Genomic DNA, 68734 nt, shown 5'->3' with positions numbered 1-68734 from the left:
CTTCCCCCCTGAGGGGAGACGCGGCTCCCACGCCGGGCACCTCCCGTCCTCCCCCTGCGCCCGGAACAGGGCTGGGGATGCCCTTCGGGCCCTGCAGTTATACTGTATCAAGGAATAGGGCCAGGAGGGAAGTAAAAGTTCAGACGGAATTTCCTGATGCCCGTCGGTGTGAGATCCAAGCCTTCATGTCATAGTCATGTTCCCGCTTGAACTTAATGGCGTCTGTATCTTTTTTTTCCTCTTAAAAACACACCTAGCCTTTGCCACTCAAAACTCTCTATATTTGGAATAATAAATCATACGGGAAGAGAAAGAATCAAGTGGGCCTAGTTGGGAGTTTAACAAAGAATGGAGCCCTTGCTGACTGAAAATCAGGAACCTTTATTCATTGCAACTCATTTCACTAGGAAAACGAATCTACGTTTGGTTGTGCTGAGTCACCGGATTAGTCCCACAGTCTCTTTGTTTGGCTTTCTGTCTTGCTGTCAGTCGTCCTGGTTTGAAATTTGTCTCCTTGTCTACAGCATTGCAAAGAGAAAAAACATTAAGCTTTCACGGGGAAATGAACTGAGGGAGCAGATTATTGTATCTGAGCTGAGGCCTCTTTTTTTACAGCCCTTGGTATTGCTGCCAATTAATGCAGAGCTGAGATCTGAGCTTCCCTGTTCTTCCTTTCTGCATCTGCTACTTAGAAACTGATCTTTCCTAAAGTGATGAGATTCCTGTGTTTGGAGGGATTTGTGGTTGTTTTGTTCTGTATTGGTAGGTTGTGGGGCAAGGTTAGTTGTTCGTTGTTTTTTAAAGACAGAAGGTAACAGGAAATCCTTTAAAAAATAAATTATACAAAGCCAAATTCTGCCCTTGTTTACACCTTGGCAATTCCGCTTACTTCAACACAAGGTTAAAAAACAAGGCAGAGTTTGGTCATAGGTCTTTAAACTTTCTTCTTTGCATGTGTTTATAAATAGTTTGAAACATGCCTCTACTTAGCTGTAAATTACTGATCCCTGAGCCTTGGGAGAAACACAGAGGGAAGAAGATAATTCCTACTGGAAAAACTCAGATCCACCCCCCGACCCCAGGACTTCTTCAGGAAAGACAAAAAGTGTAAAAAGAAAATGGGAAATTTATTCCGTGTTGTTCCTCCTTAGATAGCCGCTGATGTCCATGTGTGGGGAGAAGGGTCCATGGCGCTTCACAGATACAAAGGCAACTTCTCAGTTGCGAGAGGCTGAAAGTTTCATTAAACAGAATGTAGTCGGAGGTGGCTAGAGAGGAGAGGCAGCGCACGAGGAAGAAGGGCTGGTCAGCACGTTGGCAGGTTTCCGCTCAGTTCCATATTTTACTCTTCCACATATTAAAGTGTGAATGTAGCTATTTTATTCAGTTCAGTTCATATTATTTGTTCAGTTTGCAGAGGGAACTAAAGTCAAGTCTTTCAAGTAAAGCGGAAAGGTGGAGCATATTGAATTAAAACAGTTTGTTGGCCAAGAGTATATTTAGAGATAGCAAAGGTTTCCAGAAGGTGCAACAGGGCATATTCATGACAAATAGGCTTAGCTGGCAGCCGGCCATCCATTTTCTTTTCTCTTCTCTCCAGAGGTTTTCATAAACAGGAGCTCTGAAGCTGGGAATAATCCGCCATCATTCTGATTCTGAATTTCTTCTGAATTTATTTGTGGTGAGTTCAAGAGGATGATGTTCACTGGCAATAGATGAATTCCTTTATGGGGTTGTCTACAACTTTTCTTTGAACTAACATACATGTATTGAGAAACTTACCTGAACGTTTTTGTCCCGGTAATTCTTCATATGCTTAGGTAGAAGGATTGGGAAAAAAATGCTTTGCCCATGCTAGTTCTGGTTCGCAATTCTACCAGGTAAATAGAGGAACTGGCGCGTAAAAGTTGCTGACCTTCTTAAAATCTAGAAATATCAGATTTGGTAACAGGCTGGGTTTAATTCATGTCTCAAGTTGGCTTCCCTTATCCTTACAATGAGGTACTCGGCCGATGAGCTGGCAGGTTTCTTTGCTTCGGCCTTTGCCTGCAGCCTGCCCATCAGCTGGCACCCTGCGCCGCTACCTGGGACTCCCTGCTGCCCTCCTGCATGGCCTCTGCCCTGCAGCTGCCTGTAACCCAGGATTTTTTGGTATGCTCATTTGTGTCTGGGTTTCATTAGCTCGGTCATCCTTCAATCCATTTGTCCCCTGAGCTTCAGGGAAACACCATAGGAGCCAACTTTTCTGTTTTATGTTTCACCATAAATTCTTTGCTGTGTTGAATTAAAAATTTTTTGGTAGGCTACTCCATGACTTTTCCAAGCAATATAACCTTTCCTCCTTGGAAACCAATAAATGGCTTGTTTTGCTTTTACTCTGCCAGGCTGGATCTAGCAAGGCGAAGGCCAACAGTCTTTGTTTTTTTCAAAATGTTCTGTCAGTAGCTCTGTAATCACCATTTCTATTCAGTTCTGCTTTATCCCAGATCAGCAAGCTTTAAAATACACAGGTTTTTGTTGACAGAACGTTAAAATGCAGTCCTCTGCACTTTCAGATGGATTTAAAGGCACACTTGACACTGAAATTAAAGGGAGCTGGAAAGACCTAAGCCCCTTATATTTCCATGGTTTTGTCTGTTGACAAGCATACTCTTTTTTTTTTTCTTTTATTTGTAATGCTTTTTCCAAACCAGTTACACAACACATGGTTCTGGCCTCGAGCAGCTTTTGTAGCTACCAAACACCGGTTGACTGTGTTTGTGCATCGGCCTCTGCTGCGGTGCCCGGTTAGTTGGTGTTGCCTGCTGGGACAGTCTAAGCAAGCTCTACCAGAACACCCCGGAGAGGCAGAAAGTGCCCTACACCTGTTGTTCCACCACGCAGTGGCTGCACTGAGCTTTCAACCTCCCATGAGATGGATAGTTCGGGCTGGAAGGGACCAGCTGCTCCAACCTTCAGCTCGATGCAGAGTCAGACCAGGGTGGTCTATGTTTTTCCCGGTCAGGCTTCATCCCCCAAGGATGGAGATCCCACCATGACTCTGGGCACCTGCTTTAGTGCTGAACCACCCTCAATTTGAACAATGTTTTTTTCCGTGTCAGAATTTTTTAGTCAAAGTTTTTCTTGATGCTCCTTGTGATCGTTGCCTCTGATCTTTTGCTGTGCACCTCTGTAAGAGTCTGTCTCCATCTCCCCTCTAACTCCCCATTAGGTACCTGAAGACGGCATTCAGGACTCCCCACCCCTTTAACCCTCTCCTCTCTAGGCTGAACAAACCTTCAATGTCTGTACATCAACCTGCTGAGAAAAAAACTTGAGTTGTTGACAGACACAGGAGTCTTGCCTGTCCTACTGAAATAGGTGCATGCCAAGCTAGCTGCAAGGAAAGGATTGTGTGCCAGACTACGTCTTGGCAAGTCAACACACATTTATTTGCCATGGTTACTACTCGACTGTATAAGCACATTTGGCGCTGGCAAAAAGCCTTTCCTGAGCCACATTAAAAGGTGCAGCACACACAGAGCCTAAGAAATGGTGGTGTCGTTCTGTTGGGGAGAAAAAATTATTCCAATACTTAGACAAGTCCCCTGATTTTGGTGCGCTTATCCGACCCTGGCCCTCAGGAAATCTGGCACCATATACCATTTTATGACAACTGCCTCAGGCTTATAGGAAGGCTTTAGTTCTCATGGATGTTCCTGTCTTTACTAAACAAAACTGTGCCTAGGCTAGGATTACTTTCAGTTGTCAGCCTGAAAAGCCATTTTCTATACAAAACAGCAAACTGCCACTTTTTTTCAGCATTGTGTGACACAGCCGCTCTTTAAATGTAAAACTGCACAGTCAGTGAGTTACTGAGTGGCAAGAGAGACTGGACTTTCCTCCCTCAGTAAGTAGATTTCATGCCCACACAGACCTAGCGAGCAGAGATCCCCCCAATTCTCTCCCCTCCTACAGGAGGAGGAATCTGTACCTCATTGTGTTTCAGCGCTAAGAGATCGTTGGTAACTCTCTCACTTAGAGGAAAGAATCAGTGTAACATGATAATTTGTGGGTTTGCATTCATGAAGGGTGGATTTTTTTCTGTGTGCCATAAGCAATTGTAAACTCTGGAAAATTGGCTTGGAGTTTGCACGGAGTGGTTTAAAACAGAAGCCCAGCAATATTGTGCATTATACAACCCTCTCCCACATGCCTTGCAAGGCCCTTAAAATTGTTAGAGCTCCACGAACCTGCACTCCCCTCCAGGAACGGTCTTATTTAAGCATAAATGCTGCCCCAGAATGGATGCTGGGGATGGAGAAGAGGGGTCCATGTAACCACACTGTCACCGCTGCTTCATACGGCCAGGCCAAGGCTAAGGTGGGAGAAAGGGGTGGGGGATCAATAAAGTCTTTTTTACTCATGGCAAATCCACATCTGTGTCGATGATGTCAGTGCAATGCAGTGTTCACGTTTTCAAACTACTGCCCTTCTGGTCGAGGAGTCATATGTTAACCAAGTTAGCAGTTCTGCCAGGAAATAACAAGGATACCATGCGTTTCAGCAGTGCTTTTCATCAGATCATTCCTACTTACTTTACAAATAGAATTAAGGAAGCCTCACAACATCCCTGTGAGGTAGGTGGAAATTCTTACACCCATTTTACAGGTGGAGAAAACAGGCACTGAGAGGTAAAGTGATTATCACAGCAAGTCAGAAGCAGAGCTGGAAATAAATCTAAGATTATTATCCTAGTCCACTGCTCTAGACACTAGAGAAACCAACTCCCACATGCTATTGTAAGCTAAGACACTACCTTTCTCTTCTACTTTCACCTCCTTTGGTGATTTTGACAGTTGCGTCTTATGCTCCGTGCAGAGAGCCATGTGATCAGTTAGTAATGTATTTGCACAGGGAGCCAAGGGGGTGCACAGACTTTTAAATGATCCAGGCATGGCTCTAATTGTCCAGTGACTTCCCCCTTCCCAAGAAGATAATTTTCCCTGTTCTTTACCATATAGGTCTCTGTTTTGCTTAATTTTTTTTTTGAGGAGAATCATACACTGAATCTACAGCTCTGAGGCTGCTACGCAACTTCACTAGGAATTTCTTGAATAAATGATTAAATTTGTCTCATTGAGAGGGAATAAAACACATTTATATGCTATCACATCCAGAAATAGCAATAATCCTTTGCTCATCTGTAGGGGCTTCCATCCAAGGACCTCCGTTCTATTACTAACACAATCTATCAAGCCTCACATCGTCTTTGTGAGGTAGAAAATTATTCCCAATTGTACAAGAAGGAAGAATGACTTGCTGACAGTCCCACAGTGATTTCATTGCAGAGATGAGGCTGAATGCCAGAAGACCAGACTGTTAGTTCCCCGCCCAGTTTGCCGAGTAGCGTTGTCTTGATGCCGTGGCTCGTACTTGGTGGCTACAGATTCGCTAGCAGGCTGGCAGAGTACTTGAAAACTGGCTTGAAAAAAAAAATCAGCAAGCAGTTGACTGGGTGCAGGAGGCTTTTTTCATTGTGCTGTCGTGATCCGGAGGAAGAAATGAGCTTTCCTGCGGCAGCTATGAAAGAACTACAGAGTGTCCATTGAGCGTGCTGCATATAGTGCGTTTTACTGAGGCACTCCAGCGAAAGAGAATGACATACTCAACACCTGATGATTAAAGACTGGACCGCCCGGCAGCCCTATTGTGAACCATATACCTCTGATGGATAAGCACGCATCTTAATTAGTCCAGTGATCTAATGAATGTATGCATGTCAGAGGCCAGGAACAGGGATGATTATTAAAATACTTTGTATGTAAAAGGGCTTGTCAAATAATTAGAAGTAAACAAGGGTGGGGTGATTCATCTAGTCCATTGGTATCTGGAAGGGTCAGATGCTCTGAAGAAGGTGGAAGATACCTCATTCTAAACTGTTACAGATATATTTTTTTTACCTACAGGAAAGTGTGTTTCCAACCCCCTTCAACGAGTGGGCTGGTTTATGCTTACAACCATTAAAACTCTCTTATATCTTCCTGTGAAGAAAATAAAAAGTAATAGATCCCATCTCGTTTCTGTATTGAGAGTGGATAAATGGTAGCCTCCAGATTTTCCCTCTGCATGTTTCTTCGCATATGTTGCTTTGTCATATTCCTTCCTAAAACTGAGGAGGTACCACCTTCCAGTCTTCCTTCACAAGGAAGGACAACCTAACAGCCTTTGTCCAGGGAGCAAAGATTTTGACCTCAGGCTGCAAACCTTGGGAAAATACACAGGCCCAAGAGGAGCAAAAGGATTAATAGTATTAAAAAAAAAAAAAAATACATGGCACTGCTATGGTGCTGAAGAACCCCAACGCACCCTACAAACTTTCTACATATGTACAGCTTGCTTCACCCGGCAGCGAAGTCCAGCCACCTTCGTGCTCGTATAGGGCAGCTGCGTAACGGGAACTCCACCAAACAGGTTAGATCAGCAAGTGACAGAACTGATTGTACTGGTGGCTGCCTGGGCTGGGACGTGGGGCAGCAGGACCGGAGGTGTGAGCCCAAGCCTACCCAGAGCTCTCTCAGACACCCATTTGACTTCAATGGGCTTTGAGTCAGCCCTGCTACAGTGGGAGACTGCAGCGGGTCTTTTCTAGCTACTGGCAGGATGAGTTTTATGCATTATGCCAAAGACCTTTTTTTTCCTGACCTGGATTAGAGCCTGCCCTGGGAACAATGGGATGGGCTGCAGCCCAGCAGAAAGAATTTGCTAAGCTGGCAGGGTCTGAGGTTTGCAGAGCAGAGCAAATGAGAGTGCATACCTGCACTTTCCTGGCATGAGGCTCAGTTTTGGGGGGACATAACTGTTAACCTGAAGCTTTTGAACGCATTGCTGCACTGCCCCAGCCAAAAGGTGCTGCTGTAGTCCTAAAATTAGAAATCCACAGACATTTAAACATTTGCAAGCACATGGTTTTCTGCCTTTTGTAACAAAAAAGATTTTGCTGAGGCTCTGAGAGTTCTGTACAGACCCGTTGGCACAAAAGGTCTAAATCGTCTTTTGAAAGGCCTTGTTTTACTCAAGACTTTGGCATTTAATAGAGAAGTAGACCACTGGATGGCTCCCGTCTGTCAAATTAGAAACAAAGGATGTCAGAAGACTATTATCATATCAGACTTTTCAAACTTGAACAACCAGTTTTGTATTTCGAGGTTTAAATAGTCACATAGTTACCCAGACCCCTGGTGTAGGTTCTCAGGTGCCTTCAGGACTCTGTACCTGAGATTTGCTGAGTGCCTGTAAGTCTGGGAGCTCCAGGAACTGAGCACATGTCAGGGTCATGCCGTGAAGGCTTATATTTGCTTTCATGCTCTGGGGGCTGTAGCTGTTTCCTCCTTTCACAGAAGCCTTCCCATGCTTTCTTTGCTAAATCGAGTTTCAGATCTTTAACTCACAAGACTACAAGTAAAAAATACCACTTGAATTTATTCTTTCCAGTGCTTTGAAATAGGCTTGGGGCTGAATGACCCTCTTGGGAACAAATAATCCATCTGTGGGCACCTGCTAAATCCTAGTAGAGAGCTACTGTTAACCTTGCCCACTGTCAATGTCACTTGAAGAGCAGAAATATTTTTGGCAAAGGGAAAATATTTTTACCTAACTCAGATTTGCATTCACAGAGAAGTTGGGGACATTTTGGCCTTCATTTTCTGAATAGAGAGGGGAAATAGTGCTTACTATTTTAGTGTACTGATGCTAAGCACAGAATTCACTTTGTGAATTAAATAACTGCAATTCCCCGCCAACAGCGAAGGGGAGATCTGCTCAGCATGCCATAAGTGGAAACAGAAGAAGAAATACTAGATACAGTTGTCGATCAGTCTTCCCCCTTGCTGGCTGAAGGAACAGATCCTGCCCACGTTCCTAGAGAAATGTGGAACACAAAGCTTCCAGTAAATACATTCACAGTGGTGACATTTGGCTTTCACTGCCACATTAGGTTTTAAAAGACATCAGGTATGTGTACAGTGTAGATATTACTGTAAGGAGTGAGCTGGCATGTGGAAACAGGGAAAATGTTCCTTTTCAAATGGACATACAGGGCAAATAAGGCACAGATACCATGATAGTACCTTTCCAGTTGAGAATCTCAAGAGGAAATAATATTCAAATGGCCATTTTAGCACTTTGCTTAAAAATATCTTTTGATTCTTTCTCTCTCTCTCTCTCCTTTTCTCTTCAACCTTTTCTTTTTCATGTGCTCTCCATATCTTGCACCTTCATACAGTCAAATCATCTGACCTGGCCCGGCTGCTGGCTTTACTTAGCCTGCTGAGGGGTCTCATATCAGTGGCGAGTTTAGCGGGCAGTGAAGGCCCTTCCACTTCGTTGGTCACCACCTCCTCTGCTTTCTTCACCCCTGGCTCTTCCTGAGGACCCGGCAGCTCCTCTTCTTGTTCCTCCTCCTCTGCTCTTACCTTCTCCTCTTCCGGTTCCTTTGCTTGTGCATACGATGGTAACCTCTCATCGAATGCCCTGGAGAGATCTTCCAATGGTCCCATCCCAATCTTCTCCTCAAACTCATTGAAGGCTGAGGGAAGGGGACTGGGCTCAACCCCTACTTCCGTGAGAGGGAAGTAGTGGGACACCGGCTTCTCTTCTTCCAGCAGCTTGTAGCCTTTGGTCTTTGGGATAGAGGGGACAGTGATGGCAGGGAGGGGCTTCTCCGGGACCTCCCCTAGCTGTTCCTCCGCTGGCCTTCTCAGAGCCCTCCGGATCCTTTTCAGGATCAAGTGACTGATCTCCACCAGGTTGAGGAAGAGGGACACGGAAGCCACCACCAGCATGAACATAATAAAGATGGTCTTCTCCGTGGGCCTGGAGACAAAACAGTCCACAAGATTGGGACAGGGCCACCGCCCACAGCGGTAAAGGGGGAGAATTCGGAAGCCATACAGGAAATACTGACCTACTATGAATCCCACCTCAAAGAGGGTTTTGAAAATGATGTGGAAGATGTAGGTTCTCAGGAGGGTACCTTCCAGGCGAAACTTTTTGGTGCCATCAGGGTTGTTGCCTTTGTTTTGATCTGGAGCCAGGGGCAGCTTCTCTTCATCCACCTCTGCTTGCTGACGCCTCTCAGCTTCCTCTCTCTCTCTCCTCTTCTCCTCCATGCGGACATGGTGCACTGCATGCCCAAAGTACATTAGTGAAGGCGTGGATACAAAAATGATCTGCAGGACCCACAGCCGGATGTGGGAGATGGGGAAGGCCTCATCATAGCAGACGTTCTCGCAACCAGGTTGCTGGGTGTTGCACACGAAGTCTGACTGTTCGTCTCCCCACACTAGCTCGGCAGCTGTTCCCAGGATCAGGATGCGGAAAATGAAGAGCACTGTGAGCCAAACTCTCCCGATGACAGTGGACTGCTCATTCACCTGCTCTAAAATGTTCCCCAAGAAACTCCAGTCACCCATTTCTTACTGTCTAAGGAAAGAAAAGAGAAAGAGAATGACCACAAATTATGCTAAATTTAAAAGATTTCAGGTTTTCCCACTGATGCCTGTTGTTGCTTTCAACTAGTATTTCCCTAATATGCTTCGAGAACAAAAAGAAGGTTGCTTGCTTGCTTTCTTGCCTGATAACCGTGATTTATTAGCAGAAGAAGGGCTGGGAAGCCAGAGCAAACGGTTTGCTAAATTCTTTCTTCCCTGGCTCTAAATGGGCAATTACTTTTCAGCCGGGCAGTATATTTAACTCCTCCTCCAGGTAAGAGTCTTCTGTGGTGCCTTGTAGGCTCAGTTCCATGAGCCTGCTTAGATTTTGTACACGTACAAACACTCGCCAGCACCACAGAAATACAGGTTTATCAGCATGCAGCCGCACTGGTTAGAAAAGACACTGAAGCTTTCAAGCACCCAAGCTCTTCTGCAGCAGAACCACACATGGGTCAAACAGATCTCAAATTGGTGCCCACCTTGCACCTACACAAACCTGAATTCTCTATAGGTTGCATATATTAATTCTACATTAGAAATCACTCTGTTAGGTAAGAATAGCAATTACAACACCATTACTATGTTAGTAATACTGTATAAGCTTAATAACTACCATATATACTAGTTTTGCTATATAGTATGCATTATATACAATGTAATTATTCAGTGCTATTGGCGCTATTCATTGTATCCTCTTCTGAAGTCAGTTGCCACACTGACATTGGAACCAACCTGGAGAAAATCACTAAGATCTATAACTGGGACTTAAAATACTATTTTCTCTCTCTAAAATGTCAGTGCAGCTATCTCAGGCTAACACAGAGCTGGAAGCCAGCTACAGATATCCTATTGGAAAGCTAAGAAAGTAGTCCATTTTCAAGTAATGCAAGTCAAACGTTACATCTGTCAGTATTTTTGCATGATAAGAAATTGTTCTTGGGCCAGGACTTCATCCTGTGTATCCTAAACTTCCCACTATATAATTTTAGGCAAGGAAAAATCTATGAATGAGGGAAATAAAGAGGAAACTTATTTGGGGTGGGCTAGTTTAACACATCACAGCAGTCTGAAGTCTCTGAGGAATGCAGAACATTACAGTGATCCAAAAAGACTGACTTATGGACCATGACATAAGTGAAACAGGGAACATTATTCATAAAATAGCTGTTCACAGGGATCTAGAAGTTCATCTCTTAGATACTACCTCCATCTATGATGCAGATCCTCCATCTATAATGCAGACACACATACACAAGTGCTGGGAAAAAGAAGGTACAGTCAACAGCATGGAAATCTGAGTATCTAACTTCTCTCCTCCTTCAGATACCGCTGGGATATATTTGTAATGCCATATGTTACAACACACCAACGCATACCAGTCTGTTTCAACTACTATGTGTACGTATTCACACATAGACAAACACACAAAATATTGAGAGTTCTATGGCTCTGGGGAAAATCACAAATTTTCAACCAAAAAAATCCTTCTGATGTTATTTTTCTAAAACAAGATGGACTCATTTTCCTTGCCTTCAAACCTTGTAAAATTTTAACCCCAGACACCCATGTTAGAAAACAAAGAACAGAACGCAGTCCTTCAGCTTGCACAAACACCTTGCATGCGTAAGCAGCAAACATATAATTTAATCACCGAAGAAAATTGCTACTTTCTCAGTCATTAAAGTTGTGTAAAAGAGTGTGTTAATGTCAGCACTTACATTAACAAGTCTAGCAGAAGATTATGCTGTTTACATACATTATCTAAACTGATTTAAACATTCTCTTTCTGCAAATTCACAGAGCAAAGTACACCCGACAGTTACCAATCATGTGCAACTCTGTAAAAAACATGACTATACACAATATAAACTTCATTGTCCCCCAGGCACCGCAGTTAACTCCATCCCTTTCTTTCTTTGTGAGTCACACTGATATCCACAGCTACCATTTGAACATTTCCACTGCAGCACGCAAGAGCGACATTCTAGATGTGATAAACCTTATCATACGGAAAACTCGCTGTACAAGAGAAGGAAAAATGTTTCCTGTTTAACTCCATCAAATGTCTCACTTGCGGCTTGCTACATTTGGCTAAACTCTTCCCGAGATCACTTCTGAACTAGTCACGTTTTTCAAAAATCTGCCATGACCACCCTCTCTCTTTTCTGCAAGTGAAGTGGTTCGAGGTTGCTCAATCAGTTCAGCTGCAAGGAACAATTTTGGGTGGACTGAAGATGAGTGGTACAACCAGTTCAAATGTCTAGGATTCCACCTGTAAGCAGTCGGCCCCTCAAGTCTCAAAAAAGGTGCAAGCGATGAATTTAGGCAGTCACCTTTTCCCTTAAATTGCCTGTCACGAGTAAAAGAGCAGGAGACCACCGAAGCCCACTCAGAGTCAACAGACTCGTGTTCTTAACTTACACGGGCTTGTTGCAAACCCCTACCCTGCACTTCCAGACGTTGCAACCTGAGCTCACTACCAGCGAAAAAGACTGTATAGATTAAGGACGTTGAGCAAGCAACTTGCCGCTGTGAAAGGCTCCACCGAAGAAATGTGTCCCCCTCCTCTCTTGGCACTCTGCAGAAAAGAGTGAACTTTTGTCTCTCTTCTTCCCTACCCTAAAAGTCCCAATCTTGTCGCACGACTGAGCAGATATGACTGAATTGGCTCTGATGGTGGGTTTTAGTTGCCCTGCAATATTTAAGCTCCGAGCCAGACGGCTTTATGAAGTGAGTGACAGTTAGTGACGTGAGGAACAATAGGGAGAAAAAAATAGAGAAAGAGAGGCAGAGGCACAGAGAGGAGAATCCACTGAACATGAAAAAGCAGAGGGGGGAGAGGAACAGGCCAGGCAGTGAAAACCTAATACATGCATAAATGGGAGTTTGCACAGTTAAGCAGGGACCAAAGCATCTCTGCAATTCTGCCATAGTTCAGCACAGCTCTGTGTGTGTTCCCACTCGCTAGTCTTTAGGCATCATGGCATGACAGGTGAAAAGGCAGTGCCAACATCTCTGATGGTGGCAGAACTAATTGAACTAATTTGTTACCCTACACCCAGCTCTGACAGCCAAGTCACATTGCTTATTTCCAGCACAGGCGGTCACTGAGGTACTGGACCTGTACTTGGCATTGTCAGAGACTTTGGACTGCTCTTTAACATCTTTTACCAGGAAAAAGCAGCAGTATGGGAAAACTAGATCATCAGTCAATAGTAATCAAAGCTGAGAATTTTACAACCTTGCCTTTCAGTGTCTTAGTTCTGCTTAGTTCTTCCTCCAAATGCATCTTGCACATGCATCAAAAATGTCTAAAACAAACTGTTTTGTTAAGGAACGTAGCCGAATTCCAGCAGCCCAGCAAACAGAAATGTTACCCCAGGCGCACTCGCCTACCCCCAGCCATCTGCAAAAATGCTAGAGAGCCAGCAGAAGAGAAAAGTCACAGGCTCAGTAATGCATCCACAAGTACAACTAACTGCCCTATGAGTTTTGCTTCTGAGCCAAAGGATATAACTTTATTCTCAGGTGCTATTTTTGTAGTCTTTCTGTATGAATTGCTCAGGATATGCTCTTGGTGCTTACCTCTGAAGAAAAAGAGGATTACTGGAAGAAAGATCTGCTAAGCAATGATACAGATACCAGGCTCGTAAAGTGATGAAGCAGCAAGTAGCTCTCCTCTCTCTTTATGCAGACTCAACACTCAATTTAATTCCCCAGAATGGCATTGGGAGATGCTCTGTCTCTAGAAAAGCTGTCATTTGAATGAGGTATTACAATATGAGGGCTGCAAAATTTTGTATCTTCAAATCAATGGTCAGATCAGGCCTCTCTTCAGGGTTTCTGGGTATTTGTGCCCATGTAAGTTCAGAGCCTCATTTCAGCAGTTGTCTTCCCAAACAGCTTTTCAGCTGAGTTGCATAGCTCCAAAGTCCAAAGCACAACTGGAGGCAAAGATTATGTTTTTCAAACTGGATTTCAAAAGAGCTAAAGGATAAGTGAGGGATGGAAAATAATCACATTTTGCAAGAGGGACCAGTTTGGAGACAGAAAAGAAAAATCAATCTCTATGCATGCAATTGGAATGAAGGTCATATTCTGAACACCTTAATAAATCACTTTCTTAATAGAGAAGTAGTAGAGGTCTGTACATGACATTTTTCAGCCTGTGCTACATAAAGCATGGGAATAGTCTTCCTGGAGACAGAACATGCAGAGGAGAAGGTACAAGTGCCAAGAACATGAAGTGAATAAGAACAGGCACAATTTGATCAACAAGAGGAATAAGGACGGTAAGGAAGAGTAAGGAATACCTTTGTTGCTTTGTTTTGCTCTGTGCTACTGAGATAAACTAGGATTCATACATGAGCCACTGGTCATCACTGCCACTCTCATCCCCTCTCTGGGAAGGTGTAAGAGAGGGAGGACTAAATGATGCCACCAGCAGCTAACACCTTTAAAGGGTGCCTGCAAACCGCTGCATCATGGAGGCCAGATGGTTTACATGTTGAACTGCCTATCCCTTTTCAGACTGAAACTGCCTTTTTGGAAAACTCAGCTCTGGCTGAATGTCCATATCCTTTTCTGGGCCTTATCTCTCTAATAAAATGAGCCAAAACCCAAATCTGGTATGTAACTACATGGCTGTAGTCCATCTCTAAATTACATCCAGCTACTGTCAGAGACATTTCCCATTAACCTTCTATCTGCCACTTGCAAACACTATCCAAATATCAAACGCTATGTGGTAAGTTGCAGAACAGCTTGCAAGATGCAGCTGATGATACAGAAATTATATTCAAGTCACTGATCATTGGGTATATGTTACCTTCATCTGAATGATCGGGGTGACTTTCTTTGCTATCACTAGGGTGCAAAGCCTTTAACATGGGGCATACTGAGTATGCTGGACATTTCTGGTTCAGGGAAAACCACACAGTCCCTTCCACTGGATGCCTTTTAAAAGGCACCGCTGAGCTCTGGGACAGATTCTCCAGCTCACTAGGGCCTCCTCCCTCTGAAGAAAATGGCCACAGAAAATGGCCTAAATGAAGACAAAGATGGCCAATGAGGAATTCCTTTTGTACTGGGGCTACACAGGGAAGTGGTTGTTTGAGATGGGGTTGAAGAGGAGCTGGCAGAGCAGGAGAAGAGCAAGAAGGGGACTTGATTCTCTCAGGCACCAGGGTAATGTTGGAAGTCAGGGCTGCCTTCGTAATACGAAAGCAATGGCTGTGAAAGAAAGGAATAGAGACAATAAGGACTAGAAGACTGGACCTCACGGGCGACATTCGCTGAGTCTGCAAAAGAACTGCAACACTGACAGTGCCAGACTGATAATGGCCAACGTGTGTACCTGGCCCAGCATTTACGCTCACATTAGGCAACCTGTAGAAGTGCTGAGTACTTCCATCTCCAAAAACCAGTGCTAGAAATAGTGGCAGCTAATGAGAGTAACACTGTTACTCACGGTGACTTTTTCTTGCCTTTGGGACTTTTCTTGCCTTCAAAGAACCATGGACATCTCCTGCACTTTAAAAATATTATTTTCTTTGGAAAGAAGTTTGCTTCATTGCTGACCTCTCATCCTTTAGCTGCTTTGAGGCTGGTGACTGAGCTCCCCACCACTGAGACTGTAAAAGTCTCCACTGCAACTCAGCCTTTTGCTCAGAGACTACGAGGTCACTTGGGGAATGTGGGATTTTTCATTCCAAATGGATTTCCAACACAGACATGATGTCAGGATAAGGCAGGGCCATCTATTGAACAGCTCTGTTCATGCATGATAGCAGATTGTGCAATTATATAGCGGACAACCCTGGATAACGATACCTCTCCCTCAAACAAAGTTATCCTCTCCTGATCTGCTTAGCTAGAAAGTGGTACATGCTTCCTGTTCTTCTGCTGAACACACAAACCTTTTGCTCACGGCTGAAGCTGAACACTAGATATATTCAGCTTCCCTACAAGAAGCTGGGAGCTCCACCAACACTCTTGTTTGCTAGATGCTACTCAACTTAGCAGACACCTGCTTTCTAGTAACACGTCTCTTTGTCCATCCTAGAGCCAAAGCGGTCTATCGGTCTGATCACTGGGACCGGAGTCTCCCAGATTTCATCTTCTCTCTGCCACCTACCGGCCTCAGAAATCATTTAAATGTAGCTAGCCCTGGGCAAACCTTCAGGGAGAACTTACTATGTCCCTGCAAGACTGGTAAATGTCACTGTCCACATTTTAAGGGCAGAATTCTGAGATTTTTCCAGGAGTCTCTTCAGAGCCCTCAGGGCACTGGGGGATATAAACTGCTGGGGAATATATTTTGCTAGGCAACTGCAAACAAACCATAAAGAAAAGAGAGGGGGAAGATATAAAGCATCAAGGAGGGAAATTAGGAAGTATGTAAGTTAACAGGAAGGTTTCGGCAAGAACACAGGAGAAGAGGTGAAGGCAGGGTTGGATTGTGCTGAGCCTCAAGTGGAGGATAAATACTTATGGGAAACGTGTTTTTAATTTAAGGGATGGAACAAAACTAGACAATGAATAAAGATAAGCAGGGCAAAAGTGGAATGTCTTTCAATATCTATTTAACTTAAATGCAGTTCTCTGAAAATTACTGTTATAAGAGGATCTGGGGAATTACAGGCCAGTCAGCCTAACCGTGATACCTAGAGAGATACTGGAACCAATTATGAAACAATCAATTTATAAGTAGCTAAAGGACAATAAGGTGATAAGAAACAACCAGCAGGGAATTTTGAAGAACAAATCCTGTCAAACCAGGCTAATTTCCTTCTTTGACTAACAGGCCTGGTAGATGAGGAGGAAATGGTAGATACAAAATACCTCATCTTTAGTGAGCATTTAGAAAATATCTAGATCGCAGGCTCCCAGAGCAGCAAGCAGATGAAGTCACCATGCAGAGGCTGCACAGGTTGAAGTACTGTAATCAAGGGTAATTATCACAGCTTCAGTTTTCCAGCTGGGAGGATGATATCCCTGAAGTTCTGCCTCCAGGGCTGCTTAGTATTTCCTTGCGTGTTTTGGACTACAGACTAGAGGACAAAACCAAAAGGATGGCAGCTGGGCTGGGGGGGCGGCAGTCCCTCCTCAAGGCAGGGGAGCTGCGGATCAGAATTTGAAAGGGACATGAGACACTGGAGAGCTGGGCTGCCCTCTGCAGAGGTGACTGTACCAAGGTACAAGTCAGGAAAGGTGACTGCACAGACACCAAATGCGCTGGTCCAAATGAGATCGTAACCATTTCGGCAGCAGTGCAGCAAAGAAAGAGCTGGGGTGGGACCGAATATGAGTCTGTTAAGTGAGATTCCCGCAGAAAAAGACAAATCTCATTCTGAGGTGCTTTAAGGGGAGTTTTGTGTATAAGGCAAAGGAAGCAATTATTTTGTGCATTTACTCAATACTGCTGAGCTCTCAGAAGGAACACTGTGTCCGGTTCCAGGCACTACATTTTACAGGAGATGTAGACAAATTGGAGAGAATCCAAAAAAGAACAACAAAATGATAAGAGATGCGAAAAAACATGACTTATAAGGAACGGGTAAAATAACTGAGTTTGTTTTCTCTAGGAAAAGAACAACAGGAGGGGAGGCATGATAACAGTCTTCCAGCACATAAACATTTGTTATAATGGGTGGAGAGACTAAGCAGTTGTCTTCCACATTCACCAGAAGTAGAAGAAGAAATAATCAGCTTAATTTGCAATAAAAATGATATAGCTAAACATTAGAAAAACACTTTGCAACGGTAAGAATAGCAAAGCACTGCAGCGCACTGTTTGGGGAGGCTGTAGAATCACAGGAGGTTTTTATGAAGAGGTAAACAAACATCTGTTAAGGATGATCTTACCTCATAAGCAGGAAAACAATCAGGGGGGAGAGGGAGGCTTTCTGAGGTCTTTGGCCCTACAGTTTCATGTAGGGCCAAAGACCTAAAGAAATCCCAGAGAAATATTTTCAGTTTAAAAAAAAAAGGTGTCTTGCCACCAACCCTGAAAACTCAGCCTGGACATCCTAGGTTGTCTACACCACCCGGTGCAATGCTGAGCTGGGGAGATACCAGCTCAGGCCTGGGAGCAGGTTAGCTGTGTCACCAAAGCGTTCCACTTGAGCTAATTATCTCCTCTCTGGAGTGGGGCTAATTAGCTGGGGCAGCATGAAGCACACTGGTGCTATGCTGCTTCCCATGCTGGTGCTAGCTCACCCCAGGCTACCAGAGGTACCTCCACACCGCCCTGTGAGGAGGGCTGTCTTTGGGGAAGCTTCAGAGGCGTCACTGCTTTGTCCTTTGACTTCAGTGATGGCTCTGAACGTGATTTAGAGGTGTTTGCTCACCGTGACCACATTTCAACCGATTTGTTCTCTTACTATAGTAACTGTAAGATTAAATGCCCTAGCTAATTTAGAGTGTTTCATTTGGACATGGATGCTAAACATGAAAAACAGGGTGCGAGTGACCCATGGCACTTCCAGTAAGAACCTCTTTTCTCGCTCAGTTCAGCACTGACCTTTTCTACAGATGCTGGTTTTATCTGAGGGCAGGAGGAATAAGAGCCACCCACCTTGTCCCAGTACAATTGCTGGAGTAGCATCAGCAAAGCAGAAATAGGGAGCAGCCTCTGCCAAGGGGTCTCTCGGGCTCCTGCAGCCTAAGCCACTAGCGGGCGGTATTTTCTCATTCATGCACTGTACAGCACCAAGGGAGACCGAGGGATGCTGTGATTGAGAAAGGAGAAGGCACAGTGTGCCTGTTACGCTGTATCTAAACCTTGCCTTTCTCTTCCTTCACCGTTCATTTCTTGAAATTTTTCTGCAAGATACAAAACTAAGGCAAAGCAAACGCAGGAAAGTAGCGGTGATGCAGTAATACCTATTGTAAATACAATTTTTAATAGTACTTTTACAGTGGTTAAATAGATGGAATTAAGCTGACATGAAGGTCACGCTTATGTCATCGATTTCACCTATAGAATCAGTGTAAACTTTGTTGACAAAGCACTCTCTTTGCTGGTATAATCTGTATTTTCACTTGGATCTGCATCACTTATCCAGAAAATATTTCTCATGTATACCAGCTGACCTCCATGATTCTCTCTTTAATAACAGCATGCTTAATAATAAAACTGCACTAAACTTACAAAGAACGTGTAAGGCAAAGGAGATGAACTCGCACATGTCAAGGATCTGGGTAGGTGCTATGGTACTGTAGCAGCAGCACAAACAGGGCTAGGAAGAGAAGAATACTCTTTCAGACACATGATTTCATGGATTGGCACAATTTCACTTAAAACTTGACCAGGCTATTCCTAGAAATGCAGACCTTTACAACAGTGTCCTGGTTAGAGATTCCAAGTTCTCATTCCAGCGCAGATGTTACTTCTGAAGATGTGCACTGGGAAAGGGCCCAGAGCTTGTAGGCAAGGTATAGTACATCCATTATGGAGCCATCATACACAAAATGCCTTTCCTAGGTCCCCATATACCCTCCTCATAGCTGTCCCTTTCTCTGCCCCCTGCCTAGAACCTACCGCCTGGTCGGACATGGAGGTAGAGCACATCAGCTGGAGGACATCACTGAGAAGATCTGAGAATACAGGCAAGCTGCATACTTAGGTGGTCCCTGGACTCAAGTTTCTCTCTGCATATATTCTAGATTATGGCTCTTCCACCACTATTGAGATCCTCCTCACAGAAATAGATCAACTGCTATCAGGAGCTGTGAGGTACCAAACCAGTTAGGGAACACGTTGCTTCCAGCCAATCTGGACTATGTAAAGTGGATCCAGAGAAAGCAGTAACAAGCACCTGATAATACTTCTGGTAATAATTAATTGTTCCAGGCCTGCCAGTAAAAGAGGGGCTAATAATATCTCCCAGCCTCTTGAGGGGATCTCCGTATGTTTGTTTTATCAAGACTTTTTGTACAATCTCTTAACATCCTCAAGCACGAGGAGCAGGAAAGGACAAAGCTTCTGAAAGACCTAAACAAGTGGGTATGTCTGGAAACATCCCGTGTTACTTCACTGTCAGTGAGGTTTGTTGCCTTCCAGTTTCTGCTGGGGGCTTATTCCCTACTCTCTTGTCCCTTTTTCTGGGCTCTTCTAACACCACCAAAGCTTGCCTTGCTGAGTGGTAGGCTCAGGGCTCTCAGGAGCGTTGTCACCACCCACTCTCCACCTTTATCTCCCTGCCTTCATTTCCACACCGCGGAATGACGCAGTGGAGGTGCACTGTGCGTACAAGGTGTGGAGGTGGCCCGGGAGAGCTCAGAAGCAGGACAGGGGAGTGATGGGGATGGCAAAACAGGCCATTATCTCTATTCTCCCAGTCCTGAGAGATGCGCATACCTGCCGTGTACTTTGGCTGACCTCAGCTTCCCATTTCCCACAGCAGAGCATGTTCCCAGCCTCTCTGGGGAGGACATCCGTGGGGACGGTTCCTGTTTCCCTGCCCTTTCAGTCATTTGCCTTCCTGAGCCTGATACGATTGTTTCTTTGGGCACAGTGTAAAGATGCCAGCAAGGAACGGAAGCCTCTCATGCCTCAGCAATTTATTAAGAAGAAAAGGAGGTTATTGAACTTGGAAGCTGTTGAGCCAGTCGTTCTCTTTTCCTGATCAAGAAGATAACCCGTCCATAGATAAATCATCCATCCAAAGGTCTTCAGCATTCCCTGAGACAACCTGGCCTCAAACTAATAAACAGCCGGGTGGAGGGAGGCAGGGATTATCTACGTAGAGACCTGCCAGAAAACATAGGTGGTAGGGCTGAAGGGTCTCCAGTTTGGAGAGACCTGTTTGGGTTTTTTCTTCATTATTTCCAGCAAACTTCAATCCCTTGAAGTCCTGTTACTGCTCATATGAATGAATATGATATTCTTAACAGCAGTATGGTTTAAAGCATTATCAGGATCCTTGTAAGAGAAGCATTAAGACCCTTTAGGGATCCTCTGTCCTGGGTCAGACCTGGCAAAACTTTCAGCAGCTACTTCTATGGCAAGTCCCACCTTGGCATAGCAACTGTTGATTACTCTTCCACATGTCCTGCACTACAAGGCCCCATTCTTGTCTGATTGATAAACACTGCCATAATGAACACAGCTATTACTACAGATAGTTCCTCAGCAAAATACAGGCATGTATTCTAATAGCCTGTGTCTCTCCAGTCCCTGAAGCTCTGAAGTGAGAATGTGAACTCTGATATTTCTGTTGGCCGCCCTGTTTTGGCCCAGGGTGCAGCAGGTTTGGTGTGTTTCTAATCCCTCTGCTGCGTATCAGCTCCACTGACCAGTGCTGGGTGTATTCAGCTGCAGCCCTGGCTCTGCCTTTCAAAAGTGTGCCCTCCTTTACAGAAGGCACAATATAGAAGTCAATTCCATTCTAATACACCCTCTTTAGCTGTATACAGTTGTGGCATCCCTTTCCATTTTATACTCATCAAGGCTTTGCCTGCCCAGGAGACTACAGCTATAAGACATTGGAAAAGATGCTGGGATGTTTTGTACGACTGAATGTTAAAATCAAGGGCTATAGCCCTAAGAAAGACTGAGTGGGCAGAAGTGGGGTAAAAAGAAAAAGCATTACCTGCTTGCTTGTTTGTGATTTTGAATCATAATTTCCTAGTTAACATTATTCAATATTTGTGAGTCGGTGTTCTGGTAACTGGATTGATGATTTGGGTCTGCGACAGATAACCGAGCAGCACTGGAATATGGGAGCACTGGTTATTCAAGCACTAACCAAACAAAAATAAACATAAGTTATTGCTTAGTTTAACACATGCTGATGTTGCTGACTCAAAAACAGCCCTGGGGATTTTTAAATGTTCTAAACAGCTTCTTCATTTTACAAATCTTAAATCCAAAATGAACAAAACCTGTATTTCACCTCATCCAGATAGGTAAAGTGATGGTAGAAATGAAAGGCTGGTGGCAGGTTTACTGATCCCCAGTTAACTGCACTATTATATGAAAGCAGAAGAAGGTCCAAAGTGGTAATGCAATGCTTTGAAAGACATGATGCTTTAAAAAGTCCTGTTTCCCAACCCTGAGTAGAAAAAACAACACAAGGGGGACTACAACAACACAAAGAAAGGATTTAAATAAGAAAATATAAATAATCATTGAGAACTGCTTAAAAAATTTTTACTAGGCACCAAAAATATACAACTCCCCAGTAAAGAAAGAATAGTGTAATTGAAAAAACACAACAGATTTAAAATGGAAATGGGGGTGGCTTTAAGTAAGTAAAACACATATAACAAATAGTAAGAGAGGAGAAGGTGAATATAAATTAGAAGATAGGAATTATAAAAAAATGATGATGGAAATGAAAGGGAAAAAAAAACCTGACAGCTATTTTTTTAAAAAGTAAATTAAGAACAGAATGAGTCCTAATCATGGTATTGATCTGTTATCAGATGGAAATGTTAGATTATTCAATAATAATGCAGACAAGAAAAATGAAATCAATAAATACTTCTATCCTACTGCTGGGAAAAAAGAAAGTAGATGATGAAGACATTGCTGATGACATGTCTATTCTTGTAGTATCTCGGAGGAATTAAATACTACCTACTAAAATCAGGCATTTAAAATCAGCAGGACTGGATACCTTGCACTGAAACCTTCTTTCTTTTTTTTTTTTTTTTTTTTAAATAAGCTGCACAGGATGTCTCTGCACTGTTTATGTTGATCTTCTGTACTTCTTAGTGCAATGGGTAAGTCCTGGAGGAGAAGAAGAAAACCCATAGTCTGGCATTTTGTAAAGACTATGTGGAAGGGCATAATTATTTTGCAATTATGTCATAACTGTAATTACTCACAGGTAACTATAGAACTGTGATAGGATCTCAGTCCTGAACTAAATAATGAAGTGGCTAACACAGGGAATAAAAGGAGGGAAGTATAACTAGGGGCAATCAACATGGGTTTATAGAAAATTCACCTCATTGAACTGTGTTAATACTTTTCTCTGAGGAAATAGCACATACTGTTGTTAAATATAACAAAGCTGGTACAATATACTTAAGATCCTGGAAGGCAGTTTCCCTTCTATCACATGGCAATTTGATTAAAGAACTTGCTTGACATAAAAATAAGATAGCAGTCATTAAACAGACTATAAATGACCTATCAGGCTGGTCGCAAAATACAACTGAGAACTAGAACTGATTGTGTTGTTTATATCATGTTTGTACCAAGATCCTGGAGGGTGTTTGGGTCACGATATTTTTAGTCAATAACCTGGAAGAAAACATCAAACATTTTGCAGATGTCACTAAGTCCAGGAGAGGGACGAATCATGAAAAAGGGGACTGCTGATCTAGAGCACCCCGATGGCACAGCGAGTTGGGCAAACACAGAGAGGGTTTGCTTTAGCACAAGGAAGGTGACGCCTTGCACATCCGCAAGGAACTCAGCTGTAGCTCTGCTATGGGGAACTTTGTCCGGGGAAACCATGACTCTGTGGAGGACTCTGAGCTCAGGGTAGCCGAGGAGCTGCATATGAGCTTGCAGTGCAACACCGTGCTTGATAGGGCTAACGTGATCCTTGGATGTACACATAGAGGCAAGGTGTGTACATGTATCACCTCAGTCCTGCTTGGTTTACTCTCTAATTTTAATGACAGTCCTCTACTGTCAAAATCTCCCCATTACATCTTCTACATGACTGCTAACTTGGCAAATTAGAAAAGGAGTGCTTATTTTCTGGTTCAAAAGTCAGCTTGCTTTAATGACTACCTGCCAGTTGAATGAAGAAGGTACCTCCCAGGACTGTCTTCTCACCTTGTACTGATCATATGTGATCTTAGATCTCCACATGCGCTGCTAGTATGTAATTTTAAAGGCTTAAATCTGCTCTAGTCCAGCTCCCAAAAATAATTTATGATCTGTGAGGCAGCCCAGAAAGCAGTGTCACGAGTGGTGACGTACAGCATCATCCTGGGGATTCTTGCTCAAGCATTTCAAAAGCTGGTCCCATCTGTGAGCAATGTCTCATCTCTCAGTCCTGGAAAGATAGCGCCCGTCTTTGCTATCCATATAAGGGAAGCAGGTTGAAGGACACAGGCAAGACCATGTGAGAAGCAAATGGGAAGGGAGAAGACTAGAATTACTGCAAAGCAGAATGAGAACAGCAAAGAACGTTCAGCAGAAAAGAAAGCAATAAACACACTGCCAGAGCACAACCCATGTGTGCCAAAGGACAGCTCACAGACAACTTGAACATAGATCCTGCCTCCTTCAAGCTTAATACAGACGATGCCCCACAAAGCACCGAGGTGCATTCGTATCAAAGGGTATCATGCATCAGCACCTGAGCTGCCTATAGCAGACTCATATATATCCAGCATGAGGGTGCCACCAACCTCCTGTTTATTACTGTACTCTTTCAACTCTACTCATTGGAGTACAAACGCCAATCCTGGCGAGCTGTCAGTGAACCTACAAAGACTTATGAACAACCAGCCACCAATCACGTACCCAGAACAGACCCAAAAAAATGAGAGACCCAAAAAGAGACTCCTGCAAATTCTCTTGGATGCTATTTGCTATATACATTGTCATGCCTGTTGAAAGCCATGTGACTGTCCTACGAGTAGATTTTAATTTAGCTGGAAATTGACTCTTGGATTAACAGGTCTCCCTGACGGCAAAGACTTTAGTCACTGATGAATCTCAGATGTCAAAGGTTGGAACCACTTCATTTCCTTCAAACTAGTCCAGTGCTGTTACACTGTTTGAATGTATTGCCTATCCTGCCAAAGCATGGAAAACTTGGAACTGTCCTAGCAAACATCTGTCCTGGGAAAAGCAAAGGCTGCCAAGGAATTAAGGAAAGGGTATTGATTTCTGACCTTCTTTTCAAGAAAGGATGCCTGGGCAAAAAAGGCAAGCAAGGTGCAATAAAAGTCTTATTCATGGAACAACAGAACAAAATAAATAACGTAGGATTTCTGCTAGTGCAGGGAGGAGCGCAGTCTCAGGCTGGGACTTCTAGAGGCAGCATTTAATCCAGCTTGTGTCCCTTGGAGAGAAGATAAAACTTCCATAGACTGCCATGGAAGGAGATCTGTGAAAATGCCAAGTGCTTCTGATGATCCAAGCTCGACTCTCCCTTTTAGGCAAGATATTTTAACAGTGACAAAAGTAAAAATGGTTGGACGCAGACCACACATCCCTGACCCGTGGAGCCCACTGCCACAGACTGGGTCTGACACCCAAAGGACTACATTTATCCAAGAGTACTCATGGTTTCAACAGCTCTGTGTGTGTTACAGAAAGGGGAACGGGCTTCTTGGGAAGGGTTTCTATCTGAGCAGCAAAGTCTTCATGCAGCAGGGACCCAGTGTTCCTTTTGAGTCATTAATTCAGCTGTTTTGCACAGCAATAAACCCTAGATAAGGAAACAGCCAAGAGCAGCGCAGATTGCCAGAGGGGTAGGGTAGAGCAGAGATCCCTGCTTCAGTTCCTGAAAAAAACCCTGCACTTGTACTCCCCATGACTAGCTATCTGCTTCGGAGGCACAGGTCATCCATGAGCCGAGGCAGTCCCGGTACCACTGGAAACAAACCCAGGGAATAGGGTCATGGCATGTTTCTGGCGAGAGCCATCAAAGCCAAAAGCTATAAGGACTTGAGAAAGTCTCCCAGGGCCTGACTGTGCGAGCACAGCTATCCCGACCATGTGCTGGCTTGCAGTGATAACATTGTGTGCTAAGGTTGGCACTCAGTCCAGGTGAAATCACAAGAGGAAAAGCTTCCCACCCCGCGCAGCCTCAGCGGTCACATCCACAGCTCCTCGCCTGCTTACTGCCCCTCGCCACACTCCTCCCAGCTAGCCCTCCTGCGCCGCAGGGGACACGTTGCCCTGCCTGGCTTTCTTCCACTGTGTTGGGGTAGGGCTGGCTCACAAGCGGCCATTGTGTTTCCTCGGAAGTACTGTTACAGCAAGTACCTGCTCATAACGGCTGTGCGCGAAGGCTCAGAGCCTCTGCTGGCATGCATTAATATTGCCCCAACCTCCAATCTGCGTCAGCGCTCATCTTTCCAGCACTGTTCTCAGAAGTTTCTCATGGTACGTTGCACCACCGACTCTTCCACATGCACGCTCTTGGCTTCTGCCAAAGTTTAAGTCTGTGGGGAATAAGGTAAGAAATGAAGCAAAACCCTGGCATCATGGGAATATAGGTTTTCCACAAAAAATTAAAATGTCTGTTGGGATGGGGCAGGGAAAGAACTCATTCTTGTTTGGCTCAGAAACATAGAAGAATAACTGTTCAAGGTTTAAAGTTTGAAATATATGACCAAGCCTTAGATGATGGTATGCAAAGGAATGCCTTGGCTTGGCCAGAGGAGAATTAAAGCAACACTGATAAATGACGATTAATACTTCTTATCACCGAGCACCTCAGTGGACACTAATGAAGCCTCATTTACTTTGGGATATCACTGCAGCATAATCCAATAAAGAGGTTAACCAAATACTCTGAGTTCAGGCGAGAGGCCTGCAGCTAGCCCATGCCCTCTTCTCCCAGCGAAGATGGCGCCTGGTTGCTCCTGCCGGGGACTCTGACTTCTCCCGCTTCTCTGTACAACCAGACAGCCAGACCCATGGGTGCCACCACGGACAGTGGAACAGTGCTCTGGGACGAGGGGCTGGTGGCAGGGTAGCGGTGGTGGCAGCTCCTTTTTGAAATGCTAGTGCTTACCTCCACCATCCTCAGTGGTCTTTCAGTGGTGGAGGTGGCTGCCGATGTCATGGAGTGGGAACAGGGTAGATGGTTACATGGGAAACAGGAATGAAGGGGGAACAATGCTGCTTACTGGAGCAATAGCATTTGAAACTTAAAGAGGGAGAGTGATGTGGTTTGGCTGTTTGCAGGCTGTTCGCACAGGGCAGGGAGAAAAGGAGTAATGCCTTGGGTTGAGAGGGCATGCCTTCTGCTCTTGCTGTGAGGTCCCCACTCTCAACCCCATAGCTGCCAACAGTGAGCCAGCCTCCGACTGTAATGCCAGAAAGAACTGCTGTGATCATCTAGACCCACACCTTCGAAAACTTGGGTCAGAAGACTTGGCAGAAATCCTTTCCATCTCTGCAAGGGTCTACTTTCTGACAAGAATCCAGCCACAATTTAAAAGCCTCCTGTGCAGCATCCTCCACAACCCTCAGTGAGTTTTTCTAGTGGTTAATTACAGACAATGTTAAAAAATAGTGATCTTTTTCATATGACTTGCCCCCTGCCCCCGTTTTCAAATTCCAGTTTTGGGATCTTATTACCCTTCAGTCTGCTAGACCATAGAAAGTTTGTTCCCCATGTAAGTATATATAGACATTGAAAAAAGTTAGCCTTCAGCTTTCCCTTTTCTCTTCAACTTTTTGACCTCTTTCACTGGAAGGCACGCTTCCAATTCTTTAATACGCTCGGGCATTGTCCCTGAAACCTCTCCCGTCCAGGAACCACCAACAAAAGCACTAAATAGAGTACATGGGAAGTGACCGTGTTAGTGCTAAATGACACACGCTCAGCCTCTCCTAGAGCTATTCATCTTGAAGTTATTTACCGAAAGCTGCATGAGTTCCCCCAGCTACAGCATCATCCTGGAATTTTGTTGTCAGCCAGTGAGCTGCACCAGCCCCCACTTCTTCCCTGTCACTGCTTCCCAAGACAAACTTGCCAGCTGATAAGCATAGCCTGTATTCCTTATTCTTTGACACGTGACTTACAGCAGCTAATGTTATGCTTGGCCCCATCTTTCTCAGTGATCCAGACTATTGCAGTAATGTGGTTTTTTTTGCTAGCTGACTGATTTTTGAGTCATTCCTACTGATCAATGACTATTTTGCTTTTTGCTGCCTTTCAGATCATTGATAGTAGAGTTCAGTAGTATACAGCCACAAATGACCAACTCTACAATGCTTATTCCCCCTTACAATTATACATCTCCATCCATTTGGAGGACCAACATGTTTCCTGTAAAGTTCTAATGTCTGCATTGCAAGAAACAGCAACAACAAAAATCTCTAAAAGCTCTATACCAGCACTATCTATTCCTGGCTCAGTCTACCTTGTGTAATGTGATTGTAAGTGCTTTAAGGCAAAGTTACCATTCGATACACGTTTCTGTAGGGCCTACTACAAGTGGGCCCCTAATTAAGAAACAGTAGTCTTCCTCTCTGGCTGGGACAAAAGCAAATGATTTACAATTCTCAAACTGCTGCTAGGATCTTGTCTTTCAGAGATGTAAAATTTCTCACGAAAACACAGGAATGTGAATAAGCTGTTCTCAAAGTGTCTGTTGGTGCAAGTCCCTGATCTGGCAAAGTTTACGCACGTGCTTAACTTCATCCTGTGTCAGAGGAGCTAGTCTCAATGCACAGTAAAATACAGGCTTTCTGTTTTTGCAGGAGTGGGCACCAGGAAGATGCCTAGCATGCAATAGGGAAGGTGAAACGGGAGGTTAGACAGTCAAAGCTTTTCTTTATACTGTTGTAAACACAAACCTCCTCTCACGTCTCCTTTTCAGTTGTTAAATACACAAATATGGGATTGCATTCCCATGCCTCGTTGCCTCAGGGGCAGTACACAAATTACACAAATTGCAAATAAGCAAATATATGGATTCCCTGACTTCCAAGGGATTTTTGAAGATTAACTACTTAACCCCTAATTATACCGACACTGGCTGGCTAATGAATGAGGTGAGGCAACACCCTTGGCTGGTAAGATTCATGATGAAAAAAGGTGGGTTATTCCATCCCGGGGAGGAAGAAGGGCTCATGGGTCTGGCATCTCACTGTGCAGATTTCCCATCTGGGACAGAGTCCCAGTAGTCTGTATCTACAGGAATGTCTGATCTTCCCTGTTTTATTGTAGGATCACTGTATGAGAAGGTATGAAATCCAATGGCTTTGCTCAATGTAATCAAAGGGTCCAAGTGACGCAGATCCTCTCTGGAGAGGCACTTTCCCCTCACTGTCATAGCTGACTAATGTGAGAACAACCTACCTCCTAGACGATTTCACCTTGGCTATGAGGGACACTTTCGTTTCCTGCATCATCCAAGCGGTTTGCCCATCCATGTCAGACCACGCTCCAGAGAGGAAGCTAGCACACTCCAGGCTGCTCAGGTTTGGTGTTTCTGATTGGGAGCAGAGATGTGGTTATAGGTGAAACAGTAATCATTCCTGTCAGGAAACACCAGCCCATGCAACATGCTACTGGATATTAAACTTTTAGTAACCTTCACTTTAGTCTCTTGAAGAGGACCAGGAAATACAGAGCAGTGTCTTACAAGCACTTCCAAGCATCAACACCCAGCATACTCTGCACCCGAAGGTATAGCTGTGGCCTATGGTGACAGACCCATGAAGATTTTTAATGCAAGAAGCCTACATGCCAAGAACGGCTTCAGAGACTCAAGCTGCAGTACCATTGCATTCAAGCTAGCAAGAGAGGTGGGGATAAACAGAGCATCCACGACTACTGCACATGGCACTTGCCCTGTGATCCACGAAGTAAAATAGCAAACGTATCCCTTTGGTCATCTATTCTTTCACATTACTTTTGGGAATACAGACTTACTCAGAGGTCTGATACAGAGGAACCAGACCATGCTAGAGCCACAGCCCCCCAGTATGAATTCAGGATAGTTATCTAGGGGATAAATTCTGCTGTCATTGAATTTGGAGAGAGCAGCAGGACTTCGGGACCCATCATTTGTGTACTTGCCCCCACAGAGGCCCTTAGCCTAGGTAGCTGAAAAAATACAGTATTTATGGAGTGTATTAAATGACTGGGACATTCCTCCACTGTACAAACCACTGTCAATACTTCTCCCACATCTCCCTAATTATTTTCTTCCTCTTTCCATCTTTCTTTTTGTTTTTGACTCCTTCCGCTTTCTGTCTCCCTCTGCTTCGGCTTGACTGGGCTTTCATTTCTTCTTTACCCCGTGACTCTATCTTTGATATCATCTTCTTGGATGATCCACAGCAGTAGTACTGGGCCCTCCTTTCCCCTCTGACCGATGGGCTTCATGCCCCTCACAAAAACATATCCCAGTAATATTAGGCCTGTATGGAAAAGCAGACATCTCCTGGCTACTGTTAGATCTTTATTGCTTCATACAGGAAGAGCCTGTTTATAGCCTGGAGCCTGCAAGACTTCTGGAATTTGAAATGCTTTCTCCTTCCATTTTGAGGGCAAGCAGCTGAAGACACCAGGAATCCTGCCTCCCCTCACAAATATCTTGGCCTTCCAGATATCGACCTTACCTTTAGATCCTGCAGCTCAGCAAATGTGCTATCATATATCCCAGTGTTTACCCAGCCTATGCAATCTGATAGGCCACCTATATTGAAGAGAGTGATTAACATCTAAGAACGGATGGGAGGTGACCTTCCACACAGCCATGATATATTTTTGGAAGGGCAAGGCAAAGTTAGAAGGGCTTACTAAACTCTTTGATCATTTAAGCTTCTGGTTACCAAATAACCATCAGTATCCTTTCCATTAACCCATTTATTCTTAGTAACGTGAATCTCCATCCACACTTCTGCAACATTAGCATCTACTCCTAAGCTACGTCTTTCCTCCCAGCTATGCCATCATCCCTCAGCAGTTCCAGTAACCCATTCCCCAAGTGCTCTCCTTTTTCTGATTGATGACACATCATGCATCTTGCTTACTGCACCCTTCTCTCGCCTTCCACAGCACCCCAATCACTTGACATGAGCAAGCAGTAGGCCACAGTTTGAAAACTGTTACTTCTAAGCCCCCCACAACAGAATTGTAAGACAATCTACTTAATTCATGCATTTCTCATAGCTTCTCTCATTCCCCTGTCAGTTGTTACATTCACATCTGCTGCTCACTAGCCTTATTTTTAGCAAAGCACAGCAGGAGCTAAAGAAATCTAAAAGTCTGGTAGAATTATAATATCAGAAGTACTTCCCCACTTCCACATGTCCTGTTTTCTATTTTCTCTATTCCCTTTTTCTTCTCCTCCTTTCTTTTTTGCTGGCATGGTGAACTGGTACACTAGGTCTGCAGCAAACATGAGCTGGTTAGTGCTGAGTGCAGGAGCAGTTCAGCTAATAGTTCACACCCCCTCATTGCTGCACACGGACAAAGAGTGGAGGTGGCTGGCGCTGGGTGCCTCAGAAGAGCACCAGCAAACACCTGCACCCTAAAGGGATACCACACAGGATGTCCATGGGAAAACGCTGACTGAGGGCATGACTTAAGAAGGACATGCATATCTCACACCTATCTGTAGCAGGGGTATCCATCTCAAAATGGGACTCACCACCTTGCTGTGTCTTTCCAGGTCTAAGTACATAATGCAGGGTTTTTTTGTCAAAAAGCACTCCGGAGGAAAAAAAAGATAGTAAGCCAGGCTGGTGGTGACATGGCCCAGTAGGCCACCAATTAGGACATTTTACTAGAATGTAAAAGAAAGAAAAAATAAGAAAGAAGTTCAACACTTTCTCCATTTAACCTCAAGTGTTTTGGGCAAATGGTTCTCCCCTTCAGGCTGGAGCACATTCTAGGATGAAATTCATCCAAATCCGACATGGAAGCTCCTTAAAATTTCAAAGAACAATAACCAGACAGCTAGATAAAGTGCAAATGTCAGTCTTGGCCTTACATGGGCAGATTACCAGAGGGACATAAAGGAAACGCAGTCCCACTTTTTACCACTATGACGGCTGAGGATGTAGGCAAAAAGTCAGGTTTTAGAGGAAAAACTGGTGAGATTTGACAGGTCCATATGCAAGACAGATCTTGGATACAGTAAAACGTGTGGTAATCTGGATGTCACTGTCAGGGAGAACAGCAGAAGTGCTGGGGGTGAAGAAAGGTTGTCTTGGGAAAAGGCCAGGGTTTCCCACACATCAAGTTCCAGATGTTGGTAGGGGATGATGGAAGACTGGAGAAATGGGGAGACACTGGAACAAAGAGATGGTAGTACAAGATGTTGGACAGAAACAAGAGAAAGAAAGCAGAGGGGAAGAACAGTTCAAAAGCACAGGAAAGATCAAAGCTGGTGGGGAAAAAAATAAGAGATTCCTAAAGGTGGCTGGGGCAACACTAGATATTCCCGTGAGAACAACTTCGGGGATTATGATATTGAAAATAAACTTCAAGGTATCCAAGCAAGTATTGGAGAGGAAGAACTTGGCAAAGATAATGTGAATACAGGGAATGCAGAAAGAGTTTCTTCCATTCTGCAAGTCTGCAGCATGTGAAACTGATTACAGGGATGATTACAAGACTAGTGCTATATAAAAGATACCGGATAATAACATTCAATGAATAACATAGTACAGAGTAGAGCTGTAGCCCAAGAAGAAAAACAATATGCTTAGAGCTGCATAAGCCTATTTTCTGAATAAGACAGAAAAGTAAAACAGCAAGTCGATCTGAAACTTTTCATTGATTTCACTGGAAGTTTCTGTTGTTAATGATAATTCCTTCCTCTAAATAAGTCCCTTGTTTCACCTTTCATCATTTAAAATAGTTGGACCAGTGAAGCTGAAATCAAATCTTCAGCCATGAAAAAAGTGAAGGACTTTGGCCTCAAGTTCTTTGATAAAATCTTCAGAAGTTTTTCTCCAGCAAGGAATTTTAGCAGCATGACTTTTCTCTCCAATTCAGGAAGAAGGACACTGAGTCTAGGATCCTTTTTTTTTTTTTTTTTTTTAAAAAAAAGGAGGAAAAAAAAAGGCATTCTTAACATCCAAATTTCTCACTCATAAGGAAAATTCTTCTTTCCAGCCAATTCCATGACAGGTTTCGTTGTTCTCCTCTAGTGGCAAGATACTGTAGACCAGTTTGGCACCAGTTACAGGTTCCAAAAATGACATACCTGCTCAGTAGTTGCTTATTGTTTTATATTCAGGGGTCCTTAGTTCAAACCCATAAAGGGGACTCTGCCAAGTATATCACTGCAAGTTGCTTGCCTGTAAAAAAAAATATAAAAATAGCTTAAAAAATTGCGATGGGCCTACAGGTAGCAGTTACGTGTTGAAAAATAATACCCTCTTTTAGTGATAATTAAGGTTTGTACAAGAACTACTTAGGTGCTTAATACCCCAAGAGAGAGAAATAAGTTATTTCTGGGAAAAAAGAAAGACAACAAAAAACCCTGTGCATTCCTTCCCGTTATCATAACTCTATTCTTTATAGCTCTAGGTACTAACATACTGCAATCACTTCACATGGCTTACATTTCCAATTCCACTAGGTACTGAGAAGTAACAGCTATCCCAACTTCTGTAAAACCCTATTCTAACACAAAATTCATGTGCTACCATGCCAATTAGGCACACCTGGTGCTCCATAAACCTAGGAGGTTATTCCGCCCTCGCCTTGTCTCAGATTAGGGCCATTTCTTGTTACCTTGCTCTGGACAGGAGTCCCACGCAGGTTGCTGGCTGCAGGCAATTCAGCCTCCCATGCTCTGCAACTGTCTTCTGCAGAGCTGCTCAGGAGATTACACCGGCAATGGCATTTTATCAGTGCTGCTACGAGGTGAGCGCAGACACGATAAGGAAGCGTTAAAAGTCAACGAGGTGCCATTGACAAGGATTGAAGCTAGGCTCGCGCTTCCCCACCGATCACGTGCGCGCTGACGCTGTGCAGTCCAGTCGCCTTCTCGCCAGCTGCTGCTTTGGCAGGCGGCACCTTTTCACCCTCTCTTTTCGGTACGCAGCCTCCTGTCTAGCCAGCCAGCTCATCTCCGCTGGAAGCTGTCACAGCAGCAGGCCTGCAGGGAACAAATCTTTTCTTATGAAACCCCCGCAGGTTCCCTGGTGAGCATTAAAGAGATTTTTCGTTCCTCAAACACGCTGATGGAGGGGTAGCCTGGTTGCTTTAGTTCCTCCCCACCATTCCCTCCCAGAGAGGAGAGATCTGCTCCCTGAAGTGACTGCTTTCCCAGGTAAGCGTTCACAGATGCTGCCTGGAGCAAAGCAGAGCCCCCAGCAGCATGCCTGGCATACACCCCAGAGAGATTAAGCCCCCTGCACAGGCAAGCCCCAAGGCTTGGGAAACCTGCTGTGACTAAGAGCTTGATTAGGACCTAAGTCTTCTCCCACCAAGTTTTCAGGGGCAGGTGAAGAAGCTCATTTATTTCTTTTGTGCAACCACAGTCCCTGAGCTGGAACAGCAGCCAGCACGCCGTAGGCTTAACCACACCACAGGGCAATCCATGCTGTTAGAGCCAAAACATCCTGGCTCCATCCTTGCCACAGTGACCATTAACTCCGCATAGCGACAGCGGAGAGAGCCTGAGTGGCCACAGACTGATCAGTGTGTTTCAGAACAACCTGAAACTCAGGAGTCTCTTCCACAACCTACATAACAAGGATCCACACACATACCAAGGACACCAAGGATGCTCCCACTGCCTGAGCTACCGCAGCTGGGGCCCAGTAGCTCAAGCAACACTGCTCTGGAGAGCAACCAACTCACAGAAGCATCACTAACAGGTCTGGCACACAGCAAACCCCCACAACCATTGCAATGACCTAAAGGACTCCATTATATTCCCACAAGACAGGTGTGGTTGTCACAACCACCCCCTTCCCAACTGGTGCCAATGAAGTCCTTACCAGCAGCCTCAGCACAGAAGCCCAGGTCTGACAGAAATTCTCAGTTCACCGCCAGCGATGCCCTGCCTGTGTGCGGTTGAGACGCACTGAGCAGTTAACTAGGCAAGCTGTATCTTGCCGGTCCTCTGGCACCCTGAATTTACATTCATAGAGAGAAGAGAGAGCTGCTGCTTCTTGGTGGTGTCTGTTTGCTGGAAAACACCTTGTGAGATACCCATGATTTCTGTTTCCTAGTCTTCATAAAGACACTAGGGGCAAGAAGAGTCTCTCCCTACTCCTTGAGGTTCGATACAAACACGCACCCCACCATGCAAGCGGTAGTTAGCACAGGCAGAGCCCCTGCTCGCTCCCGGGAGAGCAGGCACGTAGGGGTTAGTGCTGAGAGCACGGTGTTGGGGCCAGCCCTCACCACGCCGTACCATGCTTGCGTTGGCAGGCACCGCTTCCCGCGCTGTGCAAAACAGATCTGAGGCTCCCAGCAGACCTAAAGACCCAGGAATGTTGTTAAAGGGGGGATGCTTCTTTCCCAGAAGAAACAGATTTCTAGCACAGGAACTCCATCTAAGGTCACTTACCTGTGGATGTTGCCCTGTTTATATTTGCACGAGGGGAAGAGGCTGTGACAGTATCTGCAATGTGTATCACTGTAGGGATATATGAAAGCAACAGTCACAGGCTACGTGCAGTAAAGGCTCCACTAAAATACCTAGTAGATGCTATTTCAGCTTAATCTGAAATGATTTCTCCATTGTCTGTAATTTCTATTTCTCCCTCCACCCCCACCCCTCAGAACAAAGGCTTTATCCAAAGACAGGGCTGTGCCTCTGCCAAGTACCACACTGGGAACCTCAGGGGTTTGTCCTGCTTTGGATTCATTTCTTTCACATTGTTTTTTAAACACACCCCTGCCCCCCAACAGGGTAAAAATGCAATCCCTGAACCAAAAGGTGCCGGAAAACAATGGGCAGGTATACTGGTATACGAGGGATGGGACAGACGGAAACTACGGGGGCCTTCATGCCAGCACCTCCTCAGTGGCTCCGAGCAGCCGCAGCTGCTCCAGCCTGCAGCGTGGGCAGCTGCCAGGTTCCCCGGTGCCCTCTCCATGGGGGACGCAAGCGCTGGGCCCTCCATCCTCGCTGCCTCTGGATGCAAGCAGGCCTGCGGGAGCGAGCAGAGCATCCCTCCCCATGCGACCCTGCTGCCAGCCAGGCTTCCTCCATCGCCTGACGATGCTCCGTGGCCTGTGAAACGAGCCTTTGATGCTAAAAATGCAGAATTCTTCCAGAACTTCAGCAGTTTTGGAAAGGAAAAGGAAAAAAAATCTGATAAAAAAAGAATACTGAGAACAGTTTCCTTTGCCCAATGTCTTCCTCCGGCACGGTGGGCCCTGCGGCTGGGCTGGGCGTCCCCCTGCCGGGTTTTCGGGCCTCAGCAGCGGTTGCCTGGTGTCTGTCCCCCAGGCAGCCAGGTCTGGCAGCCCCCAATGCCTGCTGCCCCGGGGCATGGCCGTCCTCACCCTGTCTCCCAGCAGGCATCCTCGGCTCCCGATTCCTCTCTGTCACCAGTCCTCAAGCGTTTTAGTCGGAGACCTAGCAAGCTCCCAAGAACGCACTGCCTTGCAGGTTTTGCCTGGAGCAGAAGCACCTCATGGATGGTAGTTCAATGTCTGCTCCCAGCCCCAGGCAAGAGCAGCAGGTTTGCCGGTCTGGCAGGCTTCCCCCCAGCTTTTTCACAAGCAGTTGCCCTACCTTGTTTGAGCTTCAGGGAGTTCAGTTTGGGGTGAAGGGTAGGTCAGCTCTTATCTCATCTACACGTGCAAATGTAGCCCTTACCAGTTCCCTTTCCAGCCCCCAGAGTTCCTGCCCAGCGGCACAGCGAGGACCACGCTTTCCCCCTCTGCTGAGGCCTTTTAGCAGGAGGCAAGCTGTGCCAAAGAGCCACAAAGATTTCTTAGGGACACCCCAGCTTTAAGAAAAATCCTGGGGGCATCTATGACCTTTCTCCTCTGCAGCCTTTGACGCAGGGCTCATGGCTAGGGGAAAGAGCAGAGCTACAGCCCACCCACCCCACCCCACCCCGGGTCCAGGCTGGTGAGAGCAGCCCCAGGGTGATGCTCAAGGAGGAGAGGAGCTGAATGAGACCCCCACACAGGACCCTGCAGGCCCTGTGAGATTCAGAGACTACGGAAAGCCACCCTGGCCCCCTTCTTCTTCTGGAAAATGTTTTTAGTGCAGCTGAGGTGGATTCAAGAGCTTGAGCTACGAGATCTTGCAGTTTGTTTAAGCAAATACTGCTTTTGTCAATTTTCCAAATGTCTGTTCACACACAGACTGTCCCAGCATCCTGCCAGGGCTCCAAACATTCATCTGTAGAGAAGTTTTCTGGGAACCTATGCCTGCATCCTTGCCTTGCCTTCTGACCATTTTAAGACCAATCACATAAATATGAGCACACGTGGAAATGTAGGTGTCAAAGATTGCGTTCTCCAAAGCCTTGCACATGTACGTGACTTAGGGAGCCCTGCTCAGACCACCACCACCACCTTGTCCTAACCACGGCACATCACACTCAGCTCGAAGTCCAGACTAGCAAATAGTATCTATATCCCTCACTGGCGGAGGCTACCACAGACAAAGACACCAAAACTGAGTGGGGGTGGGTGGGAATGGAATAGTGGAGCAGGCAGAGACAGTTGGTCCCGTGTGTTTTCTTTCCTTAAAGATAAAAATTTACCCCAGTCAAATGAAAAATCAGGAACAATGCAGGAATTTTAAAGAGGCCCAAGCTGCCACCTGACTCAGCGTCTAGGCAGGATATCGATTAGAGAGGCTATTCTTTATTCCTCTGCTATTGTTTAAGACTGGCCTCCCTCATGACAGCAACAGGCGTGGGAACACAGCAGCTTTGGTGTTAAAAAGTGCTTTTATCACTGAGCTGAGTAGAGGGGTCTCTGGGAACCAGAGATGGTGTGTCTGATAGTCAAGGAAAGGCATTCAAACCGAGAGCCTTATTTTGAGATCTCTAAGTCCCTGCTAACAACTCTGAAGCACACCAGCGCCATGCAGCACATTCCCAGTCCAGCATTTCTTCTGAGCTGTGTTCAGGCTCTGGTGAGCCCAGAGAAGGGCAGAAGAAAACAACTCTGCCTGCTAAAAATTCTTGGATTTTTCCTTGAGCCCCAGTAGCGGCTGCAACGGCAGCTCCTATAGACATACCCACCCTGGTTTTAAACAAGCCAGACTGGGTTCTATAAATAGTGTGGCACAGCACAGAGAATAGGCTTGCCACCCATGTCCTTATCCCTTCTCTTGAGCAGGTTTTGCTAGCCAGGCTGGGCTCCAGCCTGCAATGGCTGCCACACTAATGTCAGTAGGCGAGGGCATCTCCTCCTTATTCAACAGAACCAAACAGCTGTAAGGTGGCATGCATCGTTGCCACTTAAACTATCCAGGTGCCTGCAGCCCACCAACAAGCCCCCACAAGTCCCTACCAAATGAACGGATGGACAGTTATACAGCACAAGGCACTACTGAGTGGATCTCCAGACATAGGGCATGCTCTCTGTAGACACTAAATATTTATTCCAGCACCTGGAAACACTCTGCAACATTGCTTCACGTGTCTGTGTAAGAATACGCAGTTTGGTAATAGTGTGACTGCACCAACTTTTTCTGCAGGCTTTCATGCTTCAGTTTCATTCTTTCCATGCATTTTTCACCTTCCCAAATATGTCGATTATGTCCTTATCCACATATTTGGGCAGTCAGGAATTGAGGAATCCATCCTCTTACCCATTACTCCACAGTCCAAAAAGCAATCCAATAAATGCAGCAGGTTGCAATTTAAGGAACAGCTCCTCTCTCCTTGAGCTCAGTGGCATGGTCATATTTTCACTGCTTACTTTCTGACCTTCTTCCTCTTCCAGACCTAGTGTGCTCTCAGACAGTGAAGATGCACCTATAACTCACAAACTAACAGGACCAAGGCACAGGTTCCAATATGATCCCGCTATCATCAGTACTGTTGAAGGGTCAGCACGCTCCCTGGCAATTTCGCTCCAAGCCAATGATGTTCTCCTAGGATGGTTCAGGTGCTGGCCTGACTAGTAACAGCTCCCACAAGGCAGCATGGACAAAAGCACCCTGTTTGGGGTCCGAGGGAGGGCGAGGAGAGCCGAACAGACATAAGCTATGCCACGTCATTTGCTCCCAAGACCAGTAGAGCAGTCTCTCATCAATATTAAGACATTGTCTTTTCACCCCATATTGATCAAACCCCAGAACCTCTGCCTGCAGCAATAAGCCCCACGTTTGGGCGATCATGCCTCTCTCGTCAGGGAGCTGGTCACAAGAATGCTTCCTACAACTTTTTCCGTGAGGGGTTAAGTTTACTCAGGAGCCTGGAGTACTTAAAGATGGATGTGCTTCCTCTGCCAATGCAGCGGCTCGTACTTCTCCCGTGAATTTCTCCTGCTACCACACTGCTTTTTCTCCTGGACATTTTGGATTACTCCATCACATGAGTCCAGGCTACAAGGCCCACAGGACTCAGGGCATAGTGTCTCACAGAGCAGGAGAGATGGCTCTTCAGAAATGCCTCAAAAATCCCCTGGCACATGAAAAGAAAGATGGCAACCGGTGAACCACTTCAACAATTGTTCCCTAACTGGAACGGCAACTCAGAGGCAAGGATAGCGTAGGTGAAACCTGGGGACAAAGTATCCTCTGCCAAGGGAGTCCCAGTCATGGCACAATCTTCCAGAAGGAAGCAAACAAATCCAGAATGCAGGAACACATTTTTAGGAGTCTTTCTTGTTGAGAAAAGCCTGCCATGAAAATAAGTCTTGATATACTTTTCTAACAAGGAAAACTCAAGCAACCAAAACAAAAAAGCTACTCTGACAGAGCTGCACCTAGAAAAGCAAGTAACATGTATTTTTAAACATAGAAGACTCTTCCTCAGTGAGTAATCTGACCTCCCAAATTAGCAATGTTATTGATGCCATGGGGCATATGTGCCAGTGTATAATATTACTCACCAGATACATACATAGGTAGATAGATACATTTGTGCTAGTTGTGAATTTGGTCAAGTTCTTGTCCCTATCCAGGACACTATTATATATTTCAAACAGCATCTGTGCTACAACTTGCTTTGGGACATGTCCCTTTATTAATTTTTTTCTGTGTTAGACTGGCAAACTATTTCTGTAATTTCCTTCTTTTTACTTGTTCATGATCTATAACAAAGCTTCCTCCTCAAACCAAGGCCACTTGGCCTCCTAAATAGCTTAATCTGAGGAATTTTTGAAAAATAAGATGAATAATTTCTCCTTTTACTACTTTTCTTGATACGCTGAAGAAATCCTGTACAGTGATATGATTTACCTGAAAGGAAGCTGCTGCACTGACCTCAGCTTGCTATAGACCATCTGCTCCCAGCAACTTATAATCATAGCATAGTTCAGGTGGGAAGGGACCTCAGGAGGTTTGAACTTCTTGTTCTTTACCTTCATCAGCTGAGACCAGCCTTCCTTTTGGACACCAGTTGCCCCAGCAGTTCATCTTTACTACCAGCACTAGACAGAGTAGGAGTCTAGCCTGGATTCTGGCAAAGCTGAGGAGTGGTATAGCTCAGAGGGCAGCCTATTATCAGATAGAGCAATCTGAAGGCTGCTCTGTGTAACACAAGAAGACTCAAACAGTCCCAGAGCTCAGAGGGCTTTAAGATGGCTTAGGTACACAAGTGGTGGGTTTTCTCTGCTGTGTCCCCATTCTCCTTCACTGCAGCTTACAACCCAGTCCAGAATGAGTTCCTCCATATTAACCATGCTTACGATGTCACCGCCCATTTCAACAACTGGAAATGCTGCAGGGCATTTCTGACCATCACCAGCTGGGTTCAGCAACTTGGACAAGAGCTAACAGCAGAAGAGTAAAGGAAGCAGGAGGCCCAAAAATTTCCATCTTTGGAGATCTCTGGACATTACCGAGGCCAGATAATATTAATGTTGGCATCACAGTAAGTTTCTTCAGCTCCATCTTCTTCCTTTTTCATAGCTGAACCATCTCACAGCTTTGTTGCGCTTGGAAACAAAATGTGAGTTCCCATCCAGTTCAGCACCATGCAGATTGCCTGCACAAAGCCAGACAGATACTACTGCACAGATCACCATTGACCTCTGTGTGGATTCCTGTAATGCTGGTCTATTTGCTTACACAGCTGCAGACTACTATTTCACATCACTTTGGTAGCTGAAAGATAATCTTGTGTCAGACCTGTGCCGGAGTTTCCATGTGGGTCCACTTTTCAGAGCGGAATGTAATTATTTTTAACTATATGAAGTAATTTCTCAAGGTATCTTTTTTAATGCAAGGACCATCATACACTTCTGAACAGAGGAGGAAAAACAGGAAGGATTGCTCGGGTGGAAGGAAAGTTGTGTGACCTGGATTGGAAGGAATTTGACTGGAAGACTGGCTTGGATTTGCCCAGGTCTATCACATAGGAATGGGAGGAGAACTTCTCCCAGATGTTTTGGGGATGGGGCTGTAGGGAGTGCAAGAGAAAGCACCTCATGTGGCCAGTATGAGCAGCCACAGGAGCTCCAGGAGAAATGCTGAAGTCTGGTGTTAGATTTACCCTGGATTGTAGCACTTGGGGAGTTCTCCAGCTCTTAGGAATGCGATGGCATTAAAGCACCAGTAACTACTCTCAAGGCAGCATTCCTCATGTTTTCCAAACAATTTGGGAACTGCAAATAAGTGCAGATTTCTCAGCTCAGTAATTGTGATGTTGCCTCAGCATTTTTCTATCAGCATACTTCAAAGCCCTTTAGATTTTCTCTCCAAATGCAGCCATCCATCCTCCTCCAACAAATCTCAGACCTCACTGATTATTACCAATAAAATTATTGATGTTAGAAATGCTGACACAGGAAGATGAGGCTATTTAAGAACATTTTACCAGATGTTAGTTGAGTGATACTGCATAATTTCATGCAGCACATTGCAAAACCTCTTTCTTCCCTGCTGTGTTAAATTGTTACTTTCCCTGCGAGAGAAACGTGGTTCTTCACAAAGCTGGCCTGAGAGTAGTGTGGGAACAGCAGACAACATCAAGGCTTCCCATTTCTCTATTCTCTGTTTCTTGTGAGCAATCTTGCATGGCTTTTAACCACTGCCATTCATATTCTGAAGCGTTCTTTCAGTGGGTCCATCCTGTGGTGTCCCGGGTTTGGTGACAACACTCCTAAATACTAAGTGCATTGTCAAAGAATCAGCCTTGGGCTCCTCTTGGTCTGAAAGAACCAATTCACTTTTCTCCTTCGAGAGGCATAGGGTAATTATAGGAAGCCCCCACATCATACCATGTGGGTATCACATGCAGAAGCCATCTACCCTACTTACATGCATTGCTTAGGCATCTGTGTTTCTCATACACACAGAAAGCCAAAACACATCATCCCCAAGCAGGAAAAAAAATACTTATTATTTTAATAGTTATTTTTATCATATCTCAACTGGGGGGGCGGGGGGGAGTTTTTAAGGAAAATAAATTTTGTTTTTCTCACCAAGAAGCCAAACTCTGTATTTGAGTACAGAACTGCAAGATTCAGCTCAAAACCAGTGAATTTATAGCTACCTCAACTTGTTTCAATCAAGTTTAAATCTCTCTTCCTTTTCCACCATTTTAAGGAAAATAATAAACATCAGCAAACAAACACTACCCTGTCTGACATCACTTACTGGTCAGATTTTATCACCAGGTTTCTGCACGAGCTCATACAGGGGTCTTAGCACAGTGCAAGCCCACTTTGATATCATCTGTCAATCACCAAATCGGAGAGATGAAAAAACAGCAACCCACAAATGAAACATCTCGGCACAGGCTAGCAATTTGCATATAGTTTTCTGCCAGTTGTCCCATGATCACACTTCATCTTTGCCTCCGCTAGCATTAAAAACAAGAAGCTACAGCATGCAAAGAACCCAGTGAGAATGCAGTGCCTGGATTTATACAGAGCAGTCGGCAGTTAAGATCGGAGCAGAGTGCATCGCAAGATGTATGAGGAGCAAGGGGAATTTAAATGAAATTAAATGGGAAGCTAAGTGGGGAAAGCCCTACGTTAGGCCATCAGCAGGACTTCAGTGCTCAGAGAGTTTCCTAGCCCCCTCCCTGCTCCTCGCAGCTTTAAACGTGAGCATCGCTTGTGGCCACCTGGAGAGCCAGCGTGGCTCTCGGCATGGCCTCGGCTGGCTGCTTCAGGGAAGCCACGGCGCTCACTTCCTTGCCTTTGTGGCTGTAGGTGACTAACGCGCACACCTGTTTCCTCTGCAGGCTGTCACCTCTTCTGGGCAGGGGGGCCTGTTAGAAAAAGTCAAGTGGACGGCGTTTTACCAGGAAACCCAGGTGCCCGGAAACACAATTAAGGAGATTTGAATTGATCAAATCCTTTACCCTTCCAGAAAGCAAAACTGGATACAAACCTTTTCCAAGCTTTCCTCTAATAAATCCTCAGGACACCAGGCTGACAACTATAGGTGCCTAATGCATCCCTGTGAGCCTTTGCCTCTATGCAGGCACACAGAAGGTGTAGCATGAAGGCGCAGGGCTGCCTGCTTCCCTCGCACTGCTCCAGTCGACCTCGTGGCACACTTTGGAAAGGGAAGCCCCTTGTAAGGCACCCTCCCTGCACACTGTGCACCACAACATTGCTGGGAGTTAGTCTGGCTTGTGAGCTTTTGCCAGCAAAAGAAATTTTTTGTTCTGTGAGCTTGTGTGTGTGTGTGCACCCACAGACGCATGCTTAGCGCATGGATATTTGGTCTTCTAATATAAAATGTACCCTTCTAATCTGCTTCGGCCAGCAGTGTCCTCCTGCCCCCTCCATTTGCTGTAATTTGCATTGTTCACAGAAGGCTTCAGAATCCAGCCAACACACATCACAAAATTGGTGGGAAGAACCATTACTCATAAATTTGTGCAATTAATTAAGTTCTTAATTTTACCCAGGAGGTCATGTCTTGAAATGCTTTCAGACCATCACGAAAGAGAACAAGCTGGCTGGGAGCAATAAGCACCATCTGAGAATCCTCCCATAACTCAGGCTGTTTACTTTTCAGTTTCACCCACCACCATCCAAGCACACGTCTCTTTTTCCTCAAATCCTTTTACTGTTTCTTCCCTTGAAGCTGACTTCCAGGGAAAGTACTAGAGATCTTGGCCTTCAGAGCAGATTCAAGTCCTGATTTCTCTTCCCCCTGTGGAGAATACATAGAGCAGGCTGAGGTCCTTCCACCTCACAGCAAAGCTAGCTTGCTTTATGACGAGACGTGTGCCTGTGATTCTTTCCACACTGGTGATATTGCTGAAGCAGCCTTTTTCTAAAGCCTCAAGCTTTAGAGCTAGGAGATCTCACAGCAGCAGCACAGCTATCTAACCCCACTATGGGAGAGCACGTCCCAGAAACTGGGCGATGGGCACTGGCACCACATGGCAGCATGTCATAGCCTTCTGCGGTGAGAGGTCCCCTGGCATCCATGCGTCCAGCCGGCTAGTAACTTCTGTCATTCCAGAAGTTTCTGAGCAACCATTTTGGCTCCTGGTAGAAAAAACAGGAGCTTCAACAATCTACAACGTTTTCCAGCCTATGACATTTGTACACAGAGGGACTTTACCCACACAAATGGCCCCAAGCCGTAACTATATCAAGTTATTCATGTGACCAAGTCTTTGCAGGATCCCAGCCTCAGGGACTCCCGAGGGTCCAACGGTCCTGAGCGACTGACAAAAAGTCTCTCACAGCATACATTTGGGGTTGAAACACTACTTACTGGAATTAAGTGATACCAGTCCAGATGACACAGATTCCAAATAAGTGCAAATAAAATATTTTCCATTGCCAGAACACCGTCATGTGATTTGCATATGGCATCCCTTACAGCAAAGGCAACTGAGAAGTATATCGACTAGCTGCTGTCGGCCTCAGAATTCCGCCAGCAAAGCTGGCTGGCAACGTGGGGTGCTTAACTTCCACGCTATTAAATCTCATCAAAATCAATGCAACTCAAGAATGTACTTAAAATTAAGTAAACGCCTATGGGCTGTAATGAACTGAGATGTTGCACTGCTCTGTGTGCTTCTTTGGCTGATTTGTTTACCAAGGAAATATCTCAGAGGGACAGAAATTAGAGAAACCTTCTAAAAGCTGTAAGAATACCTTAAACAAATGCAAGATTGTTGCATTTACATTAAAACTACCAAGTTTAAGACCCAGTTTCTTAGGCCCTTCCAGAGATCATGCACTCACTTTGACCCCCTAATAAGCATCTAACCCGGATAAATTAAAAGGAACATATAAACCGAGATCTTCTACCACTTGCCAATACAAGATGCAATATTGCCCTAGGCCTCAGAGAAAACTGTAGCTTTGCATTCCCACTTGCAGTTAAGCTAATGAGGAGAAGAAGGAAGAGAATTTTTGGGGTGGGCTCTTCTTCCTTTCATCTGAAAAGCGGTTACTGAGTTGTTCAAAGCTTGCGTGCATAGCTCTGCAAGCTCAATACCTCTCAGCACCTGACTTTCTAGAGACTACTACTGCACCGTTGAAAGGAGAGGTGAGTTCTTCCTATATGCTCCCTGGAAGCAGGTTAAACACTCAGTTAGCAGAGAGCCCTGTGAAAAAGGGAGACGGCTTTGCATTAAGCAGAGTTTGTAAATGCTTCTCAGTTACTTGCTTTATTCTCTTCTTGTTTCCTTGCAAACGATGAAACTCCTTAGAAAGGCTCAGGCAGCACAGACCCTTTCTGCTTGTGAGTCTAATAGTTTGGCTGTCCATTCTTCTCACCAGCCACATGCCAGCGTGTTTTCGGTGACTTAATGGTACTGCTACTTTGGGGTAGCTGAATGGGGAAGCAGACTGCAGCTGCTTCTGAAGGATATAAATATTTTTTACAGTCGGGGGGGTCCAACAGGATCAGGGACACCTGGGCTCTATTCCTGGCTCTTCTGCAGGGCTGCCGTATTGTTTTGCTCCTTTCAGTAGCTCTAAACGAAGACCTTTTCCTGCCAAATTTGTAATCTTAGGTGTGAGGCTTCCATTTGAAAGTTTGAGCCACAATAAGGAATTTGGGGTGATGGGGCTAGCCTATGAATGCAAGCCCGGGCATTAATTCGATAACAAAATCCCAAAAAAGCCACTGCACTGGTGAGCACCACGAATGGCTCACAGGCCAACCTTACTTGCACCATTTACCAGTTAGCCATCTGCTCCCTTCAGATATTATTTTATGGCTTTCCTTTGTTTTCACCAAGGCCTAAACAGGAATGAAATTGTGAGTCTTGTCGCTAGCCCTTTTAAATAAATAGCTCTGCCATCGCTCTAATAAGTTTGACAAGTTGGTCCCAGGCCCTGGGCAGGAAGCTAATAAACTTCAAGTTGCTTTTCTATTGTTTTCCTAAAACAATTTGACTTCCTTTCTGATAGCCCCAAATTCCTTCAATAAAAATAGAGTAGCTGGGAGCCAGAGGAAGAGCTGAACTTGAGCCAAGTTGTGCTTACAATGCCGCCTGCGTAAGATCACATTTTTATCCTGATCCACGAAGACTCTTTAAAAGAATAGCAGGCTGACAGCTGCCAGTGCATGTCAGGAACAGCTTGGGAGCTAGTCTCCCCCAGCATCGGTCCTCCAGGCTTGAGGGAATCTCCAGCCAGTGAGCCAGTGTCAGACCATAGCAGGAGGCTGAGCTCCTGGGAGCTGACTGGGGTTTGCTTACCCTGTCCAGAGTGTCCTCCCTCAGACACGGATCTCTTCTGGGAGCCGAACACTGACAGATAGGTGGGCTCCAGCAAGACCAAGGGGCTGTGCTAAAGCTCACCCTTCAGTCAACTTCACCTGCTCCTCCCTCTACCTGTGCAGGCTCAGCAAAAAGAGGTAAAGGTCTGTTCTTTTCTTTCTTCTCACGTTGGGAAACATATATATGTATACATACATATATTTTTGTAAAGCAGCAATTCATCTAGCTGGAAGTTTACAGGACAAGATGAATGTCTGGTGGCTAGGTAGACGAGGACTCCTTGCTTGAAAATGACTTGCTGATCCTTTGCACAAATTCTTTACTCTCTCCACGGTTTGGTTCCTCCACCTGTAAAGCAAGAAGAGTGTTTATAGGAGCTGTAATTACATTATCATTTGCAAAGCACTCCTCAATTACTCAGAGATGCTGCAGAGTTGAGAAGCGGAAGCAGTAGCTATGCGAGTGCCATGCTTTATTTCCAGTAACATAAAGCTGACAACTAAGCAAATGCTTAGTTGGGATAGATGGTTATTTCTCCTCAGTGAGATGAAATCCTCTTCCAGTTTTTCTTGCTAAAAACTTTACTGGCAAATGAGACCGACACACAGTGACATTTCACACCTTGCTGTTTCTTGTTTCCTCTTTTCTCACTCTGTGCTGGTTTGGTACTCTGGGCTGGGAAGGGGAAAACATCCATCTATAATGGAATAATTTGGGATTTTTTACTAAATAAGGAACTGTGACTATAAAACTGTTCCCCCTCATTGAGGGGCCCATCGTCACATGCTACTCCTGTTCCCTAGGGCCCAGCCTGTCCTTGGGAATTTGCCTCCTGCTGGAGGATGCCTTCAAGCCACCTCCAGAGGTCTAATGTATAACAGAGAACTTCCCTCTCCCTCCTTCCTTTCAATCATATCCACGCATGGGGATTTTAGATAAAATGTTTCACCAGGAAGGTAGCATCCAGTGGTGCTTTAGAGGTGCCCGTCCAGCATGGGACAATATGAAGAATCAGAATAAGTGCAGTGCTGTGGCCAGGTATCAGAGATGAAATACATATGAGAAGTTTCTATCTCAACCACTGTTGGGAGGTGTTTTTTTCTGAAATTTCCCAGTGCAGTAAATCTGATATCCTCCCCAAGCACAAAGTTCTCGGTAATGGCAGGAAAGTACAAGACATTTTCCCTTCAGACTGTGTCTTGAAGTTCTCAAATCTCAGGAGAGCATCTACATGCATTTGAAACAGCCTTCCAGTAAAGCCAGATGCTCCAAGAACATCTGTTTTATGTGAAGAAGCTCTTTCATATGTGAGCTCTCATCTATACTACTTCATATTTGCGGTCCTTCTCTATGCATTCTGCTGGCTTCCTCTTTTTGTCTGTTTAAATCCCTGACACAGAATGAATCCTCCATTAAATATCCATAGGATCAATGCCGAAAAACTCATCACACAAACTCTATTCAGGATTTACCTGGCTTCTGTGTGAAAGGGAGCAGCTCCGATAAGGCAATAAGGCAAGTACAGGAAATAGAATGAAAAAGGGACCTCTTGGCTTATCAGGTTCAATCCCTTTGAATAACAGGCAAGTACAAAACAAATGGCCTTTTCTAAACTTACTAAGCTCTGTCCTAAATCTCATTAGGTTTCCGCCCTCACTTGTGCTACTAGAATGCTGTTCCAGCACCTCCTTCCCTGCTCTGTTGCTTAGAAACCTTCTGATTTCCAACCTAAATTCATTCATGGCCAATTTATATCTATTTATTCTTGTGCCACATTGTCCTTTAGCTTATGTAGCTCTCCTCTCTCCCTAGCACTTACTTTCCCAACCCCCAATTCCTAAAAGTATTTACAGGCAGCAAATCTCTCCTCTCTTAACCTTTGTTCTGCCAGACTAAGTAACTAACCTCCCTTATAGTATTCACCCTGCAGGCACATCACACCATGTTTTAATTACTTTGGGTAGCTGCACTAGCATGAAGTTCAGTGCAAAATAATTAACGCAGAAAAGCTCAAACTGGTACCAGATCTATTTTCAAATCAGCTCAAATATCTCTCTGCAGTCACTTCTGTGACTGATAAGTAAACATACTCTTGGCCGAGAAATACCGTCTTGTCCCTCTGATCACCCCATTGCCTTTCTTTGCACCTGTTCCAGGCTGAATATCTTTCTTAAATGTGGGTGAGCAGCACTGCACACACTATTCTGGTCTGGTGGGGTCTCACATCCTCTTGGACGACATTAATCTCACCCACTGCAACTGGAAATACTGCTACGTCCTGAAAGCTCACTTGCCTTTTTCACCCCCGCATAGCATCGCTGGTTCCTCCTCCTTTGGTGACCTTCACCCAGGACTTTCCCTGTCTCGGTCCTGCCAGCTAGGACCTCCCAATTGCTAAGAGAGATTCCTGTTATTCTCTGAGCAACAAGTTCCTAGTGTGTGACTTTGCACTCTCCCATTTAACCTCACCTCAATCACTCCAGTCCCAAAGAGCCTTCAGTTCTCCTAGTGCTGGAATCCACCTCTGCCCTGATGATACCTCCCAGCTTTGTTCCATCAGCATATTTCATTAGCATTTCTACTTTCAGTGCCAAGGTAATTAACACAAATATTAAAAAAGTTCAGTCCTAAGAGCAATCTTTGAGCAGCCTCACAGATAACTTCCCTTCAACCTATTAGGGAACTGGTGTCTCAGTTCTGTCAGTCTCTTACCCGCTTGAGGATTTCTCTAATAATCCCTGTCTTCTTAGGCTGAATCTTCTCCACTAATTTGCTTCTTCTGGGATACCATATCATATGCCTTACTGAAGTCCAGTATATAAGGTCTGCTATGTTTCTTTTACCTAGAGGGTCAGGAATCTTACCCCAAGAAAGCTGTTTACTTTTGATCAAAAGATGGTACATGTTGTCCTATTTTCCCCTCACCTCCCGGCTTAATTTCTCCTTTCCTTCAAAATCCGTTCCACAGCATCATAAACTGCTGAGATCTGCAAGCTGCACATGGCAAGCTGTCAGCTGTTCTCCTCATTCCCACTGTCTGGAGGAGCATTCTCTTCCACTTGCTCTCCTCACTCAAGTAATACAAGTTTTGCATAGCAGCCTCTTGGGGAGGGGAGGAAAAATCCTTCTTCCCAGCTTACCAGTGGGCAAACCAGCTATTTCTCTAGCTGTGGAGCTGGAGAAGCTGCCATGACACCTCTGTTCTCCCTTGAAGAGGGTGCAGTAGAGGAGAGACGACACATTGAGGGCTGGCTGAGGTACCCATACAACATCTCTACTCACCTTTCTGTCTTTTGACTCCCTGCCTGCCTTCACCCATTTCCTTTCTGTGCATCAAAATTCAAATAGTTACCATCACCACCAAGAAAAAGAGCTTGTAACAGTTACCTCACGTGCATGATGCATCTATTGGACAGAAACCTTCTCCCCTCCCTCATTCATCCAACAGAACTAGACTGTATCTGCTGGATTCAGAGATTAACTCTGTAGGAGAATGAGTATGCCACTCAGGAACAATACTGGGATATGAAACACAAAGGAGCGAGCAGGGAGAATCAGACCCGATCACCCTGAGCAGACAGCAAAGCGTCAGCCACGCAGGGAGGGGATTACATTTCAGACAGCTCACTCGCAGGACCTGCCTCTCTATAGCACGTGAGAAACACTTGACAAGCCTTAGCTAGCCTATCCCAAAGCCACCTGTGAGCTAGATCTGTATTATTAACACCTTTTTTTGGACACTTCTGGGATGAAGTCCTTGACAATTTCACTGGCATAAAATCAATAGGACTTTACATAATAATGCTTTATGGAAATTACTCCAGAAAGACGAAAGAACACAGTGATATTCTCCTTCCCATGAAATTCCATCACAGGTATACAACTGCCAGGCAGAAGAGGGAGAAACAACTCCAGAAACATTCCCATTTTCTTTGAAGTCACAGAAGGCCTTTCAATAAAGTTAGAAATGAAGCGGCAAATGGCTATGGGTTTCTCCATACCAGGAGTTTACTAAGCTGCTATGGGAATTTACTGTGCACTGTATGTCCTGCACTAACCATCAGTGAGGATTCAGGAGTTGCATTCTTAACTTCAGAGTGAGAGTGGCCACATAGGACATGCCTCCAGAGGTAGCCTCCACACAGCACCGTCCCTGCGTAGGCTGGCTTTCAATCTTGTGACTAAAGGGGATACTAAATTAGTGGGAGAACAACTATTAGATTAGAAGAGTTGCCAGCCCTGTGTTTTAGTCTCTGGACTGCTTTTGCTTCATAATCTACACTAGCTGCTGCATAGGGACCACTGGGCAATTATGTTCTGGATAGGAGATATCTAGCCCAGGAAGGATTGCTGGAGGGACACCCGCCAAAGCTTGTGCGCAGCAAGCCAGTTCTCAGGGTAGCAGAGTCTTCCGTGCAAATCTCACTCTCCTGACACTGGTTCTTTGAGACCAGCCTTTACCAAAGCCAGAAGGCATCTCTGATTCACCCTCCTCTCTGGGGCCTGATGTGCAGGAATGAGCACCTGATTGGTGAAATCACGCCTGATGAAGGTGAAATACAAGACCTTCAGACACTTGATGCGCCAAAAGCATTTTTTAGAAAGGCCCAAATGCTCATGCATCAGGCTGTGTGTGCAGGGAGGTGGTGGGGGGGTGGCGTGTCAAAAACCACCTCTTCTGACAGACAGGTTATTCTCTATTTATCAGTAAGGGGGCCTGTAAAACCCTCCTGGGAAGCATCAGGTGCCCTTTGGAAGAAGACTGCAGCTCTGCTGGGCCCCTGGCCCAAGCCAGCAGAGCAAGTCTTATGTTATTTGAAGAGGTGGAGGACCCTGCTCCACATGAACTCTGCTTTGCCAGATTAAGCTTGAACGAGTCAGAAAAATGTCCTTCGTTGATGTCTTGCACGGAAAAAGCTTCCCAGGGTCTGGCTGGTGTAACTGTGGGGCAAGCCCGTCTCGTTTCACTTAAGGAAGGCTTAGACCATGGCATGTTATCTGGGGGAGGAGGTGCGAGAAACAGCGGTAGCGGCAACTGGAAGGGACAGCGCAAAGCCAGCAGCGAGTGCATCCTGTCGGCATGGGGAGGGTGGCACAGGGAGAGGCTGAGAATGGAGAGAGAGGAATGAGATCCATGGTCTTTAACGGGAAAACAACAGGAAACTAGGTTTGAAAATAGAAAGATTAAGCTGGAGGGGGTAGGAGAGACAAGAAAAGTAGGTGAAGAAAGAAGAGGGGGAAAGGCAGAGAGGCAGTGGGGAAGACAAAGTGACATAGAAAGGGGGTGGAGAAAAAAAGAGGAAGAGAGAGAACACCATATTAAAGGAATAAAACCAAGCAACTGAGAAGAACAAGGAGCCCAACTCAACTACAGAAAGGAAAAGTGCTAAAGCAAGGAAAGGAGACAGAAGACAAGATACTGGAAATCAGGTAAGTAACCATGAGGGGGAAATAACAGAACTGCAGAAGGATCGATGGCAGATCAAGTTGTTACACTCAAGGGGAAAACAGCATGAGGGGAGAGAAGGACTTAGTGAGGCAGGAAAAGAAGGATGGACAAAAATAACTTAAGAAATTTACTTTTTCTTTCAATTTCTCTTCAAAACATTCCCACTAGTAACAAAATGAGCTTGGGACATTTTAAAAATTAAACTCTCTTTGCCACAGGCAGCTACAGAAACAACGAGGAAGCCTCCCTGCAATGAACATGGGTACCAATAGATTTCAATGTACAGGAAAGCAGGATAAGAGCCCCAGGTATCCTCAGACAGTATAATGTGCAAATTGCAGTTTCTGTCAGATCCCATTTTAGCATGCTGACAGGCTGCTCAGGGGAGGGTGGTGAAGGGAACTCTTACCTATGAGAGGCTCTCAGGGTATAAACACTTTATCAAGTGTCCATGTGAACCACCTATATTCCGAAGGGCGCAGGATGGTTTCAAAATATTGCAGTTTCTTTTCCTTGAGAGTATTGCATCCTGGCTGGTCTGTGACATGGAGCCTGGGAACGTAACTCAAATGTAGAGAAGTGCCTTGCTCATATCTCCCAGTCACCCGTACTGCACGCACCGCGGGTGGAATGCCTTTCTTCTCCATCCCGACACTGCCCAGGGCAGCCTCAGCAAAGAGGCACGCAAACCTAAAGGGACAGACGCCCTCTCCCACTAGCAGCTGCTGCTTCTTTTTATTTGCCTTCCTAATTTTTTTCCCCTTTTTGTACTTGGAATAATTATTCAATTACATGTCCATAATTTAATACTTCTAGCATTGCCACCACATTTTTCAGAGAATAGCCCAGCTCGAAAACATAGTAACCTATACATCCACCTGGAAAGAAGCAATCACAATGAGTGTAAAGGTTGCTTGCTAATTGCCACCTCTGATCTGTGGTGACTCCTTTGATTTCCTAAACGGTCATTTTACTGGCCATTTGTCATGTCTAATGAGCTTTGGGGCACTCTGATTTTAACAGCTCAGGTAAACTGAGGCAGTGCCTCTGTCCCTGAAGTACCATAAAAACCATCAGAGGATCATGTAAGTAGCATTTCTGGACAAACCTCAGCTACAAAAGTCACAGGCTGAATGAGCCTTAATCATTGAGCTCTTTCTCCATGCTAATAAACCTGTCAAAATACCTTGGTGAAGCAGTATGTGTGAAAGGTTTTCCCTACTGCTGCCTATGTGATCCTCTCTTTAAGGCTAAAGAACTTAATGCATGTAATATATGTGTGCATGTGCATGTGCAGCTAGGAGCGGGTTAAACTGTTATTCAGAAGCCTCACAGTATTCAGTATTTGCACCAGAAGGCAAAAAATTCTGTATTTGCTGGTCTTTTCAAAATCTACTCTGAGAAGAGTGCAGATTTCTAACTTTCTTCCCCCTTTCCTTGGGAGCAGAGCAGTAGTTTAGGAGAATTCCCGAGGCTTCAGGGTTTAAAATACTCATCAGGCTCCGGTCGCTTGGGAACTATGTTAAGTATTCCTGCTACTATGACTATTTGGGGTTGTTGGTTTTTTTCCACTCAACAGTATATATTATCACAATATTTTAGTATTACGGGCTTTCACATGAAAAATTTAAACCTTGCCAGAAAATACAGAACTTCATACCCTAGCCTCTCTTCTCTTTTTGACCTTCAGACAGATTTCACACATTCTGCACGTTTGTCCTTGTTTTCTGACTTATCTCGCAGCATTGAAAATAGACGAGAAGGAATGAGTAATTCAGCACTATACCATGTCATTAGGGAGCACATTTCAGAGACTGCTCCACACCTCGGGTGCTATTGTATAAGGCACGAGGACAGAGGCTTAAAATTAGAAATAGTTCCCAGGAGGCACCAGAGAAACTTCAATCTTTGGGCTAAGAACTCATAAAGCGGGGGGGGAGGGAGGAAGGGATCAATTTTATGGCTATTGATAAGCAACAGGAAGATCTCTATGAACAATACTCTAGCATGCCAGCTCTTTCCTGAAACAAAGAAATATTCATGCCACACAGTAAGTAATGAGCATAAAGATGCATGCTTCTAAGTCTCCCTAGTGTATCTTTAAAGAGGGGTCGGTGGTTTTTAATGTAAGAACGAAGGGGTTTACACTTACATTTCCGTCTTTCTTCATTATCTTTGTCATTACGGACATGCCTTGAGAATTTCCATATGAAACTCCTCTCCCTTAGAAGCAGAAAAGCTGACAGATGCCCTGGTCAGAGCACAGAGTCGCTCGGGAAGTGAAGCAGTCTGGCAAGGGTGACTGCTGCAGAGCTCCAGGGTCTTCGGCTGCATTCAGATGTCTGGTGAAGAAGGGAGGAAACAGTGGGATGGGAGAAAAACTGTCTCCATTTTAAAATCAGATAAAACTATCCAAGAGGACTGGAGTTAATTCTTGCTTCTTACTCCAATTTCCTCTGTCATGATGGGGCAAATCACTTAAGCCACGTTTCTTCACAAATGCCCCCTCAGCGGTGTCTCTCGTCTTCTGGATATCTGACTGCTAGATGTGGTCCAGCTGGTGGAAGTGATAAACTCTCCCACTCCAGCATTAACCAGACAGAGCTTGGCTTTGAACATACATTATATAGTGCTAAGTACACTGAAAAAAAAAAACAGATTAGCAACATCGCCAAACAGCTTCCAAAATGAATGAACATTTTTTATCTTAATCTCTCACTGCCTTAGTTCCTTAGCTGTAAAGTTGATCTAATACCATCTCCTCACCTCTGGGTGGAAATAAGTAAATTAATAATTGTGAAGCAGATACTGTTGTGATGAAAGCCATAGTAAAACCCATGAGGAAACTAATAATTCTGTCTTTAGAACTGGAGTTGAATAATGTACAGTAAATAAGGCACAGGCCACCCACTGAACAATGACGAGAAAACAAAACATTGAATAGCTGCTGTTCAAGAAAGCCCCAGCCAGGCTGGCACAGAACAAGGCAGGCATCCTGTACAAAGAATGAGGTGACAATGTGAGGATGTGGTTAAAGACTCATAGCTATGAGGCACAGGCACAAAGAGATTGAATTAAGATTTCTGAGAACAGTAACTCTAGCATTTCCTAACTCCTTACTCCTGGGTTTTGCAAATTTAATATTAGTTGTTTTTAAAGGGGTGGTGGTGGTGGATATATATGTACATACACTGAGAATATAAAATAATCCACTCATAAGCTATAACCAGACTTCACCCTGAATGGGAAATTAAATACTTGAGGCAAGGATATAGCAACATGGCTGGAGTGTGAAGAGAATCCTACAGATTTTTGGAAAGAAGGAAGAAACGAGATTTGACAAGGTAATACTAAGTGGGAAGTAGATAGTCACTGCAAATTTCCCCTTTCTAAAGCTGAAAGCATTAGCAATCTGGGTGCTGTAGAGAGTTAAGCGGTCGAAACTGCCAAAAAGCTGAGGCAAGGCTCTGAGGGGGGAGCTTGACTGTAGGAGAGCAATGGGAAAGTGATAGGCAGGGACACGCTGCGGGGAGAGGAGGAAAGAAAGGATGGGAAAGTCTGAATGGGAGCCCTCTCCTTCTCCCGCTACCTCTCCAGTCTGTTTTATTTCAACACTATAACAAGCTGCATCTCATGCAGTCTATGAACCAGCCTAAAATCACATGGGCAGGTTTTTTGCTGCTATATTGGGCCCAATGTGATGCCTGCCATCACTGCCACGTCTCCGCTACCAGCCTCCCCCCACTGACTAAGCAGTGCTTAAGATCAGCTTCTCTTAGCAGAGCTCAGGAAGTTTTACTACAGCAGCCCCCCAAATTTCTCAGCGTGTTTCTGTTTTCCAGAGCTCCCTCTGCCCTGTATACAGCACTGCCCAATTTAGCATCATCTGCAAATTCATACAGGTTAGCTTCTCCCTGCAAAGATAAAGAAACTGGAGAGAGCACCAAGCTCTGTAATCCTGAACTGGATGCTCTTCATCCTGTTAGTTAAGGAGTAAGCTGAGTAATATCCATTAGCCTCTTTGCAGCATTTACATGAGAGAGAGAATTGGTGGTTTTTTCTAGCAAAAAGCACGTCAGCCTTCATTTAGCTTATGCCAAGTCCAGTTTTGTCACGTTTGTTGGGCTTTCTAAGGACCCACATTTCTTTAAGGCAAAGAGAGAGAATCCCAAAAGAATTAGAGGGTGCTCCCTGCATGCTAAGTGTAAGCCTGGATACCACCATCACGTAACTATTTGATGTGGGCTTTTCAAACACAGTGGGACAAATTCATTCCTCAGCTTGACTCATCTGAGTTCAAGGTCTTTTCTGCTCTTGGTCTCCTGCATCTACATCAGGCAGAGCTTGGCCCTAATATTTGGATATATGAAAGCACAATTTGACCCTGGCCGGAGAAGGGGGGGAGAAATAATATTAGGTGTCCTGGATAGACAAATAATAAAAATTCAGCTAACTGGGAGTCTGCAGCTTCCACCCTCACTTCAGAAGAAAATATTCTACATAATACTGTCATCTCTGTGTGTAACACATCCCTGATGTACACACTTGGAGGTGTTGAGTGATTTCCCTCTGTCTGTGTCTCTGTGTCCGTCAGGGTTGTGTGTGTGTTCAGGAGGTGACGGGTCACTCAACTCCCTTATCTTCTCACCCACTCTCTTTTTTGTGAACTCTGAGATTTTCCACATTTGGAGAGGAAGGGAAAAGCACACCTCATCAAGGAATAACAAGCTGTCTGCAACTGCAAGCAGGGCCAGTGATCTGGATACCAGTATGACCCTTCCAGAAATTGCAGTGAACTCAGGAGAAGCAGAGAGATGAGAAACATCAGACGTCTGTCTTCTAGGACAGGACCTGTTAACACAGAACTCTGCCTCTCCCGTGAGATTTGAGCACTGGAGTCAAAGTCACTCTCCCTGATACTGGTTCAGCACAGGACTTTGAACCCAAGGAAGCAGAAAAGAACCTATGCAAACACATCAGATTTTTTTTTTTTAAAGCATAAAGAAGTACAAACCTATTTAGTCCAGATCTGTGCACAGTTCAGAGTTACAAATTTGACTAAAGAACTGGCCTATTTCAGGCAGAAACTTATCATAAGCACATGCATGCATATATGAAGCCAGCGGGATGGCGCGTGGACAAAAATGCCTAATAGGTCATTGCTTGTCTATTGTATACACATATGAAGGAGCCAATGTCAGTAAACAGTGAACAAAAAGATACCTGCTGAGGTGGGCTTTAGCATCGATCTACGTTACAAAGCTATGAAAAGCCTCTGGAATTCAAAGCATCGCACCCACACTGGACAGTGCATTTCTAATTTTATTCATCCTTTAATGTTGTAAGACACGTGCCCCCAAAATGCTTCCTGACCAGGTCCTGGCAACAAAGGAGCACTGTATATGTACATTGAAACGGCTGCTTCTGCCTTTTGGGCACTGACCATGGCTGCAGGCTCTGCCAGCAATAACAAGTTGTTCATCTCTTAGAAAAGCACCAAAAAAGAGAACCTCTGGTTCTGCCAGGTGTACCTGCTATAGAAGGGTAGTACGAGAGGGATTTCTTTCAGGTCACCAAGACACTATTGTCCCGGGGCACAGGAGAGAAGGGCTGCAGTCTGTAGAAGCAGATGTCCTTGTGCTGTAGCAGCAGTGTTGTGTTGCTATTACCAAGTCTAAGAGGCAGTGCTCCATAGAAAAAAGGACACAAGCTTGCAAGTCACAACCCCTGAGCTCTGTCCCCAGACTGCCACTAACACAGTGACTTCGAACACGCAGTTTGCCCAGTGATCACCATCTGCAAGATAAAGATGACAGCATCTGCACTGCATGGTATGCTGTGAGGCTGGGCTACGGCTAACAGGGGGGTGGAGATCCTTAAGTAAAACGTACAGCTGTATAGCAAAGCAGTGTTAACTAACCTCCAGCGCAGAGCTGAAAGTGTCCTTCCTAAGTGCCTACAGGTGTGAGCGTCCCGTTTTGCAGTGTGGGGACCACTCAGGTCTGGCTGCAGCCTGACAGTTGACAATACAGGGGAAAAGATATTTGTCCTCATACCCCCACAGTAGCTATCTCTTGCGCCACACGCTCGCGTGGACCTGCTATGAGGTGACACAGCTGGAGGAAGGAAGGCCACAACCAATTCCTAGGCACTGACCATGCCACAGCTGGCCTGGATGCCCCACTGCACAGGGCTGTCACTTCTCATGTGCCCAGTACCTAAAGGAGACGGCTGCCTCCCCATTTGGGAGCTCAGAGGGGACGGACTTGCTGCATGGCCTCCACGCACAGCCCATGTCTAGTGTGTGAGCCTCTTCACAACATCTTAGGCCCCAGCCTTCTGTTTCATTAGGACGTCTCATTAACTATCAGACACACACATTTTTATCCAATTGAGCAAATCATACATGCAGATTGGACAAAAATACAATGGCTTTGACTTTGTTACTTTCCCCCTCCCTGGGAACCCTGCTTCCCCCACACAAAGGAGCCTTCCTCAGAGAGCCTCTGCGTGCGCCTGGGACCTGCCAAGGGGAAGAGGTGAGCCCAGCGAGGGAGAGCAGAAACAGTGTCATAATCAGGCTCTCCACTTTATTTTAGAAACATGGCGACCTCCTGTCACCTTCCTTGTGGGAAAAGTTAGCATGAAGTGTCAAGCTCAGCTATTTATATCACTGCTGATAGTCTCGCCTTGTCTTCTAAAGAGGGGAAAACTTTCTTCGTAACAATTCCAGGGGAAATAAACTCATATAAAGAAGAGGATTGCACAGGAACAGTCCTCCTGCCTCTATCGTGTGAATTTCCTAGCTGTTCCCCAAAGCTGTCCATCCAGAACAAGTGCGCCAGCTGGAGCCAGCGGCAGCGATGCAAAATGCTCGCCTGTTGTTCAAAGCGTGCAGCATCATGAAGAGGATGGGCAAAACTGCTCCAAGAGCGACGGACACTTCCCTTCCCACAGAAAAAGGTAGCGCAAAAAGAGGATGGTGGAGAGCAGCCCATTGCTGGCAAGCCAGCCTGGTGTACTGGCAGGTGCCGTCCCTGCTGGGGTATTTTTATCATGGAATTTGGCAGTCACAAGGCAGCCTGGAGCTGGGCGGACTCCACGCCTGGCCTGCGGTGTGATACTCGGTTTTCCCCAGCTTTAACAGCTTTCCAGGTGATAATTAAGCCAGGACGGCCACGTCGCTGGGTTTGTGCCAGGCTGCGCTGGTCTTTGTCACATACGCGTTTCCTGGTGCCAAGATCCCATGACTGCGCACAGCTCCTTTGTTGATCCAGCAGAAAGCTGACAGCCAAAAGCATGGCTGGGCAGTGGCAGAGCCCACAACCCTGCATGAATATGCATGACTCCGCCGTCAAGACCTTCTGCTATCAGGTGCTGAGACCCCGTGAAGATACCCAGAGGTGTTTTTCGCTGAGTCACACCAGAGCGAGATGAAATTTGTCCAACTGAGTCCAAACTAGGAATATAAAAGGCCACAGATGCTCACATGCTGAGAGGTCAAAGCATGCGGGGACAACAGTAGTCTGGGAATGAGGAAAGGGAACTCTGTGGAAAATTCCCAAGAATAGTAAAGCCCTGAGGAGAAAGGCTATGTCAAAGGCAGTCCTGCCTAGCCAGGAAAAGCTGTCAGGAGGTGACAACAATCCTTCTTTGCTTGCTGGCAGCAGAGAGCTAGATGCTCTCTTCTGTTGCTCTAGGAGGCCCTTGGTCTGGCATCACAAGAGTAGCTCACTAATAACTAAGCCAAAAACACTGCTCTAGGAGGGAAACTCCTTGTTTTCCAAAACCTGTTCTCCCATGAAAACCTACCCCCTTCCAGCAGCCATCTCAGCTCTCTGTGGGGCTGTAGCAGGATGATCGGGAGGCATTCGGCTCTTTGGGAAGCCCCTCCTTTAAACAGCCTGTGCAGGGGAGCAGCCAGCAGGAAGGGCAGAGGGAACGGCCCTATTATCTAGCCTAAGCCTCATGGCTGCCAGCCTTGGATCACTCTGATTTACTTCCTCCTGGAAAATTTTGTGCACGTGTGATGGTAAATTACTGTTATTCTCTCATCCATTAACATTTTTTATTTCTGGACTCCTCTTGCACTTATGCTTGCTTTACTTTGTGTTCTGTACACATTGATTTTTACAATTTGCAAGTGTCTAGGTTTAGTAGCCTTCCCTAGGGAAAACAAGCCATAGTAAAACCCCAAACTACCTGCACATAGTAGAACTGATGGAAGGAGATGCTCAATTTGTGATTGCACATGCTTATAACAGGAAGGAAAACTCAGCCTTGGCACAGCCAGGGAGAACTGTGTTCATTTTTACCCTAACAAGCAAGGTGAATCAAGAAAAGGCAGCTGTCATCTAACAACAGCAGGAGCAATAGGGGCACCTGCAAACAACATAAACTCCCCTGGAAAAATGAGGACACCCACCATTGTTCATGCTGTCTTGGAAGGAATATTCCACGCGTAAGTTGTGCTACACCATATGGACCTTGGACACACCTGTACATTGAACTGTAGGTAGCTGGTTGCCTTGTCTGCACTCGGGGCGGGGGGGGGTGTCGGGCCGGGGGGGGCGGGGGGGGGGGGGTGGTGCGCGGAAACAAACCTGATTTCAGTGCAACTGTCTGTAAATATTTCCCATCAATGATTTATCTGCCTGTATTTAATACCCTGGTGCCCACAGAATGCAGCCATATGCTAATTTCTCCAGAATGCAGTAACTGCACCAAAGCCATTTCAGAAGATGAGGCAGACCCGCAGTTTCACCAGTTTTTACCAGTACAGACAAAGAGGAGTCAGAAAGACTAGCTGATTTTCTGTGTTACTGCTCCTCCAGTTCTGGGCTGGCAGCAGATGAAAGCTTCAGCATACTCTGAACAGCCACCAGGACCTACATCAGCACGATTGCAGCATGCCTGCCAAAGCAGCAAAGAGCCAAAGCTCATCCTTTGCTTCCTGATATGCCCCTTCTCTCTCCTCACACAGCTTCCGACTGGCGGTGGGGCAGCAAGCGGTCACCGCCCCATCTCCTTACCCAGGCAATCCTCACCTTTCCGCAGGGCAGCCCTCAGCAGCACGAGGAGTTTAAGGATTCGACTTTTGATCTTTGTCCCACGCATCCTTGCAGATGGACACCGCGTATCAACAAGCGATGGCATAAATCATCGTGGGCACTGCTACATTAAATTATATCATGTACATAACCAGAGGAGGGGATATTGTTCCCTCAACAAGCATCTCTCTCTGTTCTCCAGCTTTTGCTCGCAGGAAATCTACACGATATTGCTGCAGTAAATTCTCAGCGTTTAACAGTGTCTACTCTCCACAGATGTTCTTTGTACAGTAAAAATAATTGGCTCTTAAGGACAAGACAAGAGACAATAAAGAAGGAGAGCTAACACTTTTGTTCCCTATGGCTTTGGGATTTACCTTGTCTAGTGCTTTTAATATTTTATTACAATGATTATTAAGTTCTTCATTTATTTATTAAAAGGATATTTCCAAAAAGAGTAACTGTGGGAGAACATTATCTCCAAGGTAATACTGCACACTTTATAGCACCTAACCCTTAACTCATGCATAAGGGAGACCTTTGCAGTGCCCTGGGAAGGCAAGCACCGTGAGTATAACTGGATCAAATGATTGCTCAAGCACTCTCACAGAGCCCCACAAAAGATGGATTAAACCCACCGTTCTCTTTTTATCAAGGGGGTTAAGTGACTTGGCCAGAAACAGTCTGCCAGAGTCAGAAACAAAATTGAAGCAGGCTCTCCTACATTCTCACGTTGCAATCTTACTACCAGCCCACCAAACCTTTCCTCCCATCAGACCACCTATGAAACAGCAGTTCCCAGGAGCTGCTGGTCCTTGGGAGGCATTTCAAAGGAGGCTTTTTTCTTTGGCTCTGTCATTTGAACTGTGAATTTTGTCTCAGAGCTTAAGAAAAAGAGAAGGGAGCAAGATCCACCATTTAGATTTTGCAGCAGTTCCCTCTCAGAGAGGCATGACAGCAGATTAGGTTTACAGGAATGGCACAGCTCACCAAAGTCTTTACGCTCCCCAAAACATTTGCAGCTTGTAATTGAAACACTTGCAACTGGCAACACTGCAAAACCAAAGTAAAACCTATGGGCACGGGGCAGATGGGCAACAGGAAGGTTTTCTCTGCATTCCTTTCAGTGGTGGCACTGAGCTCAGAAAAAAAGCCCAGAGCTGCAAGCACTTCACGTTCCAGGTGTTGGTGCAGGTATTACACAAAGGCGACATATGAAAGTGCCAAGCACTGCTCAGACCAAGCTGTAGACTCCAGTCTTATCTCCCAGGGGATCAGCCCATTAAGGATTCCCCAGAGCGCAGTTTGCAGATAGATGAATACTGCTTAACTACACCGTCCACAGAGAATGCAATATGCAGACCGCAGTGAAAGGACCTTCTGAACCAAGAAAAAAATCTGGTTCACCCTCAGAGTTTTGGCAGCCTGTTTTACAGGGCTGGATTATGCAGTTGGATTATGCAAAAAAGATCACTTTTTGTTTTAGTAGCTGAACCAAAAAAAAAACCCAACACATTTCTTTCGGCGGATGTGAAACCACCAGCAAACCAGACCTCATTCATTTCAGGTCAAATTAAAACATTTCCTTTGACACAAAACAAATCATTTCACTCCATGCATTCCCAGTTGGACACTTCCTAACCCTCCTTAGAACCACTCTCTTCTATTTTCTCCCACAGAGGCTGCGTCCAGTTCTCCCTTCAAGACTTCTCACCCCTCCTGGTGAGCAGAAATGGGAGACTGGAGTTTCCTGGGAGAGTTCCTCGAGGAGGTCCATAAACACTCCACAGTGGTGGGGAAAGTCTGGTTGACCGTGCTCTTCATCTTCCGGATGCTGGTGCTGGGTACTGCAGCTGAGTCCTCCTGGGGGGACGAGCAGTCTGACTTCATGTGCGACACCCAGCAGCCTGGCTGCGAGAACGTCTGCTACGACAAGGCTTTCCCCATCTCCCATGTCCGGTTTTGGGTCCTCCAGATCATCTTTGTCTCCACCCCATCTCTGGTATATATGGGCCACGCGATGCATACAGTGCGCATGGAGGAGAAGAGGAAGATGAAGGAGGCAGAAATAGAGGCCCAGGAGATGAAAAACAACGGTGATACATACTACCAGCAGAAGTGCCCCGCGGCCGAGAAGGCCGAGCTGTCTTGCTGGGATGAATCGGGAGGCAAAATCATACTCAGGGGCAGTCTGCTGAACACCTACGTCTATAGCATTTTGATTCGCACTGCCATGGAAGTGGCCTTCATTGTGGGACAGTACGTCTTGTACGGGATCTTCCTGGAGACCTTGTATATCTGCCAGCGGGCACCTTGCCCCCACCCTGTCAACTGCTACGTTTCCCGTCCCACAGAGAAGAATGTGTTCATCGTCTTCATGCTGGCTGTGGCAGTGCTCTCTCTATTCCTCAGTCTGGCCGAGTTGTACCACTTGGGCTGGAAGAAAGCCAAAGAGAGGTGCTCCCGGTCTTACAAACCCAGCCCCAGCTCAGCCCCCGGCAGATTGGAATCCGCCCCGCAAGTAGAAAGGGCCCAGATGTACACTCCCCCACCAGATTTTAACCAGTGTTTGTCAAGTCCCAATGGGAAGTTCATCAGCCCCTTCAGCAACAAGATGGCCTCCCAGCAGAACACTGCCAACTTTGCCACCGAGAGGGTCCATGGCCAGGAGGATACTGCCGGTGAAGGGCCCTTCATTAAGTCCAGCTATGTGGAGAGTCCGGAGGTGGCCAACGAATGTGCGGCACCCACCTTCCCCGAGAACTACTTCAATGTTTTCGTGCCAGCAGCAAGGCGAGGTCGGATGATTTGTCTGTGTGACCTGTCTCCAGGAGGGATGAGAAGGAGCAGTCTCAGCGCTTAGTAAAACTTCTGCAAAGTGGACTCGAGTCTCTTGCCACTAACCTTTCTCTGTTTTAACACCCTCTTGTTCCTTTTCAGTGAACATCATTGTTATACTGCAGACAGCACCTCTCACAGCTTAAGGCAGGGACAGCCACTGGGACACACGCACTGAAGAGAGGCACCAATCTCGAGATGTGAAGCTCTCGGCCATATTTTCAACACGGGACCCACAGGGATTGGAGACTCGCCTTCCTTAGCCTGGTAGAGCACAGGCCAGCAGACTCCTGAGGCTGCCCAGCAGGTATCCACTGCAACACTGTATTCAACAGACTGACTGGACCTCAACCCCCTTGCATCTTCTTTGGTGTCTAGTCAACATTTGCTACATCAGCTTGGCAATTATACTAAGCTGAAGCTTCTCTCACCTGCAGGGAGCAGAAACACACCAGTAGGCTTTCTGAAAGAAAGACTCTCTCATCTGCTTTGTTCTCACTCTTTCTAACCCTCCCTTTCTCTACCTGAGCCCAGATATTTTATACCAGTTTACCTATACAATAAATCCTACTTGAATTTTTTGACACTGTGTATATAACTCTTCCCCATAGATAAGGGCATCCGTGGTCCCCCATGCACAGCTGCCTCATGTCTAGAGTTGGAATCCTTTCCTCATTCTTAAGTCAGCGCAGCAGACTGTCCCTGGGGCCCAGGGATATCGCTTAGATGACCAGTTGATGAAGACTAGGGAATTTTCCCAAGATACTTATCAATTCTAAGCAAGACATCCATTAACAGAAATAGAGACTCTCCTGTGAGAACAAAAAAGGAGGAATTACCGTGTGGAATCAAAGTGATTTTTCCTCCTTTTAAACTCATCTTTCAAGCAACATGAATGCTGCTGAAAGGATGCTGCCAGCTGCCAACTTGAGAGAAAAAATATCCTCTGTTTATCTGTAGAAGAGGTACGGCCTGCATCTTCTCTCACTAACCCACCGAAACACTTCAGCATCTTTTGCAAGGAGCAAGAGTCCTCTCCAGGTCCTGCACATCATTCAGCTCTTGGCTGCTCTCTCAAGCCCGCCAGCCAGTGCAAGCCAAGATACTTGTCCTCAAGCAAGTCCCTGTTCTGCCATCAGGTCATCTTCATCTCCACTCCATCCCTAGCACACATGGCATAAGAAACCACCCATGGACCAGCTCTTTCCACCACTGCAGCCTCTCAGAGCAGCCATTGGGCCCAACACTGCACAGTGAGTCTGGTGGGTGAGGTCTGTAAGCAGCTCCCACTCCAGATACATTTTCTCACCGCAGAGCTGACATCCCTCTTTTAAAGAGAATTGCTAAACAGAGCTAAGTTGCTCCCTGTTGTTTACCCTGCACTGTCCTTTCAGACACGGGCCACAGCTTCCCAGCGTTGGACTGCGTGAGCGAATGGCCTGGGACCAGCTTATGAGGGGACTGAGCCATTCCCTCTCTTAGGGGCCGCTGGAAGTGATTGTGAATCCTTGCTCCCAAAACGTAGTTAGCTTTGGTACAGTTCCCTGTACATATACGTACATACTCATACACAGAGGGGGTGAAACCATTTTTTTGTTTGTAAGGTGTTTTATATATGTGTATTTTTTAATCCTGAAAAGACCTGCGTGCTCTCCTTAACATGAGATTTTAGTCAAGCGTGCCTAGGTTTCTCCTAATAAAGTTCTAACTCCATCTCTCCTTGTTGATATTTCTCCTCTCACGTGGCTGAGAATGAGCTGCTAGCATCGATCAGGCTGCCCGCCAGCCTCTGCTGCTCAGGGATCACAAAAATTCCCATCGCCCACAGTGGCAGGGATGAGGGGAGGGCTTGGCCAGGGGGATAAATAATAAACATTGGGAAATGATTGATTGACTGGCTAACAGAAACCCCCTCCAGCTCCCCGCCTGCCTCTGCATTACCAAGGAAGAGCTGGCCAGAGAGCAGAGCTTCCATCCTCTTGCGGTGGAAACGCTCCCTCCTTGCATCCCCTAGCACACCTCTGGACCCAGAGAGGCCACCTGCGACGTGAGGCCAACTCAGTAGGAAAAGGGTACCAAAACCTGTCCCCTGAGCATCTGATTGCTTGTCCATGCAGTAACAGAGCCCTGAAAGGCTTTTTAAGAGGCAAGGTCTTTTAAGAGACATTGACAATCCACCGCTAACCATCTCTGCAAAGAGTTCCTGTGGGTACTCTTAAGATGTAGTTGTCCAGCCCAAAGAATAACCTTTCTTCCCCCAGCTGATGCCTCTCCTCTGAACTTCATCCCTTGCTCCCACTTTCCGACTTTCACAGGCTCCCTCCTTCTGACCTCCACCCAAAGGAAGTGCCTTTCCTTCTTCTCTGCACACAGTCTCCTATCCCATGGGACTCTGCAGGCTGGGAAGCTGGAGACCTGTAAAGTACTGGGTCCCAGCAAGGAGCCTGAGAGGGGGCATAAAGAATGAAACCTGAATTTGATGAGGACACAGAGGCAAGATCTTTAACTGTGTTAGAAACTGCAGGGACCATTTAAGAACAAAGAAGCCTTGGTTTAGGGGTTTTCAGCCCAGAAAGGAGGATGCCACCTGAGGACACACAGCCACACAATGCGGCAAGGAGGCAGGATTAGTCCTAGCAGGCCTGGGGTTTTTAACTGGTATGTGCACAGCCCTGAGTACAGCTGTCCCTTAGGGTGCCACCTTGCTGGGAGAGATACGCAATGAATAAGTCAGGAGCTTATTAAAGCATATTCACAGCAGATCACTCCCCTTGGAAAACTTGGCTATTGAGTGATATTTCTGCTTCATAGGGCCACTCAAGCACTAACCCAGGCCTTGTTTAGTAAACTGTTCTTGGTTTATAATAAGCAATAACCCAAACTTTAAAAACATCCGTGCTACAGGCACTCAGAAGGGCAGCATCCCTGCTGGAGAGCAAGGTATAGCCGAAAAATGAGGGTAAGGATCTCCCCTATACCATTTCAGAGCTCTACGATCCAAGTATGTTCACAGGTGGGGTTTTGGTGATCTTTGAGACCACAGGAGCACAACCATCCCAGCTCTCTGTCTCCCAGCCTGGAGAATACACACATCAAAGCAGATGATCTCCCTCTGCCACTCATTTCTTAATGCCTCCCCGGTTCTGTCTTCTAGGTATAATAAGTGGGGGATATTTGATGGATGGATGTTTGCACTGGCTGACAGACCATAAACTTGAGATTCTTGGAATCCACTGCTAAGGCTGGCCAGGCTATCGCACCACGACAGGAGCACATTCACTTCAGCCAGCAAGCAGAGAGGCTGGCCTGTCATTTCAGGCAGATTTTGTATTTATTGCTTTATACCAGATGGGTGGATGGACAATCTTATAGTTGTGACCTAAATCAACATTATATATTAAATTCAGCCCTCGGATAGGCACGCAATCTTTAAATGGCAGCATTACAAAGACAATGCTCTGAGGGAGGAAAAAGGAAATGTGAGAGTTTTTCATTCCGCACTTATCCCCCTTTTCTCCGGAGTCTTACCTGCTGGGGTCTGCTCAGCCTCTCAAAACCGTGAATTCTCCAGCGAGAGCTGGAACTGACAATTAACAGAAATACCGTCCCCAGTCATCTCCTTAGTCAGCACACCTCAAACCACTTCAGCATTGCCTCATCTAACTGGTGTCTGAAGGAGCCAGAAGTCAATTCTGATCTACAGCCCTTGTGCTGATCAGCTGCTGAGCCTAAGATAGGAGAACTTGGTGTGTTTCACCAAGCTCTTAAAACAGAAATACTTAATTCTATAAAAGGAAAAGCTATATATAAAAATACATAGAATGCCAAAACTAACAAAGTAATAAATCGAGACAAGGCCATGCCTGTAGTCTCTCTCCTCTCTCCAAACAGCACAGCAGGACAGTTGAGCGGGCCCAGGGACAAATGAGGGAGAAATTGAGAGAAATACTTCAAGTAATGGCTGATCTAGAGCACATGGGTTGAACAAGTTGTTTCCTCTTTCAGAATATGTGAGAAAGGCAATAATTAAGCAAAGTGAAAGCTGATAACATTTAAGACTTAAAAGGGAACAGGTAAAAAGATGCCAGACTACGTAATCTCCCCTCAAACACTTTTCCACAAAATATCACTGAGGCCGAGGAATTAGGAAGATCCAAAAACCAAAGAATAAAAGCACTGTGTGTTCACAGGAACGAGAACGTGCTTGACTGGACTGCAAATGGCAGAAGTGTGAAGAATGCAGAAATTCACAATTCGGAAAGTCAGTGTAGCATCGCAGAGAGCCCGACTGGCAGCAATGGCAAGCACTCCGGACCACCAGCCTCAGCAGGAGCCGCGGAGCAGCGGCTCTCCCGCCAACGCTGCTGCTGCCTAGGGAAGCCTAAGGCAGGCACGAGGGGAACTGCTGTCCCCAGGGGAGCCTCCTCTGCCGCTGCTGCTCCCTTGGGAGGCTCTCAGCAACAGTGCAGTCTGGCCAAAAGGATGCCCAGGGTCTTTATAAGCCTGGTCTCAGCAGGAGAATCAAGGTACAGACAGCACACAATCTCTCTCATTCCGGGCCCAAGAGCAGCTGGCACCCAATTTTCTACTCGTCCAAGCAAGGAAGAATGACTTTAAGAACTGGCATGAAGCTGAGAGGCAGCTGAAGGGATATAGTGTCACTGTTTCAATCATATCCCACTACTGGTTTTCTCTGCTCAGTAAAGCTCCCAGGGAAGTCTGATGCTTTTCTTCCGACCTATCACCAGGTGCACAAAAATCAGAAATTTCACAGTGGCAAAAACGATGACAGAAAAGGGTAGCAGTGTCTGTACAAATGCCATTAAAATAAATAAATAATGCAACCAAACAGCAAAACCAGGCAGCCCTGTTCAGGGCTATAATATTAACCTGGAAATTGTTAAAGAGAAGAAAAAAAAAAAAGAGGAGGGGAACCAATACCTGGGCGACATGGGGTGGGGAGCTCCGTACTGAGTTCACATCACATCCAACTCTCAGAGCTGAAAGAGCTGGTCAGGCTATGAAGAGCTTCCAGTTGTGATTAAGACTGGTTTGCAGTAAGAAACACCAGGATAGGGACCAGTCAACTTTTACCTTTAGCAGTCAGGTGAGAACTCAGCCTCTTCTCTCTTTCCCCAATAAGACCTCCAACTGCCCCAAGGAATTTTGGCATGTCCTCCCAGCAGGGATTACAGGAAGGCTCCTGTACAGGGCTGTTGCCAGTTTTTGCACCCATTTGTGAATAAAGTGCAACGTTTCAGTGATTAGGTTACCAGCTGCAGCAGAGGTGCAGATGGACTGAGAATGAGGATGGAGAGTGGCAGCTTCTTAAGATATACTTTTTAGGGGGAAAAACTGTGACTGAAGTACAAAATGAATAGCTTTGCTTTTGCCTTAAGTGTTCATTGCTTGCATGGCCCAGATGATTAAAGATCTTTCTGGGGACCACAGGAATTGTAACACTCTCTCTCTCTCTCTCTTTTTATAT

The 68734-nt window shown here is 45.6% G+C and overlaps 2 protein-coding genes across 2 annotated transcripts; one reads left to right on the top strand and one right to left on the bottom strand.

The window, feature by feature from the left end:
- Positions 1-8031: 8031 nt before the first annotated feature.
- GJA8 (gap junction protein, alpha 8, 50kDa) lies at positions 8032-12036 on the bottom strand. Its single transcript, XM_009586146.1, has 2 exons — positions 12001-12036; positions 8032-9462 (listed from the first exon to the last, which is right to left on the bottom strand). The coding sequence occupies exon 2, from the start codon at positions 9450-9452 to the stop codon at positions 8256-8258; it is 1197 nt and encodes a 398-aa protein (XP_009584441.1). The 5' UTR covers positions 9453-9462; positions 12001-12036; the 3' UTR covers positions 8032-8255.
- A 33742-nt stretch (positions 12037-45778) lies between these two features.
- GJA5 (gap junction protein, alpha 5, 40kDa) lies at positions 45779-63228 on the top strand. Its single transcript, XM_009586145.1, is given in 3 exon segments — positions 45779-46046; positions 62088-63179; positions 63182-63228. Coding segments are annotated over 2 exon segments (1086 nt in total). The 5' UTR covers positions 45779-46046; positions 62088-62140.
- Positions 63229-68734: the final 5506 nt, after the last annotated feature.

This window comes from Fulmarus glacialis, unplaced genomic scaffold (assembly GCF_000690835.1).
Source record: "Fulmarus glacialis isolate BGI_N327 unplaced genomic scaffold, ASM69083v1 scaffold31699, whole genome shotgun sequence".
Lineage (NCBI taxonomy): Eukaryota > Metazoa > Chordata > Aves > Procellariiformes > Procellariidae > Fulmarus > Fulmarus glacialis.
This window is presented reverse-complemented; position numbering and strand designations above follow the sequence as displayed.

What these genes read in the sequence shown, in the direction of transcription:
- GJA8 (XM_009586146.1), bottom strand. Translation starts at nt 9,452, where the DNA reads ATGGGTGACTGGAGTTTCTTGGGGAACATTTTAGAGCAGGTGAATGAG.